Source organism: Pseudopodoces humilis, chromosome 19, assembly GCF_049639895.1.
Source record: "Pseudopodoces humilis isolate 2021_Gansu_Grassland_sample_001 chromosome 19, ASM4963989v1, whole genome shotgun sequence".
Taxonomy (NCBI): domain Eukaryota; kingdom Metazoa; phylum Chordata; class Aves; order Passeriformes; family Paridae; genus Pseudopodoces; species Pseudopodoces humilis.
The window spans coordinates 2,110,095-2,174,878 of NC_142218.1; the positions used below are offsets into that span (position 1 = coordinate 2,110,095).

The following is a 64,784-nucleotide window of genomic DNA, read 5'->3' on the forward strand; positions in this document are numbered from 1 at the left end:
TCTCAGCTCTGCCTTTCTCAATTCTAAGGGCATTTACTCAAATGGAAATTTTTATTAAGCAATTACTAAGCATGAATAAGTATTGTGCAGCCTTAAAAACCTTCTCCTCCTTTTTACTGCATGCAATGCTTGTGGCTATTTATTTTTGCTAGCAGCATGACAGCAGTGCTGGGCTGAAAGCATTGTACAAGGAGAGCTGTGCTTTTTCACAGCCACAGCTGTGCCACACACAGGCTGGGAGAGCACATTGGTCAGTGCTGAGGATGGGCACTGCAGCTACACATGTAAGCAATCCACTCCCTCCAGTTTTCCCAAGAAGGCAATAAGATCACAGAACCCCTTGAAGCAGATAAAAGCATAAAGATTGGAACCACAGAAAAGATGGTGAAATAATGTCTTGCATTATTTCAGTGAGAAGAAATATCAAAGGTCTTTTCCACAAGTTTTGGGTCAATGCAGGCCCTTGGGTGAATGATGGTCTATAGCTGAGAGTAAGGCTTTCAGTAGATACAAATATTTATTATCTGGTTATGAAATTGTTTTGTAGTGACTTGTATTGTATGCAGTCAAGATAGAAAACTAAGAACAGTTAAGCCCTCATAATTTAAAGGGTACTTCATTTTAAGATGCAACCACAGAAAATCTTTATTTAATTTTTAAGGGGAAACCATGTAATTTTATTTCCTTTTCAGTATTTTTACTTGATATTTCTGTTGTTCAAATTTCTTTCATTTGCATCAGGCTGAGCTTGGCCTTATATATGATTAACAAATAACCTTACCAGAACAAGCTGGAGCCTTCCTTGCAAAACTTCTGATTCTTTCAGCTTCCCATGACAGTGATTACACAGGGAATTTTCCCCCAGAGATTTTGGTTGTATATTCACCAAACATGCCTCTTCAGGTACATAGTATTTGAAAATTTAGCTGAGAAAGGTAATTACATATTTTTTGTGAGTGAAGCTATTTTAAGATAAACATCCTTTTGCTTTTTCCTAAAACTGTTATAATTCTGACTGAAGATGCAATATAAGGTAATACAATATTATATAGGATTCAGTCTCTTCTCTCTCAAGCTCTATGTTTTTCTACCATCCCCTGTGAAGCAACACAATTTTATTATGCAATTTTTTTGTCAGCCTAGAAGTGATAAATAAAATTCAGCACTGAGTAAATATATTTCGTCATGAGAACCAAATCTTCAGGTGATTGAAGTCAACCGGTCCAAGTGCAGCTTGGCTGGTCATTTTAAACCATCTGTAAATCTTGACTCATGGTCCTGTGTAGCCAGTGTAGAAACTCCCAGTAATACCAGTTTGAGAAGCCTGTGCAAATGGGCACAAAGGACCAACAAAAACCTAACTTTTAATCAAGGAAAAACATGTCTTTTCTCAGGATGTCCTAGTTAACTTCACAGCCCCAACAAGATGTGCAGGAAGGCTCTTACCTTTGCACTTACTTCAAAGCTAAATGGCTAAATCTTAATGGACAGGAATCTGGAATTAAGGCAATAGCCAATATTGACTATCCTTTTTGATCAGTTCTTCTTGTAGGATTTATCTACTTTCCCTTCTAATTAGGCTGATTGCACTACAATGAAAAATAACATCTATCAGAACAATTGTGCACCCAGTGAAGGCAGCATATTGCAGAGAAAACTTTGGTGCCTTGTCACTAGCCACACTCAGCAGTTTGTTTTGGGACCAGGAGTCACTGTCACAGTGACATTGTTGAGTTGACGTTTGTGTAAGGCACAGACCTGCTCTGGGTACATGTGGCTGTCCAAGCCATTGTATATTTGGGAAAATCTGAAAATGATTGCAGCAGCATCAGAGCAGAGGGCAGGTTAACAACTGCTTTATTCTAAAATCTGTTATAAGACAAAGGAACTCAGGTTGTTCTCATCAGCCTAAAGAAGGCACAGAATTCAGATGAGCATGTGGAAAGTCAGAGGATAAATCAGGGACACACAGTTTTGATCTTTTCCCTAAATGGATGATGTCAAGCAACTGGCAGACACAATTGCTGTTTGTCCATCAGAGCTGGCTGCAGTTGAATGTGACCACAACACTGCTAGCCAAAGTAGCTGCATCTTGGACAGGGACAACATATGAAGCATTTTAAAAGAGTTGAGTAATGGTGTAAGTGCCTACAGGCAGGGCAGGGTGCCAGCACTGATCTGCACCTTGCAGCACTCTGCTCCCTGTGCAGCAAAGACTTGGTGCTCACAGCTCCCCTCTCTTTACATAACATGTTCTCCTTTGCTTTATCCAGGGACTAAAGAGATTTCTTTTTAACTTTCCATTCCTGCTTGCATCAATTTTATCTCAGTATTAAAATATCCCATTCCTCTAGTCTATTACATGGCCTTCTAGTATGACAGCAAAAGTGGGCAAGAAACCTTTCTCATTTTTGCACGAACTTCCTGTCACATAATTTTTAAATTCCTGTGGTGCCAGGGTGCTGAGGGGTCCCCACCTTCCCAGTGTTCCCAGTAGGGCCCCATGTCTGCTCCAGCCAGCCTGGAAAGGGGGCTGGACTGGGGGTGCCTGTGGCAGCTCTGTCCTGCCTGTCCCCCACCCCTCTGCAGGGCTGGAACTGGTGGGACAGTGAAGACAGAAGCAGAAGAGCCACATTTTGGGGAAGCCCCACTCCAGTGTGGCCGTGGGGCTGGAGGGGGTCCAGAAATGACCACGGTGGTGCTTGCAGAGCACGAGAAACTTGGCGGATTCTGCATCACCTGATGGCACTGACACACAGAAGGGATCACCCTTTACCTCTGCAGGACCCACACAGATGTGTCTTCCAGAAAGAGCAGGCACAAAACACCTCTCTGCAGTGTTCCCACACTTATCTCTCCTATTTGCCATCCAACTCCTCTAAGAAGAGTTCTAAGAAGTGTGTTGTCTGGCTTTATCTAAACAAGCTCCTCTTCAACTCCTGAGTAAAAGGTGTGTTCCCAGAAGTGCCCTGTGAGTGGGATGTGCTACTCCAAACTTCCATATGATCCCTATGGTTGCCTTATTTATAACCAGTGTCATCTATACAATCAGATTGCATTTAATGAATGGTTTTGCATAAAAGAAATGGATGCTCAGTTTCTTTTGTGCCTATGGAAAAAATGTTAATCGTTGCCAAGATGATGCTTATATGGCCAGGGGCACCCTTGGTGCTTTTTTGGGAACTGGGAAGAACAAAGGCTTGCTTGAGGTTGAGACACATCACTGAGCTGTGGAGCACATTGTTTCCCTGTGACTAGACACAAACACTACAATATTATCTATAATAAAATGGCAGATTATTGAAGGGAGGTTTTTCAGTTCTGCTGAGTGGGCAGACTGAAGCTACTGTTCTCTTTTTGTTTAGGACAGGGCATCTGTATCCTGTCCATAAATCCTGGACAAACATCTAGGAGCAACACAGAGGGAGTAGGAGGTTTGAGTAGAGTTGGCGTGGGCAGGGCTCTGCCTGGCTTTGGCATCTGAGCCACAACACTGCTCCAGCTCCAGCTGAACCTCTGGTGCCTGGGACATTCTGTTCCTGCCAGTGCTCCACCACAAATGCATTCTTGAGCAGCATGCAACATCTTCATTCTGCTGTCGATGGATGGCATAGGCTCAGCATCTCCCTGGCTGCAGGGGTGGCAGATGGGAGCATGGCTACTGCTCTGAGGGGATTGCCAGCTCTGGGAAATCCAAGGAAACCACCCAATTTCTTCAACATCTCTTCCATATCTGCTACCTGAACTCAACTTGTAGTGGAAGAATAGGTTGTGTGCAGCCCCACAGACCTGGAAAAAATACCTTACTTAGCAGAAGTTCCACTGGACCTGGTACTTTCACCAGAAGTTTCATTTTGCCCCAAGAGTGGTTTTAAAGCACAAACTTGGTTTTCTCAGCTGCAATGCTCCGTCTGTCACATGCTTAGAGAATGTTGTGGCATTTTTATAGTGCACCATGACTTACATGTGCCAGAGACTCAGGTAATTTTAATTGTATCATCCTACTCAGAGAATACACATATTTTACTATGCTTTCAGTTATAGCAATTATGTTTAGCATTGTATTGTATTCAAAGTGTCTGTTAGACAGCAAAAAAACTGAAAAAAATGCTAAAAATATATGACTTCTTAGGACTATAACTTATTTTTCTGGTGCCCAGAGAAGGTGTGGCTGCCCCATCCTTGGAAGGGTTCAGGAGATGGGGCTTGGACCAACTTGGTCTAATGGAAGGATCCCTCTTTTACTGTCCAAAGACAGAAAATGGTTCACTTAGAGTATCTTTTCATCAAAGAAACTTGGGATCTTTCAAGATTACTCAAAGTGAGTGATGAAGCAATTTAACAAATGCAGAGTTTTGTTTTGTCAGAAAATGTTTTGGGAAGCCTAAGTGAATGTGTGTTCACTAAGGAAGCAAGAATAAACAAGACTAGGAGGAGGTTTCTGTTGGGCAGACATTGAGCAATAAGCAGTGGTACTGTTTAATCTGTTCTCTAGGACAGCATCTAGTAAAATGATCCATTGTGTGGGGAGACATCTGTGCTTATGGGCTTTCTGTGAAAATTATGAAACTTGTAATAACTCAAACTCTGAGTGTCTGACAATGTAGATAGTGAGTAAATTGAAGAAAAACTTCAAAGGCTGAGTCTCCAGACACAGAATAGTGGGTCTGTTGGAACACATTTAGCAAGCATGTAATTACCACGCCATTTCTTGATTCTGCAGGTTTTCTAGGACTCAAAATAAGATTTGCCCCATTTTTTTAAGACTTAAAATGAAAACAGTATTCATTCATCTGTTTGGATCAGGTTTTGAAAGGCTTGATTTATCAAGGCTGGTTAAAGATCTGTGTGCTTGAAATGGGTAATGGAAGGAAAACACTATCACTGCTTAAGGCACTATCCATAGCAGCATCTGGCCTTGATATCCTCTTAGATCTAGGACTGATCAATTTTAGTGTTTGAAATTCTGCAATGGGAAGGTTACATTCCCCTCCAGATGTTCCATAAGGTTTTTTTTTTCAAGTTGGCAGCATCTCCCTGAAATAGTCAGTTTGAAATAATACAGTCTTTGGGGCTGAGGGAAGGTTTAAGGCAAAAGTCTGGTGAGTCCTCAAGAAATAATTCCCACGTTAAGAATGTTCTTTGTTCTTGTATTTTATTTTCTTTTTTGCAGAGGTCAATGCTTATTGTTGTTCCCTTAATAAGTGACACATTTTTTTTCTTGTTTCTGCTCCCTTAAGGTCTCCATTCTGTGCAATGCTGCAGTGCTTTGTGTAGGTTGTGTCTCTTGCTCCACACGGGTGTAGGTTTTCCTGAGGATGGGCATTGAACTGAGGGAAATCCTGAGTCACTGAAAAGGGCACATGGGGACCAGCACCACTTGTGTGCTCTTATGTCCTCCCCTGGATGCAAGGATGCTGTGGCAATCGGTGTTCTCTGCTCTTCCCTTACCCACATACATCAACTTCCTGATTCCTATTTCCCAAACCTGAGTCTCTATTAATAATTTGAGTGTGGCTACCTGAGACTAATCCAACCAAATTAATAATACATAATAATATTACCCTGATCTGATGACCAGCAGGTCAAAATGAGAGTGAGTGGCAAGGTAAGGTCCCTTCTGCTCCTGCCAGCTTTGGCTATTTAAAGACATTCTCTGTGGAGAATATGAAATCCTAACTCTGAGGATGCTGAGGCCCTGGCACAGGGTGCCCAGAGCAGCTGTGGCTGCCCCTGGATCCCTGGAAGTGTCCAAGGCCAGGCTGGAGGGGCTTGGAGCAGCCTGGGACAGTGGAAGGTGTCCCTGCCCATGGTAGGGGTGGAATGGAATGAGCTTTAAGGTTCTACCAGCCTAAACCATTCTATGATTCTATGATATTGTGATTCTGTATGTCTCTGCTTTTGCTAGAAATATTGAGGTTTGTGGCTTTTCCCTCTGTCTTCTGTAAAAAGTGAATTTAAGGACCACAGACCAATACCCAAATTTGTTTTCAGTGTTGATGAAGGGGCATCACTGACATACAGGCCAAACAGGTGTGGTTCGCTAGTATAGCCTTCAGGCAGGGAGAGAAAGAGGCTTGCAAATTCCTGTTCCAGCTTAAGTGTATTGACCTGGAAAGAAGAGACATTCTTCAGACACAAAAACTTTAATTTAAATGGAAAATAAAAACAAGAAAGGAGGCCAGAAATGCCAACCAGCAAGGCTGTCAGTACAGACCTAAGGAAGATTCCTGAAAGGTTGAGAAATACTTCAAAGAGCTTAAAAAATTGTCAACAAAATTAGAGCAGCAGCTGAACTAACTAACTAACTGTGTGTTAGGTTTTTTTCCCTTTCCTTTCCTAAAGGAGCCACAAACAGGTAATGATTTCTCCAACTTGTTCCAGGTTTGCTTCAGTGCAACACCTTTTCTTGGTAAATATTTCAAATATTAACTATTTTTGGAGGGAAGTTGTTTTTGACTTCTCTCAGACTGCATGAAACCAACTCTTTTCAGCTCCCAAAGCAAGAGCAGTTACAGCAAAAATCTGAAAATCTCTGGAGATGTTTCCCCATGTTGGATTGATTCAAAGAGGCTACCCATGGAACTGTATTTGTGTATTTATTGCTGCAGGAACTCAGCAGCCTCTAGAATTTTCTTCTCATTGCATAACTTTTTTGTTGCTTTAAGAACAATTTTGATTATATGAAATAATGACTTGGGTTTAAGCCTAAATATTCAGAATTATAACTTTTCAAAATGACATCTTGAGAGGCTGCAGTATTTCCATGAATATAGAACCAGCTGTATAATTAAGAACAGCAAAAATTGCCATTTAGAAATAACAATAAATTAATTTGTTGCATCTCTTCTTTATTTATTATGCAGACTTGTCTGTAAAGAAATAGTAAAATAATATGCAAAAAAGAAAAAAGAACAAAAATGTGTCATACATTTATATTTCTGGTGAAATAAAATGTATTGTTTTCTGTAGAAAATTCTGGCTGAATTAAAGAAAATGAACTTTAGAAATAATAAGAATTGCAGGGGGAAATAAATTGAATTCTAATAACTTAAACTCACTGGAAGTTTATTTAGTCAATTTTTATTTTATTTATTTATTTACCCTCCTCTATTCCTATTATTTTTAATAAGAGCTTATAATATTAATAACTTATGAGAAGTTTAATAACTTATTTAAAATTTAATAAATTATTAAGCTTCTAATAATTTATTAGAAGGGGTTTTTAATAAAAAGTAAATTAAAACCTTCTGAAGCAAGTTTAATGAACTTCAGGAAGAATAAAAATAGCAGGGTAAATAAAATTTCTAACTAGTTTAATAACATCTGTCTTCTAATATCTTTATTAAAGACCTGTTTTTTATCAAATTGTGAAAGAAATTCTTTCTCAAGGAAATGGAAAACCTCCTAAGGTAGTTTTGAGATGCAGATAGTAGCATCAAGGAATGCTCCTGTATTATTTCTCTGTGTTCAAGTATCAGCTTTCTGCTGTTTTGTGTGCTCCCTCAATGGGAGAGAAGTTCAAGGGGTTTCAAATATGCATTTTGAAAATTGATCATTGACTGCAATTTCAGAAAATGTAACCTCTCAATTAGTTTTGTAGTAAAGCCCAGGCTGAGCTGAGAGATAAATACAGGCTTGATGGTGACATATGAACTAAAAGAAAAAGAAATTACAGTTCTTTGCTTGTTCTTGCTGATAGAAATCAAGCATTTCTTTGAACTTCAAAAATACTGCTTAAATAGATTTCTGCTGAAGGCAAAATGTTTACAGACTGTAGCATGAAGAGAAACATCTGCTGGTGGATGACAACTGAGAACTGAACATGGACCACAGTAGAACAACATCTGGAAGTGACACGTGCTGAGTCTCCCTGTGAGAAATGAGATTTTATGGTATCTGTGCAAGGAATGTGTCACTGGAAAACTGCTCAGTGCTGGGACTGTTTTTGTCGCCCTTTTTCCATTGGCCCACTTGTGTGTGAATGAGCAAACCCTGAAACCTTTTGGTGTTTTCCAGCAGCTTTTCCACTGCTGAGGATGAGTGAAGTTCATATAATTTACGAAGCCTTCTGTCTCCAAACACAAACTGAAAGGCTTTTTGGTGTGTTTGAGAAGCTGCACTTAAATGAGGCTCGGCAGAAGGGTTGAAATGAAATAGTGGGAGCTGAAATGTGTGGGACTTGCCCAGCAACACTCTGCCCGATCCTGACAAATAACTGCTGTAAACCTGCTGCTGGGGACATGCTCCCCTTCCAAAAATCAGGCTGTGTAGGCACAAAGCTTTACTTCGTGTTTCTGTCCTCTTGAAAGCTTAGGGTCTCTCAGCATAACCAATGGGACAAGTTTTTAGTCTGAATTTTCAGTTTCCTTTGACTCCAGCAGTGCAGAAGGAAAAAGTCTTGACCAAAAATCTATACATTTATAATGGCCTTCTCACCCCAGCCCATGGTCAACACTCTCACAGAATTCAAATTTTGATCCCAAAAAGAGCATTTAGCCACGAGCATTTGCTGATTGTTCCTCAATCCCAGCCTCACAGTCACTCTGCTGCTACTAGCTCAGCTTTTGTTTGTCAGGACAAAGTGGTTTAAGCTACCAAGGGAGCAGCTGGAGCTGTGCCAGGGGGGTTTAGCTTGGATATCAGGGAAAGGTTCTGCTTCCCCCAGAGGTGCTGGCACTGCCCAGGCTCCCCAGGGAATGGGCACGGCCCCGAGGCTGCCAGAGCTCCAGGAGCATTTGGACAGCGCTGCCAGGGATGCCCAGGGTGGGGTTGTTGGGGGGTCTGGGCAGGGCCAGGGCTGGGCTGGGGGATCCTGGGGGTCCCTCCCAGCTCAGGATATTCCAGGATTCTGTGAGACTCCAGTGTGAGGGGATGTTTGGTTTGCTTGGCTTTTTGGTTTATTTTCCCCTCCCCCATCTTAAATTGAACTATGGCATAAATTTTGCTAGAATTAGGAATGGTCATTTACAAAAATATGCCTGTCAGGAGGAAATAGCTCTCTTCTCCACAGAAACTCCCTTCTGGTGCTGACCAGCAGGTGCTGAAATGCTCACAGTCAAGAAAACTGGGAATTGAGTAATGAGTGTCCCAAGGGAGCCCCTTTCACCTATTAGGCTGATTTTCAGGTACATCCAAGAAACCCCAATTGACTGATACACCCAGTTCATCTCTCTCTCATCCATACAAGCCCCACAGTTCAATATCCTGAATCAGACACACAACAGTGATTATATTCCAGCTGCCTGATCTGAACTTTATCTGGTTTCCTGGAACTTTAGAGCCCTGAAGGGATTTTGTGTGTCCTGAAGGTTTTTGTGGTGGTGGCTGTGCACAAAGTGGAATTCAGAATGAAGGTTAGAACAGCCTGCAGACTGTGATTCCCAGTAGCCAAACTGATGGTCTCTTCAGTACAAAGAGAAGAGAACTTCCTTTCCAAGGAATAACTGGTTGGCAGAAATGCTTTTCGTGGGCTGGGATTGGTATTTCTGGCAGTCTCTGCCTTCAGAAAGGGCCTGATCTCCATAGAGAAAAATGGGTCTTGTTCACACATAGGCAGAGCTCTAATGCTAAATGAAAATAGCTTTGAGGTAGGGGGGAATGTCTTTATCACAAGGTGCTAAAGATAAAAGTAATTGGTGCTGAGACAAATTACTCGGTGTGGGCAGTGAAGAAAGCTGGACTCATTTTGAAACATCCTTACAGGAAAAGAAAAGGGATCTGGGATCACCATGGCTTTTTGTGCCTTCTGAAAAGGCCACAGCACCATGTGGGGATAGGAAATTTGGCATTTGGAGCTGGCAGCAGGGGCAAGCCTGGCAGGAGCATAACAGGGCAATCACTGGCTGTGTGTGGCAGCTGTGTGGGACACTAATCCTTGGCCTCATCAAGGATTAAGTGTATAAAAACACTGCTTTGTTCCACCTTATCGTATTTCTCCCCTTATTAACACAATTAACTTCTATTCAGGACTGCTGAGTACAAGCCAAAGCCAGATGTGTCCCCACATGTGTCCCTCAAACCCCTTCAGGAGCTGGATGCCTCTCTCACATGCATTAATATATCACCTATTACCACAAAGGTGTATTTAATTTCTATATATCTATCAAAGCCATTCCAGCAGTTTAATGCCTTGCCCTTGCCTCTCTCACTGACTCACAGTGGTCCAGCTCTGGAGTGAATCTTTATCACAGATTCCACTTATTTTCTATGGAGAGAATTTGGAGCTCAATCAACTCTGTTTTCTTGCAACTCCGAGTGAATCAGCTGCACTCAACAGCATTTGAGGCTCTCAAGCTGCAGAGCTCCTTCCTAAGGGAGTATTTGACAAGAAACCCAGAGCAAACAATATTAGCTGGCTCTGAAGTGGTGGTTTTGTGCAGAAATTTGGGAACTTAAAAAATACTGGATTATTTTCTTCTATATTTCGAGGCTTTAGTGTACACTTAAATTTTGGTTTCAGGCTTTTCTGCCTGACTGCTGGTGGTTTGTTGGTTTGGGGTTTTTGTTGGCTTGTTGGGATTTTTTTAAGAGAAAACAAAGTGTCTGCATTACCTGAACTCCACTTCTTCTTGTAAATCAAACAAGCATAATTTAAAGAATACACCTTGCTCTTTCACAGCTGGATACAAAACCAACTGTTCATTGCAACCCACAGGTCTTTCTGTTGGTTGATTTTGTATTGCCACAGAAGAAGTTTGTCCTTCATTCATTTGAGTGCCTAGATGTGTTAAAATGATGAGTCTACTGCATGTCTAAAAGTGGCTCTGGTGGCTCCTTTCCAAAGACAGGCGCTTTTTTGTGTGTTTGTTTTTAAAATTTTCTTTTTCCTCTTGGCAGTCCAGCTTGTAATCAAATATCATCTACTTCTGTGAAACTGAAAATGCTGTTTACTGTAAAGGTGTGTTCCTTAAGTTGTTCTTGTTGGAACTATGAGAGTTGTGTCTTGATTTTTGCAGCCCAGTTAATGACTGGGGGGGTTACTGAGGGCTGGCTCATAAATGCCCAGGTTGGTGGGCAGGGTGAGGCTCCTCTGCATCTGTGGGGGATGGAGTCAGGAATGTTGGGTCCATGGCATCTGTCACTTATCCTAAATAACCTCACAGAAACATCTTTTTACATTGTTTCAAGACATAATTAGGGGAAAAGGATGTCTGTGGCGAGAATCCAATCGGCTGGTTAAAAATTAGACAGAAAACTTCAGGTCTGATAACCGAACGGGGTTAGAATTCTTCTGCATGCTTCTCACTGTAAAGGCTCAAGTGATGAGAGCTGTGGATGTGGTTTAGTTCCCAGGGAACACTTTTTCAAAAATACCAATTTCATGGGTGCAGGGAGGAGGAATCTGGACATTGTCTTCATTCAGGAAGGATTCTGTCAGGAGCAGAGATGGCATCCAGCTGTGCAGAAATCAGTCCATGACTGTGTTTCAGCTATATTTCTGACCTAACCATTTATCTTCTGTCTTCTCTCTGTCTTATCTGGGCTAATACAAAGAGACAAGAAAATCTTCCCACATACTTGACCGTGGGCATTGAAACAACTGCAGTTTCAAGATCAAAGTCAGACAACTCGGGGTAAGGGATAGGTAAAAGCTGCAGTTACTGCTACAGAGAGACAAGGTAATGTGAATAAAACCAGATGTCTGCAGTGTTAATACAATTATCCATCCGATGCTTCAAGGGAAAAACAGCTCAAAATTCAGTGAAATCATAGGCTTTTTGAACAGCATTTCAGCAGCAAGGAGATACTTTTGAAACAGCCCCTGCTCCTGAAGGCTCTGCCATCGATGCAGCAATGGGAAAACAAAGGAGCATCTTAACAACAATCATTAATACCTCTGTCTTGATTAACAGGAGTATAAAGGCAGTTGGGGCAGGGCAGAGGTGAAGGTTTGGACTATGTAAGTGATCTTGTGACATGGACAGACAGGATCTGGAGCCCTGTGGGATGGAATTATGAGATGTAATGCTGGAAGATGTTGGCTTTTAAAGTGGTGCCCTTTAATGACTCTTTTAAATGCCACAGAGGCAGAGTGACACTGCTGTGCAGATTCCAGAACCCACCCACACCCCCCAGGCTTATGATGTTCACAGCAAGCAAATCTGGGGATGTAAAGTCTCTAAGTGAAATATTCTGTTTGGAGACATGTGCTAGGTTTTCTCCAGTAGATCTGCATTGACGTTAATTAGTTAATTCATTGGATTTTAGAAATTAAAGTCTGTGTCTATGATGTAGCTCTTATTTCTTTTCCTTCCCTCCTGGCTAGGAAGGTAGATTATTTTATTTTTTTTCAATAGTTTATATTATTTTTGTTTATTTACTGAAAGAATGGGTGTTGGAGGAAGAAATGCATTAAGTTTAACTCTTCCTTGTGAACACAGAAAATGTGGCATAGGTTTCACTGGACTCATGTTCATGATGTTTTATTTCGAGTACTGTGGGGAAAGTAAAGGAAGGGAAAAAAAAAAATTCTTCATTGGCTTCCTGAGGCAGGAACAGAAGAAAGGAGGGATGGTGTTTGTACCCACCCTCATCCAAACTGGCAGCCTGCATGGAGTTTTGTCACTGTAAGGCAAATTTTTTTAAAAGTACTGTCCAGGTCAGGTCACCTCAAAAGCACATGTTAGCCAGATTTAAAGAGAAATAGGTATTCTGTTTCATGCACATTTCATACAAGGATTTGGAGTCTTTTCTGAAAGGAGAACTAGTAAGAAAGTGAACACTGAGGCTGTTCCTGTGGTTGTTATTACCTTGCCAAAAAAAGCACTTTGGCACATTATTGCAGGCACTTATAAATCACTTTTTGGCTACTCCCTTACCAATATGATGACACTACTTGAGGAGCACTATTTCCAAGTCCCCCAGATTAAAATGTCTTTGGTTTCTTAGAAATCTTCTGCTTCTTCTACTGCCAGCAGTTCTGGTGTTTATGACTCTGGACTTGCAGAAATAATCTGTTCTTCTTTCCATTCCCAATCTTAGGACACTTTGCATGTTTGCCACCATATCTCTTTGTCTTCTGATGCAATTTTATACTCTGCTATTCTTTTCTAGGTTCTGTTTTAAAACCTGTGTGTGTGTAATTATTGAATCAAGCAGTAATACTTCAAGAGATTTATTTTATGCTTTTTATAATGAAGAATTTTGAAGCACAGAGTTTGACTTTTTGGATGCGCTGAACACGAGGGTTAGGGAATACTGTGTCAGTTAAGTCTAAATCAGAAAATACTTCTTCATAAAATCAAAAAGTTTTACAGAAATATATGAATCTTAATGAACTTTCTCCAAAGCTCTTCCAGGTTTTGATGAGCTCGTGGCTGCTTTTTTTTGGTGTCTTCTTACCTTGGCTTTGTGCTTTTTGTGGAATAGTGATCTGAAATGTTTGACTAGTTGTTTGGTGATGGTGCTTTTGCCGTTTTTTTTTTCTTCCCCCTTCATAAAAAGTCTTTTAGGGAAAATATCTTTTTTCTAGGACCCATCCTAATCTCTTGCAGAAGCAATCCAATCCACAGCTGTTGCAGCTCCACCAAGAACTTCTCTCACCTGCTCTTGCTCTGCTCCAGCTCATCTTGAAGCAATGCCCAAGGTGCTAAATGACCATCCCTGTGAAACTGGGCAGGCTTTTGGCAGAGTCCTGTCTGTGACTGTTGTGCATCTGAATGTTTAATTTCTTAAGTCCAAGGCAATTTTGTTATTGTTGGGAACAATTGTAATTAAATCTGAAGGCTCCTTATAAAGACTTTCCTTATTTCTGTATAAAACTTTTGTTACAAGCTCTGCTAACTGCTTCAATCTGGCCCCAAGCTCTCAGAAGAGCCCTGTGTATTCTTCTGCCTATTTCTGTCTTGTGTTTCATTTCTGTAATTTTCCCATGTTATTTTCATCTGGGTTGGAATCATGGAACCACTGAGGTTGGAAAAGACCCTTAAGACTGAGTCCAAACATAAACCTAACACTGCCAAGGCCTCAGTGCCCCATCTTCATGTCTGACAAGTGCTGAGGTTTTCTGAGAGGCTCTTCTGTGTCCTGCACAGACAGGGACCTGCTGATCATGCAGGTGATTTGGGCTCAGCTCTCTAAAACCACCTCGGATGGATTTTTCTCAGCCCCATCTTGTCTTGCACCAATTATTTCTCCCCTGTCCCTCTCCCTCCATCCTGATTTACACTTTCCCAGTCTACATACTTAAAAGAAAACAAAAATATGGCCAGATTTACAGCTCTTCATTTCCAACTGTGCATGATTCTGATTTTGTGACTGCTCATTTTAAAGCTATTTAGTGTGCCACCCTTGGTTTGTGTGGTTGTAGTTTCTCCATCACTGTTTTGCACCACACTGCATCCCTCTCTGAATCTGTGACATTTGGCACTAAAGCTTTAAGAATAACCTGCACATATTTCATCTGTACCCCTCAGATTGCCAAAGGCTTTGCACAGAGGAATCAGCTTCACTACAAATAAGGAATGGAGTGACCTTCATGTGGAAATTCAGTGGTGGAAACAGGCAGGATCTGCTGATTCCCAGCCACATCCCAGTTACAGGTTGGAACTCTGAGTCCCATGAACAGAAGCTCAGTGAAAACAAATGTAACTAATTATTATGAAACTCAGAGTTGCTTAGAAATTCTGGTTTTACTCCAGAAAACAAAGCAGTTTTAATGTTTTAAGTCAGTTAATTCAGTCCCTTCTCGAGTGCTTTGATGGAAGGGCTGGCTTCAATCTGGTTACATCTGATAGAAAGGGCTGAGGACAATGATAGAAAACAATTCTTACTCATTTAATCTTGGGATCCAGTGGGATTATGATTTTTTTTCAAGTGGCCTGGCTGCTGTGCTGGATGACAGAGTAACAATGCCACAGTCTGAACACAGGAATGAAAATCCATTAATGGATCTTCAGAAGGGCTACAATGTGCAGCTGTGCAGCCCTTTCTGCTGGCCAATTTAAAATGCAAAGAGATAAAATCTTTCCATGGCACAATCCCTTCCATGAAGGTACAAAACTGAGTGAATCCATCTGCTCCTGTGAGGTCTTCAGCTCCAACACTCAGAATCCAGAGGGAGCAGGGGATGCACCAATTGTCAGGCTTCAGCTGAGAGCAAGCAGGATCAAAGAAATCATCTGTAGTAAGGATGGAAATGTGGAACATTGCTGTAATTTTAGATATTTGTTCTTATTTCAACCACTTCAACTTTTTTCCCTCTTTATGCTTTTTTATTTGTTTGTTTTGTATATATTTTTACTTTTTTTTTTTTTAATTGGGAAAGATTCTGTCATTTCTTTCTCTCCCTTAGTCAAGAAGAGATACAGAGAAATGCAGTGAATGTCAATGTCTCCCTCTGATCTCTCAGTGCCTCCAGGGCCAGCAGTCAGAATACCACAGGAAAAACATAATTAATTAACTTAGTGTTGCCTTTTGCCCAGCCTGGAAATGAAACTCGAGATAATTTTAGTAAGGAGGTAATAGAAAAGAGGATCTTTATTTGAAGGCCTTCAGGAGCAGTTATGGAAAGATGACCACAAAAACCCATTCCCCCCCACCAGGGGTGAGTACATTTTTATAGGATTTAGGAAATTAGCATAGCTGATAAAAAGCAGCAATTAGGAGCACAAGTGGTGATGCAATTCCCCCCCAAGTCAAGCCCCTTCTCTGGAGCCCCCCACCTTGGCTCTAGTTGTACTTTGCCCGTGAAATATATCTTGAAGAGTTCTTCTCAACCTCAGTAGCCTGGAAGAACCAAGACAGCACAGGGGCCTTGTTCCCTCCAGGGCTTGGAGCTCTGGAATTTGTTTTGTCTTTTTGCTTAGGGAAAAGCCATGGAAAAGTGCTGGGAGAACTGGCCACTAATACAATAGGTGACAGGGTTACAAATAGATATGTGAAAAATACAGAGAACATAGAAAATAAAAAAAGACAAAACCCAAACAGCATCAGAGACATATTTATTAGCAGTCACTGGTTGCAGGGTGGCTCATAGAACAGAACAGTTCCTTTTAACCACTAGTGAGGGCACAGCTTCTATTAAAAAAGAAATAAAGATTTTATTCCATTTGCATTGTCAGATTTGGCAACAGATATTTTTGGCAGTTACAGAGAAACACCCCTAAAACTCACTCAGTGGATTTTCCCCCAAGTATTAAAGTCACCTCTGGTTATGGGAATATTTTCTCTTCCTGTAGACACTTGAAATACTCCAAGCAAGCAAAGTCACCAAGCCATTCCTAAGAGGAATTTCTGAGGAGCTTCACAGATGCACAGAACATCATTCCTGCAATTATCAGGAAAAGAATGATTTTTATTAGCAGGGAATTGGAAGGAAGTTCAGCTGGTAAAACACAGTCACTTCTAAAACTGAGCTGTATTATCTCATGTTTTGTCACATTCTGAATTAATTATAAGTGAGAAAGAAGGGAAAAAGAAGTAAAAAAAAAACCTTGGAAACATGTTGTTTTTATTAGAACTTTAGAAAGGTGCTTTTTGTGTTTCTGGGTTGCTTTGACACATTGAGTGTTGATCAATGGTTTGCATTAGAGCTGGACTTCATGACAAATAAGTTTGGTCCATTTGCACATTGGGGGTTAATCTTCTAATTACAGCTTCAGGTAATGAAGTAATTTCCCCCAGGTTTGCTCCCCCTCCATTCACTTTGGTTTGCATTTCTCAGGGCCTGAGGCAGTGAGGTGTCCTTGATTGCCAGGCCTGGAGAGGAATTGTGAAGACAGCAGCTGGCACTGTGTGTGGAGTTTAGAGTTATACACTAAAGAATTGCAGGGTTACAAATACATGAAAAATTTACAAGCTAAAATCCTACGCCATCAACATGAAATAAATGAAATGGATGATCCATAGATGTTGCAGTATTGGAAACACTCTAATCTCACTAAGTAAAGCAGTACATGTTGATTTTGCCAAATTACCATGGAAGCCTGGAGCTGGTGCCACAGGGGGTCACCAATTCCTGCAGCTCTTCCCCCCCAGCTCCAGCTCATGGCCAGAGTGGCTTTGCCATTTCCCAGCCATTCTTCACCTCTGCACACCTGGCCTGTGCCCAGCTGCTGCCACTTGGAGCTTAGCCTAAGTTAAAGCTGGCCCTAATGCTTGTACAAGGAGAAATGTTATAGTTTTGGGCTCTTTCTGTCCATTTAAAATATAGTCTCTTAATTTTAAGCAGGAAGAAAATCAATCCTTCAGCAAATATTTCTCACTGATGGATGAAAAGGCTCCCAGCAACTGGATGTGCTCAGTTTTCTCCTCCTTGGCTTGGATCACACAGCTCCTGATTAAAACTTTAAATATTAATGTGATTACTTTGCCATATCAGGATTTTTTTTTCCTGGCTAAGGTTGTGTGATTTCAGGCTCCCTGGAAATTTCTGGTCCCTTCTGCCCCACCTTATCTTAGGGAACACTGCAAATTCTAATTTACCTGATACTGGACAGGTATCATCTAAGGGGAAGGAAACAGGTAAATAATGTCAGAGCAATTTTAAGTTATTTCAGATTTTAAAAGATAATTCACCTTTTAAGCATAGGTCACATATAAATGTCATCTACAAGTTTTTTCATTAACCAGCCCACTCAATCTGCCAATCCAGACTATTGTGTACAAAAGAATCTCTATTTTCTCTATTTTATGTGATTCCAGCAGTTATGAAAAACACAATACAGCTTAAACACAACAATAATAGGGGAAGCATGCCATGGACAAGGCATGTGGAAATGGAACTCTTAAATGTCATCTTGGGAGGTTTTCCAGGATCAGTGGGAATATCTGGCTTTATTAACTGCCATACAGAAAAAGAATTAGCTTGCTTAAACCCATAAGGATGCAGTTAGCCACTTTTTCCCTCTTCCTTCATCACTGCTTCCTCCAAGTTTGTAAAGCACACCGTGGATTTCCCTTTATCCATGTAACCTGTTTGCTATGGTCGATGAACAATGACAGTTGATGCAAAGCGTATTCTCAGATAATTTGTACATTTGCAAGGAACTAATTTTGTCTCAAAACAATTTATTCCAGGGATGTCAACAGCAAGAAGTAGAGTTGTTCCAGTCTTTGTTGGGAATGATGGGGAGCTCAGGATGAGGAGCTGTGGTGGGAAGGCTGTGACTGGAGGAGCTCTGGGTTATGCTGGTACCACCCCCAGCACCCTCACTCAGAAATTACAGGCAGTTAAAATAAAAAAAGGAGAACATAAATTTTATCTTCAAATGTTAAAGAGTGCTGAACATGAGCTAAGCAGAGCACTTAGAATCATGGAATCAGGGAATAGCCTGAGCTGGGAGGGACCTCCAGGATCCCCCAGCCCAGCCCTGGCCCTGCCCAGACCCCCCAACAACCCCACCCTGGGCATCCCTGGCAGCGCTGTCCAAACGCTCCTGGAGCTCTGGCAGCCTCGGGGCCGTGCCCATTCCCTGGGGAGCCTGGCCAGTGCCAGCACCTCAGAACCTTGCCCTGACATCCAGCCTGACCCTCCCTGGCACAGCTCCAGCTGCTCCCTGGGTCCTGTTCCTGTCCCAGAGCAGAGATCGGAGCTGGCCCTTGGGAGGAGCTGCAGCCCCCGGTGGGATCTGACCTCAGGTTCCTCCAGCTAAACAGACCAAGTGCCATCAGCTGCTCCTCGTGGGCTGCCTCTCAAGGCTCTTCATCCTCCTCCTGTCCCTCCTTTGGACACTCTTTAACAGCTTTAGGTCTTGTTTATATTGTGATGTCCCCAGGACTCGAGGTGGGGCGACCCCAGTGCAGAGCGGAGTGGCACAGTCACCTCCCTCAACCAGGACACTCGGAACCAAAGCAAGGATTGTGCTCCTCAAGGTCATGCCCAAGCTTTGATTTTCACCCTAAATAGCATTTAAAACCTTGTTATTGTGCCCCCATCTTTTCCTCACTGCGTGTCGCTGGGTTTCAACTTTTCCTCCTGCAGTGGCATTGTTAGGACTCTTTTTGCACTTCTTTCCCTCTTCTGCTTGTTTTATTTTAAAATAAAATTTTCTGTGGACAAACCCATGCTCTCTTCTTCCTTGTCTCCCCAAGATATTACCAACCCTCCCCAAACTCTAGTCCTGGCTATGCTTGCAGAGTCTGCCTGAGATCTGGGACTCATCCCAGCTGGGCTGTCCTGTCACACAGCCGTGTATTCCCATGGGACATGGAATGGACAAATGGAACAGAGGGGATCTGCAGATCTAGCTCTAATAATGAAAATTCGACCATGATGTAGCAACACTGGCTCACCATTATTTTAACAGTTCTGGGGCATCCTGGATGGATCCTGGAGCTGGTTCCTTGTCCAGGACTGCTGATGGATCCTCTTTGCACCCCATGGGAATGCAGCTTGCTAGCGAGGGCATGGCTTGCACTGGGGCCACCCTTGGCTTCTGGCTTGTCCCCCTCCTGAAGAAGCCCCATTCTTGTTGCTTTCTGACACCTCTTGTTGAAAAATCCTCATTTTGGAGTTCCAGTAAATTATTGCTGGCTCCCTGTGGTGTTACAAGCTGCCTTCTGGCTTGTATTTGCATGGAGCATGAGCTCAGAGCAGCTGCTTTGGGATGGAAAACAGAAGAGCAAAGATAAAACAGGTGTTTTGTGACCAGTTCCTCTCTCTGGCCTTGCAGCCAGCAGGGTGGCAGCTGTAGCAGAAGACAGCTGAGATGTTCCATGGTTCAGCTGCTCTGAAGCTCATTCTCTCTGAAGTGTGCTTGGCTCACCCTCAGGCCGCTGTAAGGGGAACAAGGATTCAAACTGAGCATCTCCTCGGGGGTGATGGAATGATCACAAGTGTCACTTGGTCACACTGACACTGCAAAAGGGCTTTGAGGCCCCTGTCACTGAGCCTGTGCTGATTAAGGATGTGCTCCCAGAGCTGAGTGTGCAAGAAGTGTCACAGCCACTGAGGAGATGCTGAGTTAGTCCAAACCATCCCCACAGAGGTTTCCAGCATTGTCTGCCTGCTGCAGGCTGCTGGGAGAGGCACAGGAACCCCCTGCCTGCACAGGGAGGGACAGGAGGAGGCCTGGAATGAACAGACCTCAAGCTTCAAGCTCTCCATGTCTGAACTGATGTGTAGATGAAGCATTTGCCTGAGGCTGATGATGTAAAACTTACAAAGGATATTTTTCTAAATTATGAAAGAGCACTTGATTACTGCAAGAGGTGAGAGAAAGAAAGAAATGATACTAAAGAAATATAGAAGGTAACTATGATATGGTCTGAGAATGGAAAGGGTGCTTTCAACTTTCAGTGTTATTAAAGGGATTGAAGTATGGAAAAGGCTTAAAAAAGCCATGAGAAAAAAAAGTAAAATATCCAAACCCAACAAAAACCAACCAAGATGAAAACAAATCTGACTGCCAAGAGAAGAATACTCAACCCTAGACCATAAAGTAAAATTGCAGTTCAGACAGAAAGCACCCTAAATACAGAGACAGTCTTACTTAGAAATCATAAATGGAAACAACTGTCAAAATTAAAGTTCAGTAGGATAAAGGACAGTCTAAATCTTAGAAAAATAAAGCTTTCATTCTTAACAGTGCAATGATTGATTAAGCTCAGCTGTACCCATCAGCATTTATAGTTCCAAGGCGATTTTTTACTGTGGTATTTTGAAATTGTTTACCATGCAATTAGGAATGCACACATTTTTCTGCTCAGCTTTTGAAATGGGTATTTTATAGCACATTCTCTCTACTTTCATCAGTCACTGCTTCCTGATGAGCTCCCTCTGAGCTCCCTGGTGCTCAGCCCTGCTGATGTGCCCCTCACATAACATTGGAAATCACTGAGCTCACATGCCAGTAACTCAAAACCAGATCAGGACTGCTGTCCTCATGAAACCTCGGGTTCCTACAGCAGTGCAAGGGAGGAAAATAACAAGTCTCTTTGTTAGGCTTCTAATTTCCATAATTTTTGCCAAATTGTAAAGGCCATGGGGGTTTTCTGTGAGAAAGCCAATGAGAAATCAATACAAATGTTATTTTAAATGCCCTCATTGCACACAAACAATTCCTTTGTGTGCAATGCAAATCCCAGAATTGTGGGTCCTCAACTTTGGTCTCTCAATGGTGTAGTCAAAAAGAAGCAGCAAATTTAGAGGAATGGAAGACCCTAAAACTCCTTTATAGCAAGCTCTATGAAAGCAAGAGACTCTTCCAGAATGTTATTTTAATTTTTTTGCACTCTGTTGACTATGAACATGCCAAAACTAATTTTCAAAGCTGCTTTTAAAAAGCTGCCCCCAGTTCATCTGGGGCTATTTTATTTTGCTTCTATCATGGGGTGCACAAGAAGAATTTAGAAATTTGGTTAAGGAAAAGACTTATATGACCTGCAGTTGCCTTTGGATGCTTGTACCTGATGCAGGAGTGAGGACTTGAGAGACATCTGGGCAAGCTGCAGCAGATTAACACAGAAATGTAATTCTGTCCAGAATACAAGGGTTAAAGCAACTTTAAGAAAATCCAGATTTTTCAAGATTACATGCCCAAATCCCAATCTAAAATTATTAATCAAAAAAGAGATAATGGGTACTGAAAAAGAGATACTTTGATTTTGTAGAATGAGCTAAACATCTGAGCACTGAGGAAAAATAGTACAAGAAGTATAAAAGCATTTAATAAAAGGAAACTTTGGTTTGGCTCCTATTTAGTGTCTGTTCCTCCTGATTTGTTTTTTGGAGTCAGAGTATTGATGGAGGGAAAAGTACTCATCAGAAAAGGTTACCTAAGGGATTTTATTGAATTGTTAACAGCATTAACAATTAATGGCAATTGCTAATAGCAAAAATTACAAGGGCAATCTATAGAGCTGATGGGAATCTGGTTTTACCCTTTCAGGTGAGGTGATGATAAACCCTAATCCTGCAGTAAAGGTTTGCAATATCTCATCCAAGCTGTTGGTCCTCCATAAAGACACTTGGACCTACTCCTCATGCAGCCTGGAGGCCTCAGGGGGTGTAACTTCCCACCAGGGTTTACTCCCTCATCTCCAAAGAACTGCTGTGTTTCCATCTTCTGCCTCTATGTGGACTGACTGCAGTCCTGACAGAGGAAAACACCAAATCCTTGGGTTTTAGCATAGGTGTTTCCCCATGTTCAGGAGAATTTTCAGGTTCTTGTGCCCATATTCTTTCTGGGATGAAGGATATACTGCCTGGGGAAATAAACAAGATTGATGATTTTTTTATATCTATCACAGAGAAGCAGAGAAATAGGATGTAAAAGCAGTTGTGTTCAAACCAGGCCTCCCTGCAGCACCCAAGTTTTCACTGAAGAGGCTCCTAATTGTGTGCAACTTCTGTCAACAGCTCCCTGTCAAAAGGAAGGATGCATGGAGAGTGTTTAATTTGCAGCAGGGATAATCAATTCCCTAAACATGGATCAGGGTGATGCCAAGATGATTTTTTTGCCTTTTCTATACCTTTTATATAACTTTTACATAGCCTTAGTACTCTTAGCATACTTGGAATTCCTTAAGTCTGATTATTTAGCATAGTCCTAGGATTCTCTTAGGCCAGGAGACCAAACATCCTAAAGGCTTTGAGGCTGGAAAATGCTGCACTATCTTGGGAAACCAAAGTCCTGTCCAGAACATATCCTGTAAACCAGAGATTTGGCCCATCCAGGGGGGAATTCCAGGCATGGGGGAATATCACACCGTCCATCCAGGCCTCCCTTTGGGATATCCTTGTTAGATATGCTAATCTGTAAGGTCTGGAAGTTGTGTAGGTGATCTGTCATGTGTGAGGATTGCAGCACGTTCCACCTTGGCCAAGGGGTGCATAAAAAAGGATCCTTATTAACTACAGAGGTAAAAAACCTTTATCCCTTAATGTGTCTGCCTCTCAATTTTGTAAGACCAGGAAAATGCATCAAGGGGACCAGTGGCTTTTGAGCCATCAGAGATTCTGTGCCCACGGCATCACAGCACAGTGGAAAGGCAGGAATTGCACTGGGAAGAGGGAGCAAGGCTTGAGCAACAGGTAAAAATGTGAAAATACCACATTATTTTCAACATTTTCAGGGTATTTCTAAATCTATAAAATGTCAATTCTTCAGACTTTCAGGGAGGAGACAAGTTCCTGCTGATTTAATCCCAAAACAATTAAAAACTTCAGTTCAGCAGTTAAGTCCTTTAGGCAGAAGCAGATGTGTCATGTGCTGTTAGGTGAGGAGGGAGCTCAAGGCATCACCCAGTGAATCCTGCCAAGGCAGTGCTACTGTTTCTGACCCAGAAGTTGTAAAAACTCAATTAAATGCAGCTCCTGCTGTAGCAAATGGTCAAAATTCCAGGCAAGCTTCAAAAGCAAGAGCAGAAATAGAAAAGAAAGGGGACAAAATTATCTAAAGGAGCACAAGTCCAATGAAAGCAGAGAAATATATTTGTGATTGAAAGCTTCTGTTTGTGGTCTTTTAAATAAGAGCTGAACTGGCTCCAAATTATAACCAGGTGGCATCTAAATCAACTTTAGTATATGGCCTGACCCCAGCAATGTGTCCATGTGTCTTCCTTTAGGGTGTGTAGATGTGGGAACAGCATGGGATGTATTAGAAGATTTGGGGCTGACAGGAATAGATCAAAATTATAAATACAGCTGAAAAAAAAATGTGAGGAAAAAGAATAGCCTTTGTGGCTATCACTCCCCTTGTTCCCTTGGAGGAGGACAAAACAAGGAGGGTGACTGGATAAAAAGAAAAATGTAAGACTTTGAGGAGCTTTAGATAAATAATGCAGGAAAGGATCTGCAGCAGGAGAAACATCACCCCAGTATGGAAATAGCCTTGAAAGATGGGGGAGAATATAAAACAAGGCTTCAGGATGTGTCCTACTTGATCCCTGGGCAGAGATCAGGATGGAAAAAGGGAAGGTGAGCTCAGGGCCTCCATCTCCTCAGGTGTGGGTGACACAGGTGCTGGAAAAGCAGGTGAGGGACCGGATCCTGCTGGTGCAGGGACTTCCCAAGGTGTCAGGGCAATAAAGGGATGCTGCTGGGCACTGCTGTGCCCACCAGTGGGGAATGCAGGGCACCTGGATCCCCACCTCCAGCATGTGGGGTCACCACAACCACCATGAATCTGCAACTGCATGCACAGCAAAATCCAAAGGAATTTGACCTACTGAACTACCCTGGCTTCAGAAGAGGAATTAAAATATCATGTGCATAGCCTAACTCTTCTAGCTACTGAAGAAAGCCTTCAGCCTTTTTGTGGTAAACTGAATTAATACTGGGTTTAGCAAATCAATCCTCATCCTCTCTGGCAGAGAAAGCTGTCATATCCTTGGTCAAAGCAGGGAGCCCACTGAGAGGGGTTCATTAAAGCAAGGACTGGTGGCACAGTGTCACATCCCTGTAGGGAATCAGTTTAGCATATCCTGAAAGCAGTTGCCAGGGCTCCTCAGAAAACCTCTTTCTATTTATTAGAGTTTAATTTTAATTTAATAATTTTAATTTAATTTTTATTTATTAACAGTTTAATTTTTCATGTGGGAATTTTTATCAACAAGATTTTTATTAATGATTTTTAGGATTTGGTGCTGTTATTTACCAAACACCTGTTGTAGCTCACCCCTGTGCTGACAGCCCTGACTGTCACAGGGGCTGGGACAAAGTGGAGTAAACCTAGCAGATGCTTTACTCACACTGCTACTCATGGGTGTTGCTACAAGGTTGTCTTGGCAAACGACAGCAGCAGAGCTTGGGTTCAGCAAGGGTTTCACAGTGCCCAGCTCTGGATGCAGGAAAAGTTACCCAGCATTGACAAAGCCTGTGTTTTGTATGTGGTTGTGGTGTTTCATGGTCATTCAAATACATGATAAAAAATATCAAATAATGATAAAATAAATATATATATATATATAATCAATATATAAAATAATATATTAATATATATATATATATATATATATATATATATATATATATGTCAGATAAAAATTATCAAATACAAGATAAAAACATGAATTACCCAAGTGTGAGTTATAGTTATGAAAAAAGAATTCAAAATAAATTGGGAAGGGACCTTCCTGGTACAGATCAAAATTAAATGCCTGGAAGTAGATTTGGTTGGGAAGGCTGACTTTGCAGGAGCTCTTCTGGAAACACACTCATTTCAGACCAGCCATGGTGTGTGAGCCACATTGGTGAGACCTGAAAAAACCTCTGAACCCCCAGACTGGAATTCTCTGCAGGGAATTGTGGCAGCCTGGTGTGGCTGTAAGAGCCTTGTGCCAGCGAGGAGGCTGTGAATGAGGGCAGGATTTGGGGTGCTGTTAGTCAGATCTCCAGCCACACCCATGGGCAAAAGCAGCAGTACAGATTAATTAATCTGGATGTGCTTTGCATTGACAAATAACCCAATCCTTTCAGAGAAAAATTAAATTAAAGACTGCCTGACCCGTGCAACTCAAATAAAAATCATGGGGGAGTATCTACTTGTAGGTTATGGCATACCTTAGGGCTATGATATTTTTTTCTCCTTCCACTGGTTCTCAGTTTCTCCTTTTTTGTTGTCCTTTTATCCCCCCAAAAAGAAGAAATTTAAAGTACAAACAGAGCCAAAGTCCTGTGCTGACAAGTAGTAAAGTCCTACCTGTTCCTGGTCACAGTCCAGGTCATTGTCATCTGTCCCTGTCTCAGAATCCCACCTGGGTAACTGATCCTTGGAGTTTCTTCTGCTGCCTGCAAATTAGGAGTTGGGAATATGAAATGGGAGCCTTCACATTTCCAACTGCACAATAAGGTCCCCAAAAGAGCAAATAATCCTGTCAGTCTCAGGAGTCACCTGAGTAAAAATTAAGGTCATAATTTGAAAGAGGGTGGCTAAACTATTGGAGCCTGTGTAGGTCTTAACTTCAATGCCTTAAATTCAGTTTTCCTTTATGAATTCTCACAGTATGAACTAGAAAGCTATGTACATAATTTCCTTATTTCCCCATTCTTCTCAATTTGAAATATGTCTAATTATAGGCACGTTTGCTAGATTTAATTTTTTTGTTTGTTTCTGTCCTGTACCTCAGGCAAGAAATCCTCAGCTAAAATCTCAATAAAAGCTGGCAAAAATATACCCAGTTCATGTATTGTTTCTTACCTAAATTGAACTGTTAAAGATAAACCACAAAAGCCATATGGGGCAGAACCACCACCAGCAGAGCCTCAATGCCTAAAGAGCCCCAGCCCTGCTGAGCCCTTGAGCACCCATGGATGGTTCCTGCCCTGCCCACGGTGCCCCTGTGGCATCCTGACACTGCCTAGGAAAGCCTGTGCCTGCCCTGGATCTGTGCTAAAGTGGAATGTGGAAGGGGATTATTTCTACTCCAGGGATTTGAGTCTGTCCTGGCTCCATCCTGGATGAGCCTGTGGGAAGCAGGACCAGAACTGCAGAGCCACAGTGCCAGGACATTCTGGCTAAACCTTAATGAGCAAAGAGCTCCTTAGTCCACTTTTGGATGTTGATTTTTGAGGCTTGTAAAAGGACCACAAATCAGGCAGGGAGCACTGGAAATTTGGAACAGAAATGTCACTTCCATTCACATCCCTTGCATGCCAAGGGGCTGAGGCACTGGAGGTACGAGGCTTTGGAAATGAGGAGTGGAAATGTGGAGAGCAGCAGGGTTTAGGGGGAGAGAGAAGCCTCTGCAGTTGGGTTTCTTTTTCCCGTCTTCGTTTCTAAGGACCCAGAAATTTTCTTTCTTCTCCTTCCCAGGAATTCATTAGATTCTCTAATCTGCTGAGATTTACATTCATTACAGAAAAATGTGTCTGGTCTTTCCTTTTTTCTGTTTCTTCCTTTCTTCCTTTTTTCACCATCCATTTTTTGCTCTCATTTTTGTTTTCTTTCCTGTAAAGACTCGGATTTCAAAAATCTGCAATTTCCTGTTGTTATAAATGCAAAGGCAAATTTGGGTTAAATAAAAGAACAATTTATTATAAAACAATTTTTATAATAAAAATAAACAATGAGGAAAAACCACAATAAAATAAACAGCGCAGCGCTGGGTGGACAGGGGTCTATACCCAAAGGTATAGGTGTTCCCAAATCCACGAAGGAGGGTAGACTGTCCGGGGTTTTTATAGGGATTTTGTGTCCTGAGGCCAAATTCCAGGCAGGCACCATTCACCAAGGGTCCTTGATTGTTGGATGAATTGATTTCCTGGCGTTGGAGAATAGAGTCAAATAGACGTCCGGGCAGAGTCTCCTCATATGTAAAGAAGTTCTGAGTGTTCCTTGATTTCATTTTGGTTCAGGCCATCTGGATGGGATGGTTGGATCTGGGTTGGAGCTGATGGATATCTCGGCTGGACTTTTTTTCCCTTTGTCAGCCTGATTGCTTCCCCAACAGTGGCCTGCAAGGTGGGGTGTTCAGGTCCGGCGATGAGTATCTCATCCGAGCCCTTCCCTGTCAGCCTGATGGCCCGTGTCCTGCTCATTCTTTTCCGTTGATGGGCGCCGGCTAGGATCGTTATCTCTCGAGTGGGAATTCGCGACTAGATCTGGGAAGGACTTGTGGGCCACACTGTACTTTATATTTTATATTATTATTGCTACAAATATATTTATTTAGATTTCTACGAATTTTTACAAGTTTATTTATCACACTGTGGCAGTAGAGCTGTGCAGAGGTAATATATCAGTGCATCAAGTTCTAGGCTCTTTGTCTTCTCATGAGGGAGACAGTGGTCTAATGACTGGGGGCATTTCCACTGGGTGATTTACCAGGGTTCAATATTTTTCATCTGCTGTTGTTCTGATTCCATAAGGTTTTGCTGTTGATTAATCTGTCCTACAGATAAAGGTGTAAGAAATTGTTTCCTGTGAGGGCAGTGAGGCCCTGGCACAGGGTGCCCAGAGCAGCTGTGGCTGCCCCTGGATCCCTGGAAGTGTCCAAGGCCAGGCTGGACAGGGCTGGGATAAAGGAAAGCGTCCCTGCTTATGGCAGGGGTGGCACTGGATGATCTTTAATATCTCTTCCAACCATTCCATGTGCTTCCAGGTGCTATATCCCAGTGAATAAGGATGAACACTACTGCAGATTTATTCAGTTAATGTTGATGTTTTCATCCCCTCTTGTGTATTTCCTTCACACATTGCAAGAATCAAAATGTGTTTTCCTGCTGCCATACTCATGCCGTGCCAACCGCATTAAAACCAAAAAGTCAACTAAGAGGGATATTACATCCTAAAATTTTTAATAAACATGGAGGGAAGGCTGATACATCCTTTGTAGGTAATATCTAATGTATATAATATGTTGATTTCATTCTTTGTTAAGCTATAAAGGCCACTTTTTTCATTCTTTTGAAATGTAAGATTTATAAGTCTTGGTGTGGGCAAACATGTACTTTTAAGAATGAGTGGGCACTGAAGAGGAAACCATTTCCATATAATGTTTGGGGTAATCTCAGGTGGTGCACAGGTCTTAACTTCTTTTATCCCAGTGTGTGCCATTTTTATTACATGCCTCTGTTCTCAATCCTCTGACTTCTGCATCAGAAACAGAAAATAAATTTTTCTCTCCAAATTACACAGAACTAATTTAGAGGAGTTTCTTTTATGTCTCCCATTTTGCTCTGAATAACCTGACCAAACCTAAGTGCATCCAACAAAGCACTGAACACCCACCTGCTTTTATAGGATTTCTTCTAAAAAAGAAATCCAGACTATACCTTAGTACTTCTGCTACTGCAAAATCAGTGACCCAGGAAATGATACAGACAGTGAGGAGATGCTTTTTCCTTATCTGAAGAAATGGAAAAGTGCTTAAGGGTCAGCTGGCACATAACTTGTAAACACATGAAGTGGGCTGCTGTGCCCTGGGCCAGGGACTCAGCCAGCCCAGGTGTTATCACCAGGTCTGAGGAGCTTCATGCTGACACCTGGAGAGGGTCAGAATTTCTCTGTCAGCTTCTCAATGTCTGTCCTCTTCTTGGTAAACACAAATATTCCTGTTAGTCTTATGACTCTCTAGCCTTTTCTGGATCCTCTTCAGTTCTTAACTACAGTTTCATTTTATGTCTATGATTTTCAATCTGTATCACTGAGGTAAGAAAACATCTGTTTGCAGCCTGCTGCCTTTCACTTTGTTGTGTCTTCCCTTATCTTCCTTAAACAGACTAGAACCTGAACCACTGGGGCTGGAAAAGACATCCAAGATCATCAACCCAGCTGTTAACCCAGTACCACTGTTCACCAAGTGCCACATCCATGTGTTTTGAACACCTCCACTGTTTCCCTGGGCAGCTGTTCCAATGCCTTACCACCCTTCCCATTGTCTTCAGCTCCGGTATAAGATGTAACCACAAGTCTGTATTCTATCACCATCCTCATGAGCTGTTAAAAACAGGTGGGGCAGTGTTCTTTACCTCCTCCATAAGTCATCCCTGACAGGTCCCTCTAGGGATATTTTCTGCTAATGAGCCATCAGGCCTCACTGCAGGACTGATAAAGTGACATCATCCCATTATCAGATGCTCTGCCCAGGGGGAGGAGCCAAGGATTCCTACCTGGATATAATCTGAGGTTTGGAACACCACAGGCAACCTTGCCTGCTGGATTCCCAGGGGACAAGACCTCCATAACCACCACTGGACCTTCAGAGAAAGATCTGACCCTTCTACAGGATCACTGCTTCAACAGAACCACATCCATCACTCCAGCAGGACTGCAGCCACTGTTTAATGGGACTGATACCCTGACCAACAGGGTGCCAGGTTGTGTCCTGACTCTGTCAGTTTAAGCCAGTGTTTTCTGCCTTTATTTTAATTTTTCTATTAAATTGCAGTTCTGACTTGGAATCTCCTGCTGGTTTGTTTCCAAACTAGTACACCCATGAAGAAATTTCCCCTTATATCCAATTCAAACTTTCCCTGGCACAACTTAAGGCTGTTGCTGTTCCCTGGGAGCAGAGCCCGACCCCCCCGGCTGTCCCCTCCTGGCAGGGATTGTGCAGAGCCACAAGGGCCCCCTGAGCCTCCTTTGCTCCAGGCTGAGCCCCTTTCCAGCTCCCTCAGCCCCTCCTGGGGCTCCAGAACCTTCCCAGCTCCATTCCCTTCAGACATGCTCCAGATATCCAACTTGATTTTCCCCCAGGAACAGGCACAATCTTGTGTAAATCTGTAATATTTTCACCTGTTCTTTTATTTAATTTCTTACTGGAATGAAGGAACAAATTAGCATAGCTGTACCTTTGCAATTTATATAACATGTGAAAGACATTTCAGTGCAAAGAACTTCTGGAAACTTGGCTGTTTTCATCTATTTGTCATTTGTTGGTCCAAACATTAACATTTCTTTGAACACAAAGAAAGTTTTATAGTCAGAAATACTGTTTTTGCAAATGGTTCTGTTTCATCTGAATAAATAAAGCTTTGTTTGGGATTGCACTGAAGTAAACAATGTGGTTGAAATTCCAGAGAAGAAAATGCAATTAAAGGAAGAATGAAAATTGAAGTTATTTAGCTTTGCCTAAACTTCAAAATCAAGTTTCATGTTTGGGACCTTTTTGTCAAATCTGAATTTTTCAAATAGAAACCTTACAGAGACTATTTCATTCTCTTAAAGTATGTCTGGTAGAAGAAGAGATGTCACTGTCTGGAGAACCATTTGATTTTGCAATCTTTCAGTTACAAAGACATTGAATCTTTTCTCAAACCCAAAAGAGTGATTTGAGCCTACTTTTGATCATAAGGGAATAATTGTCCAGAAACTCAATAATTTTCTGTGATTTCTTCAGAGAAGACACATAAACTTTATAGAGCCTAATGACATATGAGACTGAGGGATGGGTGGATGTTTTTTGTTGCAGTATTTGTGATCAATTATCCATTCCATTCGCAGACATAAATATTGGGAGGGGATATGTTGCTTCACATTTCTTTCTTTCTTTCTTTCTTTCTTGACAGAGAACTGGAAACATTTAGAGTTTGAGATTTGAAACATTTGAGATGGGTGTAGCCATCTCAAGGTGTGATTATGAGCTTGTTTTCAGCCTGGAGTGTCAGTGGTTTCTTAGTCCTTTGCTTCTCAGAGCCATTGGCAAGGATTTGAGCCAAAATTGATTAGTAAGACAAAACCTCATGAGGAGTAAAGTGATAATCCCCAGAATGGAGTTTTGCATTAGTGCACAAATTGCTTGCAGATGGGGTAAACTACATCAAGTATCTACAGGCAGAAGGGCAATCTGCCTCACCAGCTCCTTCTGCTCCCCAGACATGCCACCCCTGTTTCTGGTTTCCTCTCGCTATATTTAGAGTTTCCATAAGAGTATTATTTTTCCATATCCAAGATCTCTCTCCTGAAGTCTTCCTTTTGAAGGCTGCATTTTTGGCAAAGAAAACCAGCACTGTCTGTCCAGGACAGATGTGTCTTCTTATTCCATCTTCTTCCCTCATTCCTGTCCTTTAAAACAGTGCCAGGGATATTACTGCAACCTGGGATCCTTTTCAGTGTTCTAGATTATCCTAAACACCATTTATATAATTTTAAGTTATGTGAAAGCTAAAGGAGGATCAGCAACATTCAGAAGAAAAACTCTGAAGCAAAAAGATAAAAATGAAGGAATAGAAGTCAAAAATAATCAGGAATGTGGGAAATGGCTGAGGAAGATGGCACCTAGCTGCTTGTTGAGGAAGGGATATTTCTCCTAAACTCTGTCACCTTTTGGGATTGCTGGGTCTGCACAGGCAATCTTCTCCCAGCATTCCCAAGAGATCCCCACAACTGGCCTGAAATGGAAAGGGCTTTCAAAGCCTTTGGGGGTCCCACCAGCCCCCTGCCCATTTTATGCATGTTTTGTCTGCTGATCTTGAAGATAAGCACCTCAAATTTCTCTGGAGGTGCAGTGGGGCTCTGTGAAGTACAAGCTATGACTCACTGGAATATTTGAGCAGAATGATACTGCAATTGTTAAGATATTTGGGCTTTCCTCCTAATCAAGCAAAGTATTTGAGATGCAGCAGCCTTGTATTAAAACATATTTATGGCTCAACCAAGCATCAGATGGTAGGAGAGATTGGAAAAGCACTTTTTTGTTTCCCCAATCACTCTGTTGCTCCTTCAGAACATGCTGTTCCCAAAATCCTTGTCCAGACCCTGAAGCTCTGGCCCATCTGACTGCAATGATCCATTGCACTGGACACCTCAGGCACACGACTCAGGAGTTTGATTCCAGCCAGGCTTTTCCTCAAGGCTGCTGTGAATCCAATCCTCACCAACTTGGACAGCCCCCCAGAGAGAATCAAGAGCAAAGTGTAATTCAGGAATCCCAACCCAACACCTGATCAGTGACCTTTGCAGAACTCAGCTGTTCTTTAATGGATAAATCATTCTGGCAAGGTGACAAGACAGGAGGCTGTGCCTGCCGTGTGGGAATGCAGCTCCTAGGGCAGGAGTCACATTGCTGCTGCTGGCATTTGTTGCACTGCTTTCAGTGCCATCTTGTCACCTCCCTCTGAGGACTGGCTCTCCCTGGAGTATAAATTTAAGCATCCAAATCTGACCAGCAGGATGTCCTGGATATTCCACAGCATGCATCACACAGTCATGGGGATTATCACGTGCATGATAAGATTGTAAGAGTGTCCAGTTCTTTCCCCAGGATTGGGATTAATGAGCAGAGAGACAGCTTTCATGTTCAGATTTAGGATGTTTATTTTTCTTATCTTTATTCCATTCTCACAGACAGTGAGCACTTCTAAACACTAATCTAACAAACTACAAATGGCGACCTAGAGCTCTGTCCACAAGGCCTTTTAAGCATAAACTATCCAATTATCAAATGCCAACTAATTTATTTTTACTTTTAACCCAGTAACTAGACACCTGTGTTCCACACTGTGTACTCTTCTATCCAATCCCCCAGTACCACCCAAAACCATGAAGAAAAAGGAAGGCAGAGACAAGCCAACGCCCTAGAACCTCCATCTTGTCTCCCATTCACTACTATAAATTCACTCTAAATTTTTCATCCAGTGGCTTAATATAATTGTATCTAACTCACACATTCACATTCCCAGTGTCTCTACTTAGTTTTAGAAGCCTTCTCCATGGTCTTAAATTAAGCCCAGTGTTCTCTCAAGTGTCTGAGCCTGTCAGCACACATAAAGGTATATTTCCTGTGCCTGGAGCTCCAACACATGATGGTCCTGCCTTTCTTCATCCCTCATTGAAGAGTCTTCAGCTAATCTGCATCACTCTGCACTTACCATTGCCTAAACTTTTGAACACACAATTTATGGATTTTAGTGATTGTGGTCTATCTAGTGAACAGTAGCTCAGCAGATGTAGCAACTTGCACCCATACCCTAAATTCCTCATGTTTGGTTTCTTGGTTTAAGTGTCTTTGTTACACACAAAAAGCACCTTCTGACTCTTCTATATATTGCAATACATAAATGATAAAGCAGACAGAAAGAGAAAATGTTGAAGCAGAAGTGGAGAATGCTGTGTTACAGAATCCCAGAATGGGTCAGGCTGAAAGGGATCACGGTGAGGAATCTGGTCCCACCTCCCAGTTCCAGCAGGGCCATCCCAGGGCACAGGAGTGCGTCAAGATGGAATCTCTGGTTCTGGAATATCTCCACTGAGGGAGATTCCACAGCCTCTCTGGACAATCTGTTCAGGCCTTGGGCTCTGCACAGCAAAGAATTTCTTCCTCCTGTCCAGGTGGAACTTCCTGGGCATCGGGTCCTGCCCGTTGCTCTGGTGCCATTGCCGGGCCCCAGGGAGCAGAGCCTTGGGCCCTGCTCGGAGCCCTCCCTGCAGAAAGGGACACCCAGGGCTGAGGGCCCCTCTCAGCTGGGGCTCCAGGCTGAACAGCCCCAGCTCCCTCAGCCTTTCCTCATCGGGAAGGTGCTCCAGGCCCTTTCTTATCTCTGCAGCCTCTGCTGGGCCGTGCTCCCAGAGCTCCCTGGCCCCCTGTCCAGAGGAGCTCAGAACTGGACACAGCACTCCAGATGTGCCTCACAGGGCTGGGCAGAGGGGCTGGATCCTTTCCCTGACCTGCTGGCAATGCTTTTCCCAGTGCTTTCCAGGATCCCAGGGGCCTTCTTGGGCCTCAGGGCACAATTCCGAGCACTGCTGCCTCATGGTTAGTGGTCAAGGACCGGGAGGATGGTTATTTGCTGGTGTGATCCTTGGCACAGACCATCAGAAGCTGGTACCACTGTTTGGACTGACCCATTCACAACCAAACCTGCACCAGGCAGAGTTGTGCTGATATGCTCCTGCTGCTGCCAGAAATGCTGCTCTGGAGATAGGCCAGGTGCCTGCCTTCCAAACAGTAGCAGTGGCTTCTGAATACAGCCAGTGTACTGGCAGATAGTAAAGCACCTCCAATTTTCCTCCAACAGCTATATTTTTTATTTTTCTTACTTTTTTTTCCCCTAAGGACTCAGAGTTGCACATAAGCCTCATTAAAACCACATAACAGAAGTATTAAAGCTGTAGCAAAAAATTGAAAAAGTTGTCTGGTGAGGCCAGATGACAACAAAAAGAGTGAAAAATGTAAAAAAAATTACCTCATTACCAGATGATGGATACCAGTCGCTGGGAATTTTCAGATCTTCTGTAAAACAACACTGACCTGCAATTTTTCATAGTGAGGTTTAAAAATAGTTCTTGGTGGCAAGCATGTGGAAAGGAGTTACATTTTTCAGGAAACCTGCTATTAGTTTGATTTGTAGAAAGTGTTTGCTTCCTGTCTGTAAGCTGAAATTCCCCAAGGAAATACATGACTAGGATGTTATTTCTGTTTTCATTTCAGGTTCAAGTTTCTTGCAACAAATGGCTTCAATTATCACTGTAAAAGAGGATTTTTATTTTCTGATATTAAAAGACTTTGTTCTAGATTTTCCAGGGAGAATCCTTCTGCTGTTACCTGTTCAGAAAGAATATGACTCTTGATCTGGATTTTCTAAATTTCACTGTGTATTACAAGTTACAGCAATTGTCAGAACTTTTTTAATGCCATTTCAGGTAGAGCAGGCAGGTAAACTGCCCCATCCCAGGATTTATGCCTGTGGATCAGACCTGGATAAAACACATGGCTGCAAGCACAGGATGCATCCCCAAAGAGAAAATGGTCAGAATGACGACAGATTTGTTCCTACATCTCTCAGGGCAGGAATTGTCTTCCTATGTACTTACAGAGTCCGTGCTGTGAAAAAAGCCATTGACAGGAGGGGATCAGTCTAAGGAATTACCTCATGGATTGCTCCATGTGGATGCTGTCTTAGGCATTTCCAAGAGGCTTAGTGGGCATCTGGTGTCCAGCCAGGGCTTGTTTATCTCTGGGGGTGGGGAGAACTCCAGATTGTGCTTAAAAGAGAGATACGTGCATGGGAAAGGCAAGAGTCAGGGACAAAAGAAATCTCCAAGTTACTGGTGAGTGGATGAGCTAAACATGACTTTATGGGCTGGATTTATCTCTGTCCTGGGTTACTGTTCCTTGCTGTTTGCTGTGGTTTGGCTTCATCACTGCTGCAGCAATAATAAAGTCATACATTTGGTCGTGACACAGTGTCTCTAGTGGACACAAAGAATGAAGCAAGGGTTCTTATCGCAAACAGATGAGGTTTATTTTCAGGAGGATAAAAAGCCCTTATTTCAGGGTTTTCAACCCTTTTTATAAGGTGTTCTGATACAGGTTAAGCTGATTGGTACAAGGAAAAACACCTCCCTTATCCCATTGGTGGGACAAGAGGAAAACACTCTCAGAACATCTATGTCATTATTTTGAGAACCAAAAACTTATTTACATAACACAACGTCCTTGAGAGAGAGAATTTTCCCAAAAGACTCTCCCTTGGGAAACAGATCAGCTTCTGAGAGCCTAAAACTCTCTCAGGTTAAGAAAATCATGTCCACAACACAGGACAGTCTGTTTCCTCTAGAAAAAGACAGTAGTATCAATAAGCAGTGAATTGGATTTTCTCTCCTCCCAGCAACAAAGTGAAGGGAGACTTTGGGACAGCAGAGTGCTTACTGGAAGGGACTTGAGTCAGTTATTGGAGAAATCTTTCAACAAATGAAGGATTCCCAGCTCTTCCTGTGCAGAAGGGACAGCAGGAACTTCTGTCCCCCTCAGACACCTCTTTCCAAATGGCTCCCTGGCTGGGCTGTCCCTTACCTTCCACCCAGTGTCTTGAGTTACAGCACAAACCTGTGCTTGCCCTGTCCATGTGAACTGTGGCACCAGAAAATCACTTGAGTCGTGTCCTCAAGGGGTGCCAAAGAGAAGGAGATGCAAACGGCAGGGAAATGCTGAACATCAGGATCCCTGGGCTCTACAGCCTGTGGTTTGGGAGCAATGTGTAATCCAGAGCAGAACAATAGCCACAAACCCAGTGTCAGCCATGGCAAAGCTGGGGTTTGTTCTGACAGGCAGTGGAATTGAAGTGAGATGGTCCAAGACACTTTTAGTGCAAGGGGTCCCCAAATCTGGGTAAAATTTTCAGGGGAAAGAGGCATCTAGAAGGGTTTTACTCCTTTCCCAGTGCTGCTGCAAAGATGTGGTGCTCACAGGCCAGGGAGGAAGTGTTGAAACAGTCATATGCTGGAACTCCTGAAAGTCAGGCTGTCTCCAAAGGGGCTTTTCTGGAGAAAGGGTTTCATTACAGAATGAACAGTCCCCCTCCACTGAGCCAGAATCTGCCCTTTCACCAGGGCAGATTTTCACTCAAAACAGCCTCTTGGGCTCAATCATTTGAGTGTTTCAAGTAAACATCATCTTCCTGCAGGACTTGGGTCCAGTCTTGCCCGTGATGGTTGCATCATCATTTAGGAAGTCAGGAAAAAATGAAAGGTGCTCTCAAGGGTGCTTTTAGAGGCCTTCAAACCATGCAAACCTCCCAGCTCTTAAAATATGATCTTAGAGCATATTTTAGTAACTAAATAGCTTGTACCTTTTTAAGATATAGATGGGGATGGATAAATCATTGTGGCACTCGTATTCTTACATTAACACCTGACTGAAAATTAAAATCAGTCGTGTGGAGCGGAAAATGCAGCCAAATGAGAGTGCAATGTTTGAGGGCAACAAAGCACCTGGGTGTGAGATAATGCTTCATAAATCTCCAGGCATGTTTCAGCTGCTTTGCCCATGCCTTCAGATGATTTAGAGATCAAACTATCTGGAGAAGAAATATGGTTTTCACTTCTGCAACTTGGGCTCCTGGCTTTCAGTTTTCTCACTTGTCTCAGTATAAACAAAAGTATTTTTTTGTTTAAAGGCAGATGTTTACTTGTTAGGAATGTCATGGCTCTCTTACCATGAAAGAAATACTTATGGGAAAACATACTATTGTGGGAAATATTTATACAGAATTTACTCTTTGGGGGTCCAGAGTTTTCCAGACAGCTGCACTGGGAAGATGATGGTGCTACTGGCAGATCAGAAGGGGTGCCTGCTTCACTTTTCCACCTGATGCCTGTCTTTTCTGGACCTGCATCATTATGTTCAAACCCAGTGCTGGGAACCCTTGACAGAAAGACAGGCACACCGCTTCAAACCTGAGCTGCCTTTCAAATTTATTGTCCTGGGGAAATTGCCACACCTGCATGGGTTAATATTCCAATGGGCCGAGGGGCAGAGAGATGCACTCTTAATCATAGAGTGGGTCTTCCTCTCCCATCAAAGACCCAAAACTATCACCAAGCCACAAGAGCTGATGGCTCAGCTGATTCAAAAGGCCAGGGTAAGGCTGCGGGAACTGGCAGGTTGTGATTTTATGTGTATTCACCTCCCAGTCAGGCTCTCTGGAGAAGGCAAAAACTCCCCTGAGAGACTGACCAAAGAGATGTTTGAGCATCTGCTGCAGAGCAATGCTAACCTCCAGTTAGCTCTGGACAGCTATAGTGGGCAAATTTCAGTTCATGCGCCAGCACACAAATTGTTTCATGAGGAATTCCACCTCATTCCTTGTGAGAAAAGGAGCCCAAGGCCACTCAAAGCTCTTACAGTGTTCACTGATGCATCTGGGACATCCCACAAGTCGGTGATGACTTGGAGAAATCCACAGACTCAGCTTTGGGAAGCTGATGTTGAGTTTGTAGAGGGGTCACCCCAGATAGCTGAACTGGCTGCGATCGTGAGAGCCTTTGAGAAATTTTCAGAACCAATTAATTTAGTTACTGACTCAGCCTACGTAGCAGGAGTGGTGTCCAGAGCGGAACAGGCAGTTCTCAAGGACATTGAGAACGAGCATCTCTTTAGATTGCTTTCAAAACTGATTTATTTGGTTTCAAATCGAGAACAACCTTTCTATGTGATGCACATAAGATCGCACACCCCGTTGCCAGGTGAAATCGCTGAGGGGAACCGGAAGGCTGATTCCCTTGCTGCCCCAGCTGAAAAGGTATGTCTCCCTGATGTGTTTCAGCAGGCAAAAATAAGTCACCAGCAATACCATCAAAATGTGCCAGGACTGATTAGTCAGTTCCAGCTGACACGGGATCAGGCTAAAGCCATTGTGGCTACCTGTCCCAATTGTCAGCTCCAGGCAGTGCCATCATTAGGCATCGGGGTTAATCCCCGAGGCCTTAAGAGCTGTGAGGTGTGGCAAACAGATATCACTCACATCCCCAGTTTTGGTCGCCTTAAGTATGTAGATGTGAGTATTGATACATACTCAGGAGCGGTGTATGCCTCTGCTCATGCAGGAGAAAAGTCTGTGCATGCTAAACAACACTTAGTGCAGGCCTTTTCCGTATTGGGAATCCCTAAAGAAATTAAAACAGATAATGGCCCAGTGTATAAATCCAAGGAGTTCCTGGGATTTGTCCAGCAGTGGGGAGTGGAACATAAAACTGGCATCCCTAACTCCCCCACAGGTCAGGCTGTAATCGAGCGTACACACCAGACGCTCAAACAAGTCCTAGCCAGGCAAGGTAGCGAGGCAGTGTGGATGTCTCCCCAACAGAAACTCTGTAAAGCTCTGTTTACCATTAACTTCCTAAACTGCTCATTTGAAAACATGAATCCTCCTGTAACTCGGCATTTTAACAGTGGTGATCAGTTTAAATTGTCACAGCATCCACCGGTTTAAATCGGGGACCCTGAAACTTGGCAAACCAAGGGTCCCTATGAACTTGTCACCTGGGGGTGTAGCTACACGTGTGTATCCACCCCTTCAGGCCCCCGATGGATTCCTCAGAAATGGGTAAAACCTTTTGTTCCAAAGAATCCAGCACCAGCAAGAAGAAAAGAGAAGCAAGTGGCTGTTGCTTCCAAGAGAAGACGCCGCTGAAGAGAGCAAGAAGAAACCTCTCTAGCCTCTGACCTGCATACTGTAACTGTGAATATGTTTTTAAAAAAATTTCTGTTTCCTTTTTTTAGAAACAACCTACCTCTTACTCAAATCCATGTTTCTCATTTTGGTATAACAGAAAAGGGTGAGGTGTTGTAGTGCATCTAAAAATCTTGGTACCTCCCAAGGGTAAAACTCACCTCTAGTTTGTGTAATGTGAGTTCCTACCTGAAAACCTCCTTTCCCTTCCCCCTTCCCATTAGCTGTGACCTCCCTGCATCCCCTAATCACCCCTGTCCCCCGGTATAAGAGATGAGACCCAGAGCATTTCGCTCTCTCTCTTGCCCCGGATGGACGACAGACAATAAACCCGGGATTATTCCAGCAAGTTTGAGCCTCCTGTGTCTAGATACTTTGAGTCTGTGTTGTATCCACTCCAGGACCCCCTCCACCGCCCCTGTCCTGAGACGAGCAGGCTCTCACCACGGGGGTGGGACAGAGGGGTCCCATCGGGGAGAAGGATCGCAACAGGAACCAATTTGTATTTAGTTTTGTATTTGCAGTTCAAAGACAAACCCCATTAGATGGATCTCCTCCTCTCCTCCAGTCTCCTCCAGGATAAGGTTAATTGCTACTTTTTTTCCCTCTTTTTCTTTTTCTCCCTATTTTTTTTTTTTGGTGTTTTGTTTTGTTTTGTTTGTTTGGGATTTTTTTGTTGGTGCTGTTGGGTTTTGGGTTGGTTGGTTGGTTTGGGTTTTTGTTTTTTTTTGCTTTAGAGTGGTATCAGTTGTGTTTGTCTTGACCTCTTTTTCTTGTTTGTTTGTTTGTGAGCAATCTGTTGGTTTGTGACCAGAAATCCATTTCTGTTTGGCTTATTGCTGTACCACAGAATATTTTCTCTGCAGCTGTCCATCACCTGCAGAGATTAAAGAGAGAAGCAGCAGCCAGAGCCACACTCCCTTGCCATGGCCCTTGCTGGAAGGGGACATCAGGTCCTGCAGATAAGCAGGGCTGATTCAGGATTGTACACACACTGGACAGCACAGAGGAGGGAAAAGGAACATGGATTCTTGCTCTACAGGGATTCAGGTTTCCTTCAAACATGGAGCTGGGAGACACTTTTGTTTTTTCCATTCTGTAAAAGCTCCAGTCGTGGAGCTGAGTGCCCAGAACCTGCTGCTGGGAGAGTGTGTGAAGGGGAGGGAGGGACACACAAGGCTGCCTTTGGAATCCCTCTCCCAGCTGGATCTATATTTATTGGGACCCGGCTGTCACAGTCCCAGCTGTAAGAGGTGCCCACCAGCGGGAGATCCAGCAGATCCAGATGTGCTCACGTGCCCTGAACACTCTGTGAGGCTTCCCCAGTGTGTTTGGTGGTGTTTGGTTCTGCCAAAGGTGCTCTTAGCAAAGCAAACATGGCCATGGTTATCCTTATGGAAAAGATTTCCTATGGGAAATCTTGGGAATTGGGATGAGATGAGATTTAAGGTCCCTTCTTACTCATAAGAAAAACAAAGTTAATTCTTTAGAATTTTTAAAACTTTAATAAGGGGATAAAAAAAGGACAAATATCCAGCACTGGGGTGTTTTTGGTGACTGACCAAAAAACACACCTTTAACCTAAAACAATATTCTCTATATACTGTTACATTTCTGGGGTTACATGCATATTCACGAGTTTACATATTATTCAAACATTCCTATGAGTTTTTGATGTCCCAGAAACTCTCTTGTTTGGTTTTAATCTCTGACTTGTCTGTATGACATCCTGTAGGTTAGGCCAATATATTTTATATCTTCTTGTGGTTTCATCCTATTTTTTCACATTCCCTGATAATGAGGGATCAATAAATTCTTCTCTGATGCTCTGGTTTCTGTCACTGTTATTAGTTGCAGAGGCTAGTCTTCAGATGTGAGAAACAACATAATTGTTCTACACCATTCTCTGAGTTAGTCACATAAAAGAGTTTTAACATTTAATCTAGTCTCTGTCTTAACATTTTGCTAAGGCCTATTATATAATATATAATCATAACACTAATATTTATATAAGCTATACAGTACATACATAAACTGAGATTTTACTATATCAAACCAGTTAAAAGTATAAATTGTACCATATCAAAACAATAATTAATAATGATGATTATTAATGATTAATAACAATCATGCAAAAGCTAATACATGGATGTGAATGCCAATATAATATTGTCATTTATAACACCCAAAGCATTCAATGATCTTTCTTTGCTTTTCTGCACAAGGCTCAGGTTTAAAACTCCCAGACATTTGGATCCTGCAGACTTCTGACTCTCTGGTGACAACAGGTTCTGAAATCACCCTCAGTTCCCAGCATTTGCATTGTGTAAAGCACCATGTCCAGCAGCTTGCCTGTCTGAGGCAAATCAAATTCTTTTTCTGAATATGGATTTTAATGATAGCAGTGCTTGCATGCTCACGCTATAAACAATTGTTCTGCATTTCTCTTCAAACTGCTCCTAAGAAACAGAAGCAGCATTCTTGGCCCAACAGAGTTTGTAAATTTTTTTAGTACCTTGAAGACAGGATGGCCTGAAGCTAGGATTTCTAAGGAAATTCCATGAAGCTAACAGGCTAAAAATTTTATTGTTTGTAGAGAAAGCCCTGTCTCATATTCATCTAAGACACATTTATCCTGTTTCATTGCATAACCAAATTTTCTGCCTGTTTTACAAAGCTATTTTTCTTCATTTCATCACCTTCGCCTGCGTCTCAGATCTGTCTGAATTCTTGAATAACTGAAAAGATTTTTACTTTTTGTTTAAAAAAAAAAATTGTTTAAAAACAGCCCATTTGTCAGAGTTTGTTCCTAAGGAAGGCTGAGCACTGGTGTACCTTGTGCAGAGGCTGCAAAGCCCCCACATGTGCTCTGATGATATTCAAGTGAGAAATTAATGGCAATTGGGCACTTAGAATCTTCTCAGAGCATGGGGCAAAGTGTCAGCAGTTCCAAGTGTTTCCTTCTGGCTCCAGGTTCCAACAGGCCACTGCTATAAAGAGCATTGTGGGGCAGGATTCAGTCCCAGGAACTGCCACAACACAAGTGCAGCCTCACAAAACATCTCTGGCAGATCCTCTCCTGGCTTTGCAGGGGCACCAGCAGCTCAGGGGAGCAGCGTTCCGTGCTCCCAGGCCAGCTGAGGTGGTGTGTGAAGCCAAAGGTCTGTTTGAGACGGTGTGATGCTGGCTGCAGACACACAGGGACTCTTAAAAGTCTTCTTTTACTCGTCCATGGCTCTGAGCACCAAAGCACTGGAATCCATCAAAATGTGTGACTAATGAAACCTCATTAACCAAATCAGCTCCTTTGTAATTAACTGAATGCTCTCTGTGGGTCTGCTATCACCACTGAGGCAAGGCAAAGGCTTTCAAATTTGCTAAATACACCAACTTTAATGGACTGAACAGTTTCCTCTCCCTGTGAAGGAAGGGCATTTTCAACTTGCTTCCATGATATTATAATTTGAAAATAAAATCAAAGAACCAATTATTATTTTTGACTCCTTGCTTTTTAAATAATTCACAGAACCATATAAGAACCTTACTGTCAGAATGATGAAAAAAAAGTTCATTTTCAGGCCAGCAACTTCAATATATTGGAGGCAACATCAGCATTTCTGTGAGCAAGGCCATGATATGCTCAGAATAACACTTTTCATTTTTCTTTTCACTGTGTGCAACAACCACTGAACCTCTGTTTTCCAACCACAACTGTACAGAAATGCCATTTAGGAATGTGGGTGAGTTGTATAGTGTCCCTTAACCCAGATAACTGCTCCAGTGTTTGCAGCTCTTTCCTAACTTCTACAATAATGTGCCAATTAGAAAAAGACTGAGCAGAGCTCTTACCAATCTCCCTGATTTTTCTCCTGGAGCTGTGTGTGTGCAGCTTCTGCTGATGCAGTCACCTGGTCTGACGAGTGCATCTGTCCCTGCAGAAGTGTGGGTGCTGCTGGTGATGAGCCTTGCACATTGAACAAAGTATCTGTGGCCTGTGGGAGATGGAGAATGGCTTAAAATGGGGTTTTAAAAACCACTCAACATTTGTTTTTTCCTTTATTGCAGATTTATTTTGACTGGGCTTAAGTCAATCACAAATTTAAGTAATAGGAAGACCAGTGTCTTAGTTTTGGGCAAATTTGGGGGCTTCTTCAGTGAAATGCCTGCATTCACAGATCCGTGAGAGCTTAGAAGTGAATCTAATCGTTTTTTTTCATCAAAGACTTTATTGGAATTCCAGAACCAAGACTGAGGTCTGCTAACACTTAAACCCTGGTGTTGATTCATATTGCCAATTATCACCAGTTGGTATGTGTCAAGCCCCAGTTAAAGGGCTGCCACGAGAAAATAACCTAAATCATATGTCCATTTTTCTCCTACTCACAATTTGTGTCAGAAGGTGGCATTTCCATCAGATTGGGAAAAGGTTTTTTATACTCTTGTATCATTCCTTGACATATTTTTGACATTTTTATCCACATGCATCTTTCTGTAATATACACCTGGAACAGAGTGTTTCCTGGCCATTCAGTCAGAATTTACTCCCTCTTTAAATGGATGTAATTAAAATGTTTTGTACACAGAGCGGGCCTGGATCAAAGCTAGAGACAATTTTCTATGGCTGTCCAGGCAGAAAGTTTAGCAAACTGAGCTGTGACAGAGGGGAAGCTGGGCTCTCTAACCTACAGTTTTCAGTGAATTTTGAGTATCTGGTTTGTTCAGTAGATGTTGAAAATGTTTGCAACCCCATTTTCAAATTATGGCATAGAGCTGGACACAGTCAGGAGAAGAACGAAGTCCTGCCTTCCCCTCTTCTGAAATAGCGAGTGGTGTGTTTAAACTTCCCTTCACCAGGAATGCACAAGAGCTTTCAACCATAAACCTCTCTATTCACAGTTTCTTGCCAATTTGAACGGAGAGCTGACTGCTGTTCCAGTATTCTGGAAAAAACAACTCTGAGCTGTACCACGACCCTCTGTGCCCCCACGTACCCCCTTTCTACATGAGGTGCAGGAGAAACGGGAAAACTCCTGGGCTGCCGTGTCCAGGCTGTTTGCGGAGCTCTGCGGCGCTGCCCCGGCGGCCCCGGGAATGGCGGAGGGAATGGGGAACCCGGGCGGCCCCGGGGGATGGCGGAGGGAATGGGGAACCCGGGCGGCCCCGGGGGATGGCGGAGGGAATGGGGAACCCGGGCGGCCCCGGGGGATGGCGGAGGGAATGCCGGATCCCGGTGTCCCACCCGGCCCCGCTCCCGCCACCTCAGGCCCAGGCTGCTGAGCGCGGGCGCCCTCTGGCGGCGGCGGGCGCGGCCGTCCCTCGGGATCCCCACACACATCGGGGACACGCGCGGATCCCCTCACGGGTCGGGAGCGCTCCGAGCCGCGGCACACGCCCTTTGGGATGACTGCTGTGCCCATGGCTCTTCCCACTCACAATCCACAGGAATCACAGAATTCCAGAACGATTTGATTGGGAAGGAACCTTAAAGCCCATCTCATTCCATTCCCTGTAGGGAATTCCACTATCCCAGGATGCTCCAATCTCCATCCAATCTGGCCTTGGGACACATCCCCTCCATCCTTCCAGGGATGAGCAGCCACAATTTCTGTGGGCAATCCGTGCCAGAGCCTGACCACTTGTTCCTTGCCAATATCCCGTCTAACCCTGTCCTCTGGCAGAGGGAAGCCATTGCTCCTGTAGCTCCATCCCTTGTCCCAAGTCCCTCTCCAGCCCTCCTGAAGCCTCTTTAGGTACTGGAAGGGGCTCTAAGGTCTCCCTGAACCCTTCTCTCCTCAGGCTGAACATGAGCCATGTATGATTCCATAACCTCAGTTTAGGTGTGTAATGGCCACTTCAAACAGATGTGATGTCTTCAGGTTTTAGCACCGTGACACAGTCTGGCTTCGGCATCACAGCGAGCCCGAGAACAGGGCTTGGAATTCAGCCAGGCAAATCCATGAGAAATTTGTTTGGAGGGCTGGGTAATACCCAAAACCATACAACCTCCACAAGGATGTTTCCCACGATTGGGATTTCCACTGTGCCATCCCCCCAGATTCAAGGTTTCATTTGACGTTTATACCTCCCAAACCATGGCTGCTCGTCCCTGTAACTTGGGTAACTGCACAATACTTGTACTGCACTCAGATTCTGAGCTTTAAGGATCTGAACTTTAGTTACTGAAGTTAAAATTCTACTTGACCTTCTGTCTCATAGGCCTCTTCCTTATTGTCACAACTGTTGCTCTTCAATAAAATAAGAAAAAAAAAATACGAGAAATCTTTCATTCTGTGTGTTTCTACAAGCTCTTTAACCTAGACTGTGCTTTTCTTACCAAAACTCATGTAGGATTTTTTCCCCAAAATATCAAATCAGAGATACAAGTTCTACCTGGTCTTGACAAAATATAATTAGTTGTTAATTATAACTAATTAACAACTAATGCACCAGCACTCTTCCATTTCTGGAACGTAATTAATTCACAAGGAAAGCAAGGAAGAAGAAAGAACAGTCCTGCATCCTGAACAGCCTCTTGGCATGGTAAGGGGAAAAATCAATGTAAGGTGATCTTCCAGGTGTGCTTTGATGTTGTGGGACTACAACCAGGAGCTTCAAAGAGCATTTTGGTGTCTGTATGGAGAAACTCCAGCCCAGCACTCCTGGCAGCTCTTTTTCTCCTCAGGTTTTCCAAGTATCATGCACAACATTATGTGCTATGCACTAGGCACCCCAGCTGCAGGGAATCTCGGGTTTTTTGATCATCGAGTATCTCAGGGTATTTGTCATCAATAAAACACATTGCCCAAGTATTATTGACAAAGAAAACAGAGAATCTTATTCTAGAATGTGTTAACAGATAAGTTATGGGTGAGGCTTTAGGGGATTATGTGAGTTGGTCTGGTACTGCCCAGGAATCTGATGGAAGTGTTGTGCCCAGAACTGGGCACTGAACTTCAGGAATATGGACATTAAGTGAGGTGCAGAAGACAGCAATGGAATAGAGAACGAAAAGCTTGGTGGGGCTGGATTTGTATGTTTCGAAAAAGAAGGCTGTGGGGGCAAGACAAGAAGGGGCACAGTGGTATTCCAAAGGCCTGTAGGTTACCACACAGGGAACACTGAGCTGCTGTGTCCTCAAGGACACCACAACAGCCACTGGGTTAAGTCACAGCAAGGAGGGTGAAAAAGTTTTGTTTTCAGGCACCTGAAGAGGCTGTGGAGGGAATCTCTGTCCATGGTGGTTTTTAAGAACAGCATAGACACACATAACTAGGGATGATACAAAAATATCATTATCCTGTCTCAGGACAGGAGGTTAGCTGTGGGAAGTGAGGAGGGTGTTGGGGCAGGCATAGCCATCAGCAATCCATCTGCTCTGGCTTCATGGCAAGGAAAAGCATCCCAGAATGGACAGTCTCATATGACAAGAATATCAAAGCAAAAGTCTGCAGCAAAAGAAGGAAGAATTTGGTGGGAGACCACCTTCAGTGTTACAGCAACACCAAATGTATCTGATCAACGTATTTTCTCCAGTGACCAGGGGCAGAACTGAAGGAACAGCTGGAGCTGTGCCAGGCAGGATCAGGCTGGATGTCAGGGCAAGGTTCTTCCCCAGAGGTGCTGGCACTGCCCAGGCTCCCCAGGGAATGGGCACGGCCCCGAGGCTGCCAGAGCTCCAGGAGCGTTTGGACAGCGCTGCCAGGGATGCCCAGGGTGGGGTTGTTGGGGGGTCTGGGCAGGGCCAGGGCTGGGCTGGGGGATCCTGGGGCTCCCTCCCAGCTCAGGACATTCTGTGTCTCTCTGATTATAGAAGAGCTGCCTGCAGTACCTGAAAATCCACAGCATCCCTGTGACATAAGAACAAGTGACAAAGACACAAATGTGAGGCAAATACCCTGTTTTGGGTGGTACAGAAGCAAGAAAGTAATCTTTTGAAACTGGGTTTCAGGGGTTTGACAGAAAAGTATTGCAGTCATCTTGGGAAAAGCTAAAACTGGTTCTGTCCTGGTGCCTGCTTTGTCTCCAAAGTGATGGCTTTGCTAAGACAGCATGGTGGAGGCCCTCACTGCCCACTGAGGCAAGTGAGAAAGGCAGAGGAAAAAAAGACCAAGGATAGACAAGATGTTTCTTGTAGGTGATGACAAAGTTAAATGATAGTGTGCTTAAATTTTACACCGCCTAATGGGAAGTTATGGGCCTTCAAGAATCCAAATGGTCTGGAAGTATTAAAATGTAAAACAAACCCTGTTACAATGTTTGGGTTGATGGCTCTGCCTGCTCTAACACTGTATCTTGCATTAAACAGATGATCTTTAAATGTCAGAGTTGGTTGGGAGGCAGAAATTTAACACCTCATGGTAAATAGCTGTTTTCATTTGTGCCATATTCTTTTATCAGATAGTATTAGAGAAATGGAATGAGGCAGCTGCTCCTGCCCATGGCAGGGGCTTCAGTCTGGATGATTTATAAGGTCCCTACCCACCCAAAACATTCTATGGTTTTATGGATGGGATTGGAGGATCTGACATATGAGGAGAAGCTGAGAAAGCCTGGTCATTCAACCTGTGAAGACAAGGCTCAGGGGGATCATATCAGTGTGTACAGAGGTAAGAGACAGAGCCAGACTCTTCTGGGTGATAGAAGAGACAGAAGACACAGGCTGAAATGCAGGAAATTCTGCTTAAACATAGAAAAAATACATTTTATTGTGAAGATGGAACAGGTGGCTCAAAAAAGTTGTGGTGAGATCTCCATCCTGAGAGATACTCAAAACCCAGTAGAAGATCCTGAGGAACTTTCCCGCTGCCCCTGTATGAGCAAGGAGCTTGGACCCGACACTCTCCAGAGTCCTTCCCTACCCCCCAAATCTCCAGTTTGGGGATCATACAGGCTGACCAACCAACCTGTATCTGCACAAGCTTGAAGGTCAGCTCTCTTTTCCAGGTGGTACATGACACCTGCCTGGGGGCTTTAAGCTATTTAGGAGGAATTTCTTCATAGAAAGGGTGATTAAGCATAGGAACTGGCTATCTCAGGAAGTGGTGGAGTCACTGTCCCTGGAAATGCATAAAGAAAGACTGGATGTGGCACCGAGTGCCATGATCTAGTTTGCACTGTGGTGTTGGCTCATAGCTTAGACTCAATGATCTCAGAGGTCTTTACCAGCCTAATCGATCCTGTGATTCTGTATTCAAGAGTGAGGACAGGCCTCTTGCCAAGGGAATTGTGTCCCAGGAGCCATGTTGTCCAAAGGTGTTTTCACATTAAAAAGCAGAAGAATGTACATTCTCATATACAAAAAAGCCCTTGATGTTCTGACAACGGGGTATTTACAACAGCACGTCCCATTAGATACATCAAGGGCTCACTTTTAGCATATGGTGGAAATCTCTGTTCAGAGCCAGCTCAGGAAAAGCTCAGCAAGCAAAGGAGACTTGCATGGGAATGCCAACATCCCAGCCCCAAGCTGGTCAGAGAGAACAGTGCCACAACTGGAGGCCTGTCATTAGTGGTGTCCCCCAGGGCTCACTCCTGGGCCCACTATTGTTGAACTTGCTCACCAATGACTTGGATGAGGCGGTCGATGCCTCCCCATTGGGGTCACATCCTCAGAGGGATCTCAGCAGGCTGGAGATGGACAGAGGAACCTTCTGAAATTCAGCAGGGCCAACACAAGGTCCTGCATCTGGGGAGGAACAGCCCCAAGCGCTGCACAGGCTGGGGCCAACCTGCTGGGAAGCAGCTTTGTGAGGACCTGGGGGATCCTGGTGGACAGGAAACTCTCCATGAGCCAGCAGTGTGTCCTTGTGGCCCCTGGGATCCTGGAAAGCACTGGGAAAAGCATTGCCAGCAGGTCAGGGAAAGGATCCAGCCCCTCTGCCCAGCCCTGTGAGGCACATCTGGAGTGCTGTGTCCAGTTCTGAGCTCCTCTGGACAGGGGGCCAGGGAGCTCTGGGAGCACGGCCCAGCAGAGGCTGCAGAGATAAGAAAGGGCCTGGAGCACCTTCCCGATGAGGAAAGGCTGAGGGAGCTGGGGCTGTTCAGCCTGGAGCCCCAGCTGAGAGGGGCCCTCAGCCCTGGGTGTCCCTTTCTGCAGGGAGGGCTCCGAGCAGGGCCCAAGGCTCTGCTCCCTGGGGCCCGGCAATGGCACCAGAGCAACGGGCAGGACCCGATGCCCAGGAAGTTCCACCTGGAGACAGGAGGAAGAAATTCTTTGCTGTGCAGAGCCCGAGGCCTGAACAGATTGTCCAGAGAGGCTGTGGAATCTCCCTCAGTGGAGATATTCCAGAACCGTCTGGACGCAATCCCGGTAGCAGTTTAGCTCCGATGGGCGATGGTCCCCTCCAGCCCTCTCGGTCCGTGGGATCCCGGGGCCGTGCGAACACGGCAGCGGTTCCGTTCCCCGCCCTCACCGCTGCCCTCAGCGCTCCCGCCGCCGCCCGGCGCGTGCGCAGCGCGGGAGCGTCGCAAGTCGCGCGAGGCGGCGCGGCGGGCGCGCGCAGGCGCGGGGCGGGGCGGGCGCGCGGCGCTGATGCAAGAGCCGAGCACGGACTGACCCCGCGGCACCGAGCGACCCCGGCCCGCGGCCCCCGCCGCAGACATGTCCGGCGACGAGGTGAGGCCCGCCGGCCGTCGCCACTACTACCCGCGGCAAAGCCGCGCCCGGGGGCTGCGCCGCGCCGGGGCCGCCGCCATGTGGGCGCCGGGCCTGAGGCCTGCGGCGAGCGCGGCCTCCGCCCTGCGCGGGGCCGGGGCCGGGGGCGGGCGGGGGGCTCGCTGGGCCGGGGCTGAGGCAGCGCGGGGGGCGCAGGGCAGGCCGGGCCCGCGGGTGTGTGCTGGGGCCGAGAGTCCTGGGAAGGCCCAGAGCTCCCGGTGTGCTGCCGGCAGGGAGAAGCCGGAGAGGGAGGCAGATGGCACCGCCACCGCTTCTCCATCGTGTTCTGCGGTGTTTGGCGAAACGCAGCGTTTAGGCAGTTACCACTCGCTTTCTGGAGCTTTAATATCTCGGGTTTTAACCTTGAGAGCCGAATAGCAACATCTGAACGAATGATAACTTCACGTTCTCCGGATCTGGTGGTGTTTGTCTAGGCACAGTACCAGGGAAGGTGATACATCCGTGTCTGAGAAATTTTTCAGTTGTTGTAAGTGCCCTGTGTTGGCAGCTTTACTGGCCTCATTTCTATTGCTCTCTGGGTTTTCCCGGTGTGAGGTGTTCATCAGCCTGGTGTAGCCGTGGAAAGCTGCTCTGGCTGGATCCAGGAGATGGCTGCTTCTGGCCTTGTGTCTTCTCTCTGGTGTTTAAAATACCTGTATGGCTTGTTTCCTTCAGAGCAAAGTGATCACTCAAGCCTTGGAGACAGGCTTGTTCTACGTCATAAAGGAGAACTGGTGTAATTACGGTTTATTTTAGTGGTAGCTATGACTGACTTACTCAGCCACTTTAGCATCTAGAATGAATACGTTGTATTTTTGTGCCTAAATGTGTCATGGGAGCTGCAGTTCTCATGTCTGGGCTGTTCTCTGCACTCAGGAATGGTTGCATCGTGTGTTGTCTGACTCAGGTGATCACAGAGCCCTGGAACAGTTCATGGAGTGTCCTGCTTTGAATTTAGTTTGTATCAATAAGACTGGTTTTCTTGCATAGTGGATTAATTTGATATTGAGGTGATTCCTGGGATCTGTAGTGAATTTCCACCTCTGGGCTGCTTTATGTGACAGAGAATAAAGATGGCAGATAACACAGTTGAGCTGGCACTGTTCTTCAGGTTCATGTGCAGGTGCCTTGCAGAACTTCTGTGTGTCTGGGTGCTGGGGCCAGAGAGTTTGATATTGATGTTAAGTTGGTAAAACTTTTTAAAGCCTGTGAAATTGAGAAAGGTGAAGACACATTAACACTGGAAACTGGGATAGATGGTAAGAAGCTCATTGTGTTGAGCTGCAGCTTAAAGTTTTCAGAATTGTGTGTGAATGAAACTCATTGCTGGGAACATCCCTGAGTGCTGCCCAGAGCTGGGGCACAGCAGGGCCAGCACAGGCCCAGTTTTTGGGGGAAACGGTCTGTTAATGTTCAGTTCATTTTTGTTGTAATGTAATGTTCATTTTTGTTAAAAATCCTACAAAGTACATAATCCTGCTGAAGAGCTAAAAGTTCTTTGAATCCTGCAGTTTTGTGAAGCTCCAGGCAATAATATTAGAGAGTGCTGTGCTTTGAGCAGCCAGAAAATTTAAGTGCTGCTTGGTCTTAGCAGTTTTGCCCCTCACCCTAGAGATAGTCAGTGTAAGGGCACCTGAACTGACTTGGTCAGGGCAGGGGTGATGTCTGCTTCTTAGGCATGCCTGTGTTTCTTCAGACTAAGGAAATGGGATTTATTTGTGACTTCTGGTGGAATCTCTGCCGTTTGCCACTGTCACAGCAGTTCTGAGGATCATTGGCTTCAGTCTTGAGTTGCATTTGGTCTATAAAATTTTGATTCTGTTTCCCCCCTCTGTTTGTTCACTTGCTAATTTTCTTTAAGTTGGGATTTTGACCGTGTAGGCCTTACTTGAAGTAAGGAGCAGGTATATGGAGATGGATGTGAGAAGGAACCATGTGGTCTACAAAGGAGAAAACCCTCTATGGGAATTTGGTTCTGAGAGCAGGAACAGGATGAGAATTTATAATTTTTTTCACACAGGAAAAGCATCCAGATTTGTTACGTTGGTGCTGAGCGTTGCAGTTCCTTCAGTAGAAAACCGGCGGCTTTGTAGATTGTCAGCACTAAATGGTGTCATAAAGTTCAGACTAAACCAATGTGCTGAGCAGAGAAAGGGAATAAGGAAAGTTTGGAAACACCTGTCTCAGAAAGCCAGAACATGACCGGCTGGGTTATCAGGCTGGTTCATTTATGTCATGACTTGTTAAAGCAAATGTGACCTAAGGCTCTTGCTGAGTGCTTGTTGAAGCCCTTGGTGAACAAAATATTTCAGGCTTAGGCCTCCTCCTCAGGTTGTGGAGTGTGACATGTTCTGAGTAGATGTTGGGTGTGCAGAAGCCTGGCTTGCCCTGCCTGCCTGGGATGGCCCTGCTCAAGGCCACCTGGGTTGAATGCTGAAAACCAGTCTCCTGCATCCAGGAGTTGTCTTGGTGTGTTTAGTTCAGTATAATTAGGCTGCAGACACACTGTCTCTGTAGACACAAGAGACCCTTTGTGGTGGTTCAGATGTTTTTTCTCTCACAAAAAGTGATTTGGGGTGGGTGGGATGGGCAAGGCATGATCTTAGGTTTGTTTCACGAGACAATAAAAACCTCCTCAGAGTCTTGCAGAGCATCTTCATGAAAATGAGTCAGCCACTTGTGCTTGATCCTGAGGCTGTGCACTGTGCCCATGCAGGCAGCTCTCCTGCTGTCCCAGCAGGCTGGGGACATCTAGGAGGAAGCAGACATGGAACCAGTTGGACATGCTGTGATTTCTGTGCATTACAGCAGCATGATTCACACCACTATCTAAGGAAGCAGCAGAGGAAAGCCCTCTGGCAGAACTCCTTTGAAGATCATTCCAGCACAGCGTGTGCAACTAAAGACCCACTTCACCAGTCGTAAAGCCTCAGTGGCCCCCATGTATGTGCAGGTTTTGGGGATGTTGTACCTCAGACACACATCTGAGCAGTTTGATGCCTTCAGTATGAATGCCTGTATGAAACATGTATGTTTCAGAAAATGGCAAGAATTATCACAAGAACAGAATGTGTAGGAGAATGAGAAGTGCAAGGAAAGATTGTGGGGACTGTGGGGAGAGGAAAACCACCAGACTTCAGGGAGTGGCTGGGCAAGAAGCTGGAGAACTGCTCCTTGGTGGAGTGCTGGTTCTTTCCTGAGTGAGGGTGTTCATGGTGGTAAAGTACAGCTCTGGGAGAACATTCTTCCATTACTGGACAAGAAACCTTGGAGAAAGTGTCTAAAATTGTTGTATTTAATATTTAGTATGGCGTGACAGTCCAGGCAGATGTGTGCAACAAACTGACCAACAGCTGGGATGTCAGCTTGTGTCTGAAGTGAAACAAAAGGCTTCAACGTGTTGGAAAAAATCCCTCAGGTCTGCAGATGATGAATAGGTTAAAAGTGAGTCTGGGGTTAGTGCCTTCTTCACAGCCAGACAAGGTGAATTAAGCTGCTTTGCTGGCTAAAGAGCTCGTTAACAGCTTTTAATCACTTGGTGTCTGAGGTCCAGTTTCTCAGTCTGGGGAGGGAGGATGAGACGTTTGCCATTTCAGTGTTCAGAGCTGATGCAGGTCTTGCTGTATCACCAGCCCCTTCTAGGTTTCCTCCTCATCCAGAGTGTTCTTGTCAAGAGAATTGTTGGCAAATCTTGCCTTGAATAAATCTGGGAATTAATGTGTCTCACAAGTGGAAGTGATATGTCATCAGACCATGTGTTTCGGTGGGGTTAAATTTTCTTCTGTGTTGAATGGTGCTGTATTGCTGCAAAATTGGAGTCCATAATGGTCATAAAATAGAGGTGGTAGTCAGCCTGTCAGAGAGTCACAGCTTTAAAATATTTTCAGCTAATTTCAGCTAATAAATAGGTGACAGGAAACTTGGACTACAGGAAACGCAGCAGATGTTGTGAACTCCGTCGGTTTTCCCTTGTAATTGACACAGTTGAGGTTGAAGGCAAGGAGCAGTTTGGGAAAAGTGTTACAAATAATAAATGGGGGATGATTATTGAGCTGCTAAGGAGCTCTTGACTTTTACAGATGATTTTCGATCCTACTATGAGCAAGAAGAAGAAGAAAAAGAAGAAGCCCTTCATGCTGGATGAGGAAGGAGGAGGAGACATACAAACGGAAGAGACTCAGCAATCAGAAACAAAGGAAGTTGAACCAGAGCCAACAGAAGACAAAGATGTTGAAGCAGATGAAGAAGACAGCAGGAAGAAAGGTAAAGTGAATCCATGTAGATAAACTCACAAAGGTACTGTTTTGAGACTACAAGCCCAGTTTCAAGAATTTGGCATCCCAGAGTATAATGCCAGAGCCTTGGTTTGTTCAGAGATTTGTGATTAATCTCTGGTGCCTGTTTGGAGGGCACATTGCCTTCCTGCTTGGAATCACGTTCACAGACATCACCAAGCTCCCAAGGGCTTATATAATTTCCAGTTTTCTAACTCAAACAGTTCTTTGCGTGAGGCACTGAAAAGAGACTCTCTAAAATAGTGTGGAGCTTTAAATCTTCCATGTGCAGTTGCAGTAATTCCACAGTTATGTCTCTTGTTCATTTGAACAATTAAGCAATAGTGTGAATAACAGAAACATGGTTAAAGGAGTTTGTAGTTTTTGGAAAATTCTGAATGTGGCAACCAGGGTGTTCTTTGGAATCTTTTAGGAATGAGTGTGTGATTGTGTATAAAAGCTTGCTTTTTAAATTGAGGCCAATGTCATTTCAAGATTACCTAATTCATAGAGTGCCATTAACTTAAATCCAGTTTGTTGATAAAATTGGCTCCTGCTGCAGACCAAAGAAACTGTACCTTCCTCCTGCACTTCTCATTTTTCGTCCAAGCTCAAAAGTGATTAATTTATCTTGTATACCAGAAAGAAAAATTAAACATTTGAAGTATCTAAAGACAGAAGATGCAGAAACTAAAACAGTGTTTGGGAGCAGAGGGGGATGATCTCTTCAAACCTGAAGGATATCCACAGGGGTTACAGATCATTGCTCATATCTTACTGTAATGGTTTAAAGATTTGGATGTAAATTAGAAACCTTAATGTCTGAACTGTTTCTGCATTTACTCTTCTTTAGGCAATCCTTTGTTTTTGGTTTTTAGATACAACAGATGACTTGGATGATTTAAACTTCTTCAATCAAAAGAAAAAGAAGAAAAAAACAAAAAAGATATTTGATATAGATGAAGCAGAAGAAGGTGTAAAGGTTTGTTTACATAATTTGACTATGTGTGAAAACTCTCTTGCTTCCATTTTCTTGAGACTGGCAGAGCAGGAGTTGTCTCAAGTCTGTCACTGTGTCTTGGTGCAGTTCATAAATAAACTTTAAATGTCTTTCATTTTTTTTTGATGAGCATGTTGCTCCTGCCTGGACTTTTTGTCCAGAAGTGGAAAAACCTGCCTGCTCTGCACAAAGATGTGCAAATAATTGAGCAGTCTGTAGGAAGAGCTGATTAACCTCAAGGTTAATTGTCTTTTGGGGTTAGAGAGGTAACTGGATGTCAGAAGTCACACACAGAACAGTCCTCTAAATGCCAGCACTTCAAATAAAGTGCATATATCTGCCAAGAAATCTGTTTTCACTCTGGTGTTTTCTTTAGAAAGGATTGGCCACTGTGCTGTGTTCCAGAAGGTGTACAAGATATTTTTACTCTTCTCAAGTTTTATTCCAAGTAGTGTTTTTGTATCACATGTCAGTGTAACTGGCAAGCCCAGAGAGCAAGAGGATAGAGAAATGTTACATTACACATAAACCTCCTCTTCAGATTCTGCCTTTTGGGGAAGAAAACGTTCTTCTGATCTGCCTCAGAAGACAAAATGCTTTCTCTGTGTTCTTTCAGGGTGCAGAATTGTGATAACAGATTAGAGTAGCATAGCTTTGCTTTCCCTTACTGCTGCCATGTGGGGTGTTTTGTTCCCTCCTGTCCTCAGATGGCTGCTGCCTTTAAGTGCAGCCTGACCTTGTTCCTAGCTAGCCACAAGTTAAGCCAGGAAGTGCCCTGCTCATGGCAGTAGTGCAGGATATAGGGCTCTCTTGAACATGCTGGAATTCCATTCTTACCTGTTGGGTTTCAGGGCAGTGGTGGATGTCACCAGTATTCACCTCTAAGCTGGTGTTACTTCTGGTGCTGTGCAATGGAGGGCTGTGGTTAACACTGGATAAACCACAGTCTTACTTCTTTGCAGGAATTAAAAATTGAAGGAGATGTGCCAGAGACAGTAGAACCTGAAGATGACCTTGATATCATGCTGGGCAATAAAAAGAAGAAAAAGAAGAATGTGAAGTTTCCAGATGAAGATGAGATAATGGAAAAGGATGAAGGTAGAAGTATAACCTAGCTCAGTCAGATGTCAAAAGTGAAATGCAGCCCACCTTGTATGTGAATAAGTTCTGTTCAAATGCCTTTTTTGTTACAAAATTGATCAGAAAAATGTTGTGTAAAAGCACTGTATAAATTTGCCATGAGTGCTCGTGTCCCTTGTTGACAAACATGGAAGACTCGAGTCCACATCTTAGTGGAACTTTCTTCTGTGTACCTTTTAGAAATCATGTAAGCATGAGGTTCAAGAATGTTTCTTAATGAATCCCCAAAAACTATTTCTACAGCATTCGAGGATGAAGATAGCAAAAAAGATGATGGAATTTCCTTTAGCCTTCAGTCAGGACCTGCATGGGCAGGCTCAGAAAGGGACTACACATATGATGAGGTAATGTTCCAGAGACTTTTAAGACACATTTTCCATATTCATCTGCATCAGTAGAGCCTTATGCTCCTATTTCTGACTTCAGAGTGAAGGACTTGTAAAGCTAACAAGGTGTGTCTTCTATCAGAGTAATTTTCAGGTGGGGCAGTATTGGTTATAGTTCAAACACCTCTGCTGTGGGCAGAGCAAACCCTTGGAGAAGTAGTGTTGGGATTTTGCATTTATCAGAATGTTTTAAGTGTGTTCTTAGGCAAAGGTAGTCTGATATTCACTGTGAATGCTCTTTCAGGTGGCTTTTAGAAGTGAGGAACTGTGAGAAATGGAAAATGCTGATGTGAGTGTGAATCCCTTCTTTTGCAGTTGCTCAATAGAGTTTTTAACATCATGCGGGAAAAGAACCCGGACATGGTGGCTGGAGAGAAGCGGAAATTTGTCATGAAGCCCCCGCAGGTTGTGAGAGTAGGGACCAAGAAAACATCTTTTGTCAACTTCACAGATATCTGCAAATTGTAAGTTTCCTCTTTGGATTTCCTAGGAATAGCAGATGGATGCACTGCTCTGTGCTCCTGTGTTGAAGGCAGAGCTTTCTGGCGAGTGACTGTGGCAAACCAGGAGTGGAAGCTATTTCAGTCAGAGAGCTCGTTACATTTCTCTGTAAGAAGATATTTCTGAACATGATTTACTGAGAAAATTTCTAATTTTATACTTAAATTATGAAAATGGTGCATGGGCTGAAACTTAGTGAGTTCATTGGCTTCTATCAAGTTGGGTCACCAGTGACATTTATGTGCAAGCCTTGAGAAGGGTGGGAAAAGTTCTTTTGAATCTGAGCTGACTACAAATACTGTCCTCTCAGGAAATGATATGGACTCCAGTAGTGTTTTCCCACTGTTTTCTGCACTGATACCTACATCTTAATTATGTCTTGTGAAGGCAGTTCTGATCTTTGTGAGCACTTCTGGGAATGCAGATCTGACGGGTATCAGATGTATGCCAGAAAACAGACCTGGTGAAACCCTGCTGAGGGTGCACTAAGGGGAGTTTCTGATGGTAGTTACTAATGTTTTTTCAGGGGCTGAGACAGTAAGAATGAAAAGTCATTAATAGAAAACTTCTTTTCACTAGTTGTTGTAATTTTGAGTTGGAGATAGTGGGAAGTTTTTTGTGTGGACTGTTTTTTATGTGCTCTTCAGTGCAGACCCCTGGTACTGCTCCCTTTGAAACTTTCTAACTTAAATTGGATTTACCCTGCCAGTCCTGTATAAATACCAAATTTCTCTGAAGGGGGAAGGTTAAACATTTCCTTACTTTATTTTTAGATTACATCGTCAGCCAAAACATCTCCTGGCATTTTTGTTGGCAGAATTGGGTACAAGGTAAGGCTGCTGGGCTGTGGGCATGCTTAGGGTTGATGTTGGTCAAATAGAACGTTTTTGGGGGTATAGATGTGCTGGAACATGAGGCTTTTGTTCCCTGCACTTCAGTGCTGTGCTGGGTGATTGAGGAGAGAACATTTTAGTGAGGAGGTACAGAGGGAAACTCCAAGTCCAAGGGAATGGTCTTGTTCACTCCCCCGAGACAAGCAGGTGAAGATTATGCCTGGGCAAAACTTCCTGTAGGAAATAGCTCTAAGTACCTCAGAATTTTGCATTTATTTTTTTCCCCTACAACACAATTGTGGCTGTGCTCCTCTTGAAGAACACATCCATACCTTGTTTCATGTTCTTGATTTGTTTTAATGCTTCACACCTGCAAATCAAATAATCTATTTTCTCTTTTCAATCAGTGGTTCAATAGATGGTAACAACCAACTGGTAATCAAAGGAAGATTCCAGCAAAAACAGATAGAAAATGTCTTGAGAAGATATATCAGTAAGTAGAACTTGTTTTCCCACTGCAGATTTTTCTCAGGCCCCTTGTGATGCCCAGGGGCCCAGGTGTGTGCCCACCGTGGAGGAGGCTGAGGAGCCACTTTAACTTCCCTTTATCATGGAGTAATGCAAATTCAGGTGGTTCTGCTGTGGTTACACCACGAGCTCTACTCTGTCCTGCACTAAAACATGCCAAGGAAAACAGAGCATTTGAGAACTGCTTGTTTTTATCTGAGCTTGGTATCTTGGCTTTGATGAGGACCGTGGAAAACAGCAGTAATTGTTAATTTTGCAGTCTGTTGTAGCCATGAATTGACAGATGCAGTGTTTGTGTGCCACAGCTGGTCAGAGGACTCAGATTCTGTGTCACAAAGCTCCTGCTCTAGTGCTGTGTCAGTAGCAGAGCTGCTGACACCTGGCAGTGCTGCCTCAGTAGAGGAGCTCGGGGAACAGCAGTGGGAAGTCATTACTGGTTATTAACTTGAAAACAGCATCAATGCTCGATGTAGCACCCAAAACCTCCTCCTCGTTAACCAGGGGGATTTTTAGGTTTTCATAATCAGCCCCTCTGAGCTGGTGGGTGTGTTTGCACAGCTTTTCCAGAGAGCTGTGCAGCAGCAGCTGCTGCTGGGTTAACTGGGCCTTGCTTCCCACAGAGGAGTACGTCACCTGCCACACGTGCCGCTCCCCCGACACCATCCTGCAGAAGGACACCCGGTTATACTTCCTGCAGTGCGAGACCTGCCACTCCCGCTGCTCCGTGGCCAGCATCAAAACTGGCTTCCAGGCTGTCACAGGCAAGAGAGCACAGCTCCGTGCCAAAGCTAACTAGGTTTGCTAATCAACACTGGAGGAGTTGGCAAAGTGTTCTGGGGAGATGGGACTGGACAGGTTTGCAATCGGAGTGGATTTACCATTGTATTAAAGCAAGGTTGTAAAAACGACAAATTTGGCTTTTGATTGATTGGTCTGTGAAATCCTTGCAAGATGCAGATCCTCAAGCTGTTCACATACATTTGCTCATTGAATATATTTTACCAACTGTAAAGGAGCGTGGTGGGAAAGGAGGTGCTTTTTAATCCGTTCAGACTTCTGTAAAACACAAGATAAATTAAAGATACTATAACAGTGAGTGTCTTGGATTTGGATTTTTCCTTCAGTTTCCTCTTCAAACACTGGTGGGAATGGTTGGTGTGTTGTTCTGCAGATCATGTCACTGAGCTATGTCCAAGACCCAGAATGAAGTTTTAAGATAAAGGCTATTTTGCTTTTATATAACAGGCTTATTTTAGTTACGCTGTCTTGAAACAGAGAAACCAGTCAGGGTCCCAGTGCTGACAGGCCAGCATGCTCCCTGCTCCTGCTTGTACAGCCATGGGTGCCTTGTGCACAGACAGGGGGGTCAGGGCATGCCTGGTGCTGCTTAATTAGGCAAAAATAGCTCTGAGAGAGTTCAGCCACCAGATTAGTGCTGAATCTTAACACAGAATCAATAAACTGTACTGTAAGTTTTCATAGTGTCATAGTACTAAATTTTGCAATTTCTAATAGAGAAACATTTATATTTCTAAGTCCTGCACTCTTCATCACTTTAAAAAGAATCTAAATGCAGCAAAAAGCAAAAAACTAGTAGGTCTAAATGCCATTGTATGGTGGCTGCAACACAGTCTTCTATAAGTCTTGAATTTGCAGGAGACACTGCCAAGTAATTTGGGTTCCAAATTAACATTTTGCTTCAGGATCTTCCCGTGCCCTTCGTCTGCTGGCAGTGTCAGTCACCTCGGGGGACACCTGGTGCTGTCCTCGCTGGGTTTTGTGTAGAAGTTGTTCCAGCTGGGGAGAACAGAGATGCAGATGGGGAGTGAAGGTCCCCCCTGGGTTGCAGAAGTGGGGACAGTTGTCACTCGATTGCCAAAATATCCCAGGGGGAGGGAAGGGTGCAGCAGCTCAGGGCCCTGGGCAGCCACCCCTGCGGGTCAGGGGAGCAGCCTCCTCCCCAGGGGAGCTGGTCCTTCTGAAGGCAATACAGCAAACACCACAACTTGAAGGGTTTCTACTAAGTTTTAACCTTTGTATGTTAACACAGAGCACAGTATTGCTGGGGAGTCACTCACTTGCTATTTGAAAACTTTGACAGTGCTGTAAGGTGAAAAATCAAGGTTTTATGGTTGGTTTCTTAAAAGCATTTTGAATTTCAAGTGAGCTATAATAATGTTGGATGTATCTTAAAGTGAATAAAGCCAGGATCAGTGCCTCTTGTAACATTATTGTTGTATTCTTGTTTCTTCCTCTAGCAAAAAGTCTCCTGTTGGGAGTAAAACCTTGGAGAAGTGTGAGTTGCCTTTTTGTTTTGGTGACTTGCTGGTGGGATGCCCTGAAATAGCTGAAGAACAATGATACTTTGTTTTTAAATGCTTGTTTTTCCCTGGGTCAAATACCTTTAACATAAAAAATAGAGTGTGGTCTTGAGGTGGTGCTGTATTTCAGTGCTTTCACTTGGTTTAGTGAAATTGGATCAAAAAGATCCAAGTTAATAAAGGAATAAATCATTACTCCAGTCTCTCAGCTGTGAGCCCTGGCTTGCAGGAATTTGATAGGTGTATTTTGTAGATGTGCTTTGAGTCTGTGCATGAAACCCTGAAGGCTTTTAATGACTGATATTTGAGTGCAGCATCTTGAGCTGTAGGCTCAGATCCTGCTGTGGAATCACCTCACTAATGCAGGAAAAGGCTGTCTAGGAGCAGATAGCAGTTGGGGTTTATTTTTTTTTAGGAAAAACTTCCAGAGTACATTCAGATAATGTTGTATGAACACAAATGCCTCATGCTGCTGCTGAGGCTGATGTGAGTTTGAAGTGCAGTTGTGTTCAGAGGCAAAAAAGATTTTACTTGAGCTGGCTGTGAGAAAGCAGCTTGGGCATGGAGTTCTCAACAGAGGAGGGGGTAGCTGAGGTTGCCCTGGCCTGTGTGCAGATACCCTTTTGGAGGCAGAGCTGTTTTTGTCTGTGTTTTTTCCTCTCTGAGCTGAAAATTGGCTGTGTGGATATGTGGGAGCCAGATTTTAGGTACTGAAAGTCCCTGTGTGACTGACAGCTGGGCTGCTCCTCCATGGCTTTTGCCATGCCCAGTTCTCCACCTGACCCAGTAATCTGAGCAGTGCAGGGCTGCTCCTTCCCAGCAGTGAAGGTGAAACATCTTCCAGCCCAGAACATTCAAGAGATCATCTGAGACTTGTCCCTGGAGGTGCTGGGAGAACACACAATTGCTGTTGTGGTCAGTCAGCCTGAGATTTACTGATGCCTTGGAAGAATAATCTCTTTACCTCCACTTCTGCCAGGATGTGCTTTTATCTCCACTGTCAGGTGCTTGCAGTTCAGAGGGTTGGGGACCTTGCTCATGTCTCTGAAGTAACCAGGGAAATGGGAACATCTCATTCCCTAATTGAGCACAAATCCTGTGGGATCAGCTGCCCTGGGGCTCATGTGCTTCTGTTCTGCTGAAGTCACTTGTGGCTACCATGAAAATCTGTGAGAATAAGCTCCATTGCTGGAAGCTTCTGGCCAGAGCAAGAATTTAATCATTTTTTGTAACCATATCTGGTATAAAGGAGGAGCATTTGTGAAATGGCTCCATGGAGAGCTGGGAGTTTCTGGTTGTTCCTGGGGCTGCCACATTGTGCAGTGTGTCCTCCAGGCATGGCCACATCCCAAGATCCCTGCTTTGGGACAGCTCTGTGGCAGCTTTTCAGGGAGCCTGGGACAGCTGGGGTTGTCAGCACGGAGAGGAAAAGAGCAGATTTTCAAAGCTATTGCTACCAGGACAGGGTTTGTCATGAACTGCAGGGGGTGTTGAACTTTAATTGGGTGAAAGGACCAGTGGTGGTGGCTGGAGGGGAGGTACAGGAATAGAAACAGCAGGAAGTTCCTGAAAATCAAGAAAGTAGGAAATTGAGTATGATGCTGACAGCTGAGAATCACTAGAATTTATCTGTTCATCTTATAAATAACATCTCTCCAGCTTTCTGCTCTGCCCCTGTGCTCAGTTTTCCCCTAGAGGTTTATTCCAGATTACTGGAATAGCATCCAAGAAGGTGAGAGGCCAATTCTTGAGAAGGATTGAACACAGACATTGAACAGCAATCAGTAGCTGCACAAGAATATTCAGCAGTTCAGATTCAGTCTGGATGGAGAGCAAACTGCAAAGCTTCTCCAGCTGCTAAAAGAATTGCTGGATTTTCTTCCTGAGTTGTTCCTGCTGTGGTGAAGGTCATTTGCCAGAGTAGAAGAAGACCCAGGTCACAGGGGGATCAGGACAAGCCTGTCCTGGTGAAAACCTTTCCTGTTTTTTTGCAGCAGTGCCAGTGAGGCCACAGCTGGAGTCTGCAGAGGGCTGGATTCCCTCAGTGTCCATGGGAGCAGCCAGGGTTAGGCTGGACCTGCCTGGCTCTGCCCCTCATTCTGCTCTCTGCATTTGTAGGGACAGTTGGCAGTTCAGGCTTGCTCTGGTTCCAGGGGTTTGTCCACCTTGGGAAACTCAAGTGGCTCCAGTTTGGGTTAACAGCTGGAAGGATTTTGGGTGAACAGTCAAATCCTATGGCAGAGGAAGGAGCACAATTCTGTGTGTCCTTTCCCTCCAATGCAGCGAGCTGAGGGAGCAGAAAGGTTGCTCTGAACAGTTGCTGAAATGATCTTGTGACAGGAGGAGGAAAAAGGCTTTTGGGAAGATGTTACATGGCAATATCTGCCTCCTAAAGTCAATCATCTTTTTCTCCTAAAGAGAAACAAGTTCAGGGGCTGGTGCTGATCCTCACATATCTCATCTGGACAAGCCTTTGCTTTGAAGGGACCTCACCTGGCTTCAGTCCCTGGGTTAAGAAGTTTGGTGTTTGCAGTTCTCTCATTATTTTAGCTTTTTTTAGTCATTATTTTAGGTCTTTCATTATTTTAGCTATTTCAGTGATGAAGACAGGGCAGTGCCATCAGAGGTCATTCAGCCAGTCTTTAGTTGTTGGAAAAAGCCTGAAGACTGCTTTTCCTGTAGGTGTTTCTCCAGATGTGGATACAGATGAGCTCTAAATACACTTTCACAGAGGTATCACAGCATAACCCTGTACACTCTTAAATTTCCTTGATACAGAATGGCTGTCAGTCTGTCCTGAGACCAAGGGAGCAGTTCCTTATACAGAAAGAGATATTCCAGCTGGCCCTGGAAATGTGTTGCTGCCCAACAGAGCCAAGGAATTGGGTTTTCCTCACCAGAAGAAAAATACTTTCTCACTTCCCTCTGCTCTAGTCTGTGAGCACAGGCTCATTCCTTGCTGCCTGAGCTTGCTGTTCATCCTTTTTTCTTTTTGCACATTGCAAACACCTGCATAATTCTGAAATAAAGCACTTAACCTCTGTGCTGGGAAGCTTTTTTCTGCCCAGTACCCACCAGAAATGTGTGGTCCCTCCCTCCCTCTTCAGCTCATTGCATGTCCCACAGTGGTCTCTGGACTCCCAGAAGTTCTGCTTTTTCTAACAGAAGCAGCATCCTTAATTCTACATTCTGTAGTAAAGCAAATCACTTCTAAAATCCATTGTTTCTTCCCCCGGCCCTGCTTTGGGTAATTATCCTGTAAGTTTGGTGTATTTCCTTCTCCAGTGTGAGAGCACTGCACTGTGGGACTGATGGCAAAGCAGTTTGTGCCCTGATTGTCACCAATGTCAGGTGCTTTTTTACAGGGAGGAAATCTAGATGTGATTAATTTTGAAAATAAGGCACAGAAGGAAAAAAAAAATTAAATTACATTTTTTGTTTTGTGGACTGAAATGTCTGTGCTCCTCATAACCCTCAGAATTTGCAGCAGGCCTTGTGCTGTTTTTCAGCACCAAAATTGCCTTTTTTCCACCAAGGCTGTGAAAAAATAAGTTCTGAGAAATGTGAGCTCACCTGAAATGAAGCTTAAAACATTTTTCTTTGCTGCCTTGTCCCCAGCCTCCCTGACACCCTTGGACAAGAGAGCAGTGGTTGCTTTCTCTGTTCTTCTGAAGGAGCTGTGCACAGCCCTGGGCTTCTCCTGATGTGGTGATTTGGGCCCCAGGTGTGGCTCCAGGAGGTTTCCCTGGTGGTGGGAAAGCCCCTGCTTGGGGCTGCCTGTGGACTCTCCCATATTCCACACATGGCAGTTTGTTTTTAATTCCAGACCTCCATTTTCCCAAAATTCATTTAAACCATGTGCTGAAGCAC

At 43.9% G+C, this 64,784-nt stretch overlaps 1 protein-coding gene across 1 annotated transcript; it reads left to right on the plus strand.

Moving 5' to 3' along the window:
* Positions 1-49,766: 49,766 nt before the first annotated feature.
* EIF2S2 (eukaryotic translation initiation factor 2 subunit beta) lies at positions 49,767-59,689 on the plus strand. Its single transcript, XM_005532949.3, has 9 exons — positions 49,767-49,892; positions 54,011-54,194; positions 55,084-55,187; positions 56,168-56,303; positions 56,589-56,689; positions 57,047-57,195; positions 58,006-58,062; positions 58,473-58,558; positions 59,214-59,689. Exons 1-9 carry the CDS (start codon positions 49,878-49,880, stop codon positions 59,387-59,389), a joined length of 1,008 nt encoding a protein of 335 aa, XP_005533006.1. The 5' UTR covers positions 49,767-49,877; the 3' UTR covers positions 59,390-59,689.
* Positions 59,690-64,784: the final 5,095 nt, after the last annotated feature.

Excerpts from the sequence above, each read along its gene's own strand:
- EIF2S2 (XM_005532949.3), top strand. Across the intron at positions 56,690-57,046 it reads GGGACTACACATATGATGAG|TTGCTCAATAGAGTTTTTAA; the intron begins GTAATGTTCCAG and ends CTTCTTTTGCAG. Across the intron at positions 58,063-58,472 it reads TTGGCAGAATTGGGTACAAG|TGGTTCAATAGATGGTAACA; the intron begins GTAAGGCTGCTG and ends CTTTTCAATCAG.